Genomic DNA, 60948 nt, shown 5'->3' with positions numbered 1-60948 from the left:
CTGCAGTAACAAACTAGTACAAACTATATTGCTCACAACACAAATTTTATTATTCTAAAGTTCTATAGGTCAGAAATTTGATGTGGTTCTCACTAGGCTAAATTCAAGTAGTCAGTAGGGCTGTTTTCCTTTCTGGAGCCAGCTACTAGGGAAGAATTCTAGCTTTTAGAAGCCCCTTCCTCCGTTTTCAAAGGCAACAAACGATGCATCCCTTTGTGCCTTTCTTCCCTTTCCCACTTTCTCTCCCTTTTCCTCCTAAGTCTACATTTAAGGATCCTTGTGATTACACTGGACCCACCTGGATAATCCAGAATATTCTTTCTACAGCAAGGTCCTTAACTTAATCACACCCACAGAGTCCTTTTTGCACTTCGAAGTAACATATTCACAGGTTCGAGGGATTAGAATGAAGACACCTCTGGGAGCCTATTATTTGCCCACCACAGGGAAAGATGAAAATAAATAAATAAAAACAAAGATTGAACAAGCTGGGAAGAGTGATGATAGTATGACACCAATGAGGAACAAATCAATTCTGTGTACCTGAGACCCTAAAATAGTGTAGGAAAAAGAGAACTGAGAGATTGTGGTTTTGTCACCTATGTCAAATGATGCTGTGAAGTCAATTAAGATAAGAATAGAGGAAACAAACACTGAATCTGGAAAAATGGAAATAGTTGGTGAACTTAATACAAGCAGTCTGAGTACACTGGTAGCAAAGAATGCAGCATTAAAGTGAATTGAGGAGAGAATGTGAGGTGAGGAAATGGTGAGAAAGCATAATGTCACTTCTCTTAGATGTATTCGTATTATGCAAAAATCTCCTATTAGTAAAAATGAAATGCCAAAAAATGGAGAGTACATAAATTATTCTATTTCTTAATGGAATATCATGCAAATGCAACTATTGTTAACATTTTTTAAAAAGAATGTTTTCAAAATCTTAGTTGAAAAAAAGATAAAAATTATAGTATAATTACAGTGGCATTAAACACAAAGAGATATAGATAGCACAAATTAAAAAATATACACAGAACTCTTCATTGCAGTTGCCTTTAGCAACTTGATATATAATTTTTTTCTTTAAAAGTTTTCTTTGTTTTTCCAATATTCTATTATGAACATGAATATTTTTTTAATTTCCAGAAATAGTGTAAATATTTAAACATAGTAAGATTCCTCAAAAATGTTTTTGTTTGGGCAACAAAATTCAAAATATAAATATTTCACTTAAAAATGTATGTGTTCACAATAAAGAAACTGTAAAAACTGTTTGGAAATGGAACTGGGTCCATAACTGGCATCAGCCCATTAACTATGGGGAAGTTACTTGAAATTTATGGGCTTGTGGGCTTTCCTGGTGGCGCAGTGGTTAAGAATCTGCCTGCCAATGCAGGGGACACAGGTTCAAGCCCTGGTACAGGAAGATCCCACATGCCGTGGAGCAACTAAGCCCATGGGCCACAACAACTGAGCCTGTGCTCTTAGAGCCCACGGGAGCCACAACTGTTGCGCCTACATGCACTGCAACTACTGAAGACCATGCACCTAGAGCCTGTGCTCCACAACAAGACAAGCCAGCGCAATAAGAAGCCTGTGCACTGCAATGAAGAGTAGCCCCTGCTTTTCACAAGTACAGAAAGCCCGTGCACACGGCAACGAAGACCCGATGCAGCTAATTAAAAAAAGAAAAACTTCTGGGCCACAATTTCCTCATTTACAAATCAATAGCTTGTAGATATGATCTCAAATAGTCCATCTAAGATTAAACATTTTATGAGAATATCCAGATTCAAACTGCATTCCTACTTTCACACAGTCATCTGTATTTATATAAAAATCTATGTGGCTTACTTAGATAAAAAAAATTATCAGAACAAAGAAACTCTCCAGGACTACTTTCGGTACTAAGGATTTGTCAAACTTTGGACACGTCTGATATAACCCCACAGCACTATGTCACTAAATACAGTCACAGGCAAGGATACACTAAAATGGTTCTAAAACTCAACCAGCACTGCCACTGAAATATTAGTATGTGTGTGTGTGTGTCTGTGTGTGTGTGTCTCAATATATCCATTTACCTGCTTGGGTGCCTTTCTTTACAGACTGTTTGCTTTCATAACAGAAGGGAAGAACACACTTACAGGCTCAAGGGAACTCTGGGTAATCATCTATTTCTTTTAGCATAGAGCTCCCTCTAGAAATGTACAGAGGAACTGCTCTCCAGGTAATCCAGCTGAATAGAGCTCACATTTATTCCTTCTGTCTTTCTGGAGAACACTCTTCCTCTTTCCAATGACAGCTTTCCTATCAAGATGCCTTTGGAGTTTAGCTATGAGATGGAAGCAAATCAACCTTATTGAAGAATAGCAATACTTCATTCCCAATCCTTTCTTTATATTTCCTTAGGCGCATCAACCTTCAAGTATATAGGAATGGCAGGCTTATGGGCACGGGATTATAAGAACCATGACAATGTCTGGCTAAGAGAGTAAACTACATTTAACTTGCCCAGTTGTCAGGAAACAAAAAAAAAAACTCTACCAGAAAATAGCATCTGCTCTACCCCTGCCCTCACTAACAGCCAGCTGTTTTCAGTTATTCTCACCTGCTGGCCAGGTTCTCTCAGGATGAACTCTCACTGGGGGGGTGAAACAAACAAAGACAGCCAAGACTGAGTGATCAAGCTGCTTCAGTACTTTTTTCTGCTGCTAGGGCCACGAACTCCTTCTGCCCATCTTGCCCTGGACCTTTCATTTCCTATGACTCTCCAGGCCACCAGCAATTTCTATGAACTTGGAATGTTTCTCTTACCCTGTCTCCAATAACAATGTCCTCGAGGTTTCTGCTTACCAAGCCTCTGGGTCATTACCTCACTCCAGCTGATTCTAATTATGCTGTGAATAAAGGTGTGTGGCTAATTTTCTTTCCTTTGGGGAATATTTCCCTTTTAATCATCTGTAACTTTTGATAAAAGTTTAGTGAGATGAATGTTGTATATTTTAACTTCTTTTCTACACCCAAGGATGTCTCTTTCTGTCACTAATCAGCTGTAGTTAATTAGTGGTAGATTTCCAATATGAACAGATAGAATCCTTTTTAAAATGTCCCTTTGAAATATCAGCCTGGGTATTAAGTTCAGGTTAATCTTCAAGCACAATGAATTCAACTTGACAATTCTGCTGCATTCTCACATCTTCTCCCTCAAGATTTTACTATATTTAAGCCAGTTTTAGGAATGTATTTAATAATTCTAATGCCTAAAACATATGGAAATCTTAAGATTCCTTGAAGAAAGTCTGTTGCATTTCACTCAATATTAGTGTCGTTATAAAGATTTCAGACTTTGCAACAGATTGCCTGGGTTCAAATCCTACTTCTACCATGACTTTGAACAAGTCATCTAATTTCTTTGTTCTTCAATCTCTTTATCTATAAAAGGAATAATAACAGTTTTTACATCATAGGTTGATTATGAAGAACAGATAAGTTAATATATGTGAAGCACATATAGTAATATGAAGTACTTAATGAAAAGTACCCAGTATACAGTACATTTTTAATAAGTTATTACTATTTCTGTTGTTTAGCTGTATCTTCTTTTAGCTAAAAGTATCAACAATAGTTTCAATTTCATCATTAATAAGTTACATTTTAGAGGAAGTTTATCAGACACTTGAATGCACAGCTATGCTTTAGAAATCATAATATTAGAAAATTCATGAACATGGACATTTCAAAAAGTAGAAAATAGATAACCTAAACATTTGGCATTAAACATGGCAAAGAAATTACAGTGCTGTGGTAGAAAGGCTAATGTCAGAAAACAAAGGAAGAGACCTCCGAAATTTATTTAAATTTTATTCAAGGGTTCTTTTAGTCACTCAAGCTAGTAATAGTGAAACCAGTGCAGATGGTTAAAATGAAGGTGATAGAGAAATACAAATGCTCTCAGAGATTACAATGCCAAGACTTGCAGTTCCCCAAGAACTTTACATATCATCCTAGTCTAATCCAGTACCATCATCTTCTCTAGTGAGAACTAAGAAGCACACAGGCCAGAGGTGCTGCCCTGAATCACATGGTTTGGAAAGAACTAGAAACCAGACCATCTTTTCCTATTCAGAGATCCCCATCCAGAGTCACAATGACTTCATATGTTTGTGATCTTAGGTTGAAACTGCCCAGGCTGCATGTTCACAAGCTTTATTATATATACATTTTACTAACCAGACTCCCCAAAGAGTAAAAGAGAATTCTGAGTCTTCATTGGCCAGGAAAGTCCTTTTCAATAACAAATTCTATCAACCTTCTTGTCGATTTGCTTATTCTTTGTTTTATGATAGATAGCTTTTCCCTAATTAAGCCTCCTTTCAGAAAACAGAGATTAGGCACTACACCTTGAGAAAGCAAATCTCTTTTTCCTCAGAGCCCCATGTTCTTAATATCCAAAGGAACTGAGGCAAAGAAGCTGAACATAATCCAGTCCTCCTTTTCCAGCTGAGCTTTCATTTCATACTTCACTACAGTTTCCCTAATCCCCACTTTCTCTTTGGGTTGCAGTGTATGCCAAACACACAGCATGTTTAAAATCCCTGCTGATCTGCTGAGATGCTACACAGTGCATGACGGAGTTTGGCAAGCATGTGCATTGAGACTTTAAAAAAAAAAAATCTAAATAAAATGGAGTCTATGTTACCATCAATTTTACTGTTTTTGAGGCCACTAAATCTTCCCACTACTCCCAGGAGTGCCCCTTCTTGCAACAGGCATCATCCTAATTGAGATCCGATCAAACAGCTGGATTTACAATGAGGCATTAACCATCGGCTGAGTTCCTTAGACACACACGCATGCGCGCGCGCGCACACACACACACACACACACACACACACACACACACACATCCACACATACATAGCATCCTGCAGAAACAAGATGTACAAATGAGTGCTTTTCTCATTTCTCACTCTGACCCCTGGGGTCAATGATGTCAGAGAAACTATTTCTGAAAAGAGCTCTAGAGTGGGAGTGAACAATCAGGACCAACAATAACGAGTAGTTCTTGAAGGTCACAGCTGTTGAGCAGCTAATTGTAACTTGAAAAGCTGAGTACCAAGTTATTAATGATCTTGCCGATAAACTTTTTTCTCACTCCAAGTCATACAAGCTTTTATTCTAGCTTTGAAGATAAAGCAAGAGCTGCTGTAGCTATAAATGCAAGACTTTTCCTGTCTAGATGCAGCCATGCATATCTGACTGCCTCACACACTCAGTATAAACTGGTGACCTTCAATATAAACTGAGGTATGCTTTCCGATTCCAAAATCTCTCCTAAGGAAAGGGATCATCAACTCTGCCAAATACTTTGTTTTAGCTTGTTAACTACTCAGTATTATAAAACAGACAGAATGGAATCAAGTAAGTAATTTACTCAGAGAGCCAAAATGATCCTTTCCTTATTTTATATGCATGTGGTAGAAAACACACCACCTTCATTTGAAACACAGACACTATATTATGGGAGGTAAAAATAATACTTCCGCAGGCTAATAAAAAGTATACTAGGCGATGAAAAGAACTGTCTGCTTTTCTTAAGAATTACTAAGGGCGAAGTCATGCAGACAGAAGGAAACACAAGGCTTACTATTAGAAAATTAGAAAGCACATCACATTTGGGAATTCTAGTCCAACAATTATCCCCTATCCTTCAACGATTTAGAACAGGATCACTCTCCCTTCTACTTCATCTTCTGTCTTATCTATTGGTTTATCATTTCTTCCTAAGCAGGAGTTAAATCTTCAGATTCCTACTATTTATCTAAACAGTCATTCATTTACACACAGTAGGTTCATAGTAAATGCTTGCTGAATGAAGGAAATGAAATGCTTTAATTATAATGTCTTTCCAACTGGAGGGCTGTTCATTGCTCTCACCACAGCAAGCCACAAAAGTTCTTGAATGAACCCCTGAGGCTATCACAGAATGATGCAAGGTACTCACCTTTCCTCCTCTCCACAACCCCAAGGGAATTAATAAGCAGCTTCCACAAAGCCCAGAAGCAAACAAGTGAAATCGGAACTGCAGCCTGTTAGTTTAACACAAGTTAAACTAGGAGAAAAATGTGTCTCCTGCAGGGTAGAGGTGGGAGCAAAGCATCTAATTATTTTAGTGAGATTCAGGTCTGTGAAAGAACATGTGTGCAAACATGCACACTCTTTTATTTTATTTGCTTAACAGGCTCGTCAGTGATATGCCATATAAGCCAATATTTTATCAGCTAACTCCTGCTTTCATAGGTGGTAGTCTACAGATCACAAATATTGTGCTGTTTGCATTATAATTAATACACAGTTAAAGAAATATTTATTGGGGAAATACCGTAAGCCATAGATGATATTAAGAACCCTGGCAAATACATGATAAATAAAATAGTTCCTCATCTCAAGCCTTTTATAATCAAGTAAGGAGGAAAAGATACATATATACATAACTGTAATATGATAGTGTGATAAATGCTCTACTACATTTAAATGCCAAGTGTTGCCATCTATGCCTATCTTAATTCCTATAAACTGCCAGTTATACACAGATCAATACATTTCCATCACTCTTGCTTCTCCATTTACCTACAACAAAGAGAAGGTTTCCACTAAGCTCAAGTCATTTAATCACTCATCAAATCTCCTGGTATTTTCAAAATTAATATGGTACCACAGCAGGCTGGTAGAACAATATTTTCAGTGGTGTCAGATCATCACCTAAACAGGGGTGCAGGGAGACTTGAATAATGAATGAATGTATTACCTCCAGACCCTTCAAACTGGACTAACAATATAAATGCAAAATTCCAAAATGCAAAATCTCTCTCCTGTAGTCTGTATTCAATAAATTCATTGCTGGGCCATGGGAGTTTCTACCCATGATAAAAACTAAAACAAGCAATGTTGCATTAAGATGAAATAATTCAGATATACATATACTCTAGGAAGATTTTTTTGGAGGGCAGAGCAAATCCAGTTATTATATGGTAAGGTTTTTAGTTGTCAATTGAAAGACCCACAAAACAAGAATTAACTGACCAGCAAATAAAGTCTGAGATGCTATCCAGATTTTCTTCACTTCCCTTCTACATCTACACTAACCCTTCTGGGACAATTCATACATTTATGTGATTTTCTCTCTGTAGGTGATACCCAAATCTGTTGCTAAAGATCTGATTGACTTTAATTCCCATTATTCTCAAAATCCCTAGAGAACTGGCTATGGACATCTGAAAATATATCATATTGAAAACTGAAATGATTACCTTCCTCAAAGACCAGTATTCCTTGCCAACTATTTAATTCAATATACAGATAAGGAATATAAGCATAGGTTGAACTCACAGCCATAACGTATTTTAAAAACCACATATAATAATTTCAAAACCTTTTATTTAATACACTCAATTTGTAAAGAAATTAATAAAAGTGCTTTTAGTTTTTCAACTTTAAAGTGTATGGTCACAATGTTTTAAATATTTCACCCCAGGTATAAATTAAAACTGTAATTTTGCACATTTCATCCAAGTAGTTAATGCATACATTTATATGCAACTTGCATTTAGATCCAGTTCTAATGGATAAATGTACTTGTCTTCAAGGTAGTAGTCATATGAATAGACTCAATGAAGTAAAAAGTTTTATATGTTTTTTCTATAAATATCAAATATTTTTGGATTTGGCAAGGACTTTACAAATAATAGCCAATCCACAAATTTTATAGATGGGATATTATATAATTTACATAGTTTTACAAGTAGCAGATGGTCGGTTAATACTAAGGTGGCAATATACATTATCACCCAAATCAGGACACTTTTGAGAATGGAAGAGGATGCTGTTAAGGACTATTTCTATTCCTGTTCCTATTCCTATTCCTATTACTGGAGGACAACAGCTATAAACTGGGTCTCTCTGGGAAAACCAGGACATACGGTTAGCCTCACTATAATGCATGCAATGTGTTATTTGCTATTTCAATTAAGAGTATTCAATCTGCTATAGATACAGGAAGCAAATGGGACTGATAAAGCTTATGTGTTAAATATATATAATGTATAGGCAAGTAACTTGGGAGACACAGGCAGAATTCATAAGATGTATTAAGAATAGAGAGTAAGTTAGTAACCCTTACACATATTACAAAATTAATGGAACAATTACAAGAATGGAACACATAGAGTGTTACTTAGAAAGGGATATAAAGACCATAAATCTTAAATATTCATAAAGCCCAGATTATATCACTTCTAGATTGATAGTTATTTCCCTCTAAATCTGCCTGCCTTAGTGACATCCATTATGGTCCGTTTCTGACCCCGTGTGTTCTCCGCTTGAGAAAGACAGATATAAGCCACAGCAGCTCAACATATTAAACAGTGAGGTACAAGCAGTCAGGTGTATGAGTCTCCACATCTCTCCCACAAACTGAGCTTGTGTTACCTGCAGATACCTTCCAACCACTGAGCTTCCTTGTTTACTGGTCTTTGTAACCACACCATCAGCAGAAATAGCTGATAAAGCAGAAAGTGCATCAGGATACTGCAACACTGCATTAACCAGAATTAACAAAATGTGATCCTCCCAACCATCCAATGGAAACCTATCCTAATTGTGTAAACCTATCCTATGGCTTTGTCCTTGGCTTCCCACGACAGAATAAATAAAGCACATGATTCCAGAATCCTGGCATCTTGGTCTGTAAGCCTTGCAGTCATGACTTCTATTATAGCTTGCCTGGTAGTTTATGTAGAGGTTTTCATTGCATTGATATAAATTCCCACACAACAGCACATATTCCCAAAATCCCATTGATTTACTTACTCATTCAACAAATATAAGCACCTACTACACAGCATGCTCAATTCTGGGTGCCTGGAATATAAAAATGAAAGACATGGCCTCTGTTCATTTGTTTGTTTTTGTTTTTTTATGGCCACACGATGCAGCGTGTGGGATCCAATCAGGGATCGAATCCATGCCCCCTACACTGAGAGCACAGTCTTAACCACTGGACCACCAGGGAAGTCCCAACAGCCTCTGTTCTTAAACAGAGTCCAAAGAGGGAAAAAAATGAGTAAACAGACAAGGTATGATAGTGTTGTCATATCCTAGCCTCCAGGGATCAAGAAAGGCTTCCCAGAGGAAGTGACATCAAAGAATATAGAATAGGACAAAACAGAACAGAAGGGAAATATAGACTCACTAACATTTATTGCTTACTGCATGCTGTAAATTTTCTAACTCATTTAATACAACAACCCTATGAATTATTATTGTTATTATACCTATTTGAGAAATAAGAGAAGGCAGACATAGAGAGGTTATACATCTAGCAAGTGGAGAAGTCAGGATTGAAGGCCAAGCATTCTGGCCCAAGAAATCATCCTCCTAACACTAAATTACACTGTGTCATATCCCAGGTGCCAAGAACTAAAATATGAATGGGAGTTACGCAAAAAAGGGAGAGAAGGGTATGGTAATATGAGATTCCAAACCAAGACAACCATCATACTCCAACAGAGTTAACACATGGCATGGATGTGAGGAACTGTAAGAGATGAAGCTGTTAAATTAGGCAGGGCCCAGGAAATGAGATTACCAAAGGCCTCATCAAAACACCTCATCACCTTCCTTGTCTCATGGCCCCATAACTCAAAGTCTACATCACAATACTATAAGTGGAAAATAAGTGAATACATCATGTAGCATGAAATGCAAAAAATGAAACAAGCCTTGAAATTTTCAATTAGTGATAACTTTCTTTTAAGGCAATAGCTTATAAAAAATTCCACACTCTCTGAACTACAATGCAGTATAAATAAAGATTTTAATAGAACTTTAATCTGTAGTATAGTTCTACACATGGGTTATGTAACTGTTTTTATTTTGTTTAAATTTCACACATGTAATTATTATATGTAATCCTACGGATATGCACTTACATATGTGTATGCGTCAGCTAAAAATGTGAGAAATGCAAAAATAGATCTCATACAAGTCACTTTTCAACAATACTACGTTGTCATAGATATTAAGATGGTAAACGATGGTAAACAAATCTGTATAACAGGACAAATAAAATACAGGTAAGTAATAAGTAAGAAGTAAACTAACAAAATACACATCTTCATAGGCTACTCAAATATTTCTGATACAATATCTTCTCATTATAATCACATTACTTTTCTAATGCTATAAATAATCACATTACTTAATATAAATGAATAAAAATTTATAAATACCATATGAACAAATAGTACATTTTTCCTTTCAGATGTGAAACTGTGGGGATAAATTATTTTACAAGACCAGCAGTTTCAAATAAAATTGAGAAGATCTGTTTGGTATAATTCTTAAATTTTAAAGTGATCTAAGTATTTAAACAAGTCCACTTTTTTTGCTATTGACTGCGCATATTTAGATTCAGCCAGTTAAAACTTATTATAATATATAATAGTTTAATTATTAATTTCAAGTCTCATTAAAAAATATCCCAGAGTTTTTTCTATTAATCTCAAACAGTATTACATTTCAGAAATTAACATTTTTAAAATTTGTATATACTTTTAATATATGTTCACTCCAGCACTACTTTTGCCTGATGATTCACAATTAATCAATTATCAAAAAAGCACAGGGAACTACACTTCCAAAATAGAAGAAAATCACTAGACATAGTCATATTTCCCCAATTCCATCATATATACTCATAAATCTAATCTATTATTTTCTCTAGTTGCTAAAGGGTATTTGAGAAAGATCACCATATCACAAATCTATCAGTGAGAATCAAAAATGCTTTCATTTTCTCACCCACTTAGCTCATGCTCTGTCATTACCTTATCACGCATTTACGAACTTTCTGTGGATTAGTATTAGCAGAGGCTGCCAGAGGGGCAAAGCATAAGAAAACTTTGGGACTTATTCTTTAACAGTTGTATCAACCCATGACATGATTACCTCCACTGGCTGATAATTTTCCCTTCTCTAAATGAAAGTATATCCCCAGGTTCTCCCCTTGCCCATTCTCTTCTCTGCTTTAACAATCTCCTAAACCCCAGTGATTTTAACTATCACCTATTACAAACAATAGCTTCTCTCTTGATATTTAGATTAATATTTCAGAATCTGCTTCACATTTACACCTCTAACTCACTATTTCTAAGACCAGATTCATCATTTTTTTCCTGAAAATCAAACCTTCCTCTTAACATTCCAAGTCTATGAATGGGACCACCCAGTCACCTAGGCATCTTTTGATTCTTCCCTCATCCTCACTTTCTACATCCAATTAGTAGCCAAGTACTACAGAGTCAATCTCTGTGCATGTCTCACATCATTCCTCTTCTTTCCATCCCCAGTACTGTCTCCCCAGCTGAGATACTCATTACCTTCTGCCTTACAGCAACAACCTAATTGATCTCTCCATGTTCAAGTCTCTCTCCACCCTAAATTTTCCCATATAATCCTGACAGGTCCTAAACTGCAACTCTGATCAAGAGCTTCCAAAGAATACCCACTACAGACAAAATTATGTACACCTGGGCATTTAAGACTCCCTACGAGATGGCTACAAACTACCTTTCAAACTTCCTGCCCCACTACTTCTTCCCTCATGTTCTTATTGTTGGTTAAACTAGACTATTCACTGTTTGATGAAAATGTCATAATTTTCTCCAATTATAACTTTGTTCACATAATTCACTTCTCGAGAAAACCCTCCCTCTGCCAGCACCTCCCAAATGATCCTAGAGATTTTTTAAGAGTTAGTAAAAATACCACATTATCTAAAAAAGTTTTACCTGTCCTCCTTTCTCCACTATCCCCACATACCAGGGATGCTATTTCCTCCTTCTTTAAAATACTACAGCACGCGGAGAAAACTATAATTCAAAATGATATATGCACCCTAATGTTCATTGCAGCACTATGTACAATAGCCAGGACATGGAAGCAACCTAACTGTCCATTAACAGAAGAATGGATAAAGAAGATGTTGTACATACATACAATGGAATATTAACCATAAAATCGAATGAAATTGTGCCATTTGCAGATATATGGATGGACCCAGAGAATGTCATACAGTGTGAAGTAAGTCAAAAAGAGAAAAATAAATATCATATAATATTGCTTATATGTGGAATCTAGAAAAATGTTACTGATGAACTTATCTGCAAAGCAGAAATAGAGACAGAGACGTAGAGAACAAACGAATGGATACCAAGGGGGGACGGGGGAGGTAGGATGAATTTGGGAGATTGGGATTGACATGTATATACTACTACATATAAAATAGATAACTAATGAGAACCTACTGTGTAGCAAAGGGAACTCTACTCAACGCTCTGTGATGACCTAAATGGGAAGGAAATCCAAAAAAGAGGGATATAGGTATATGTATAGCTGACTCACTTTGCTATACAGCAGAAACTAACACATGATTGTAAAGCAACTATAGTCCAATAAAAATTAATAAAAAATAATTAAAATAAAATAAAATAATACAGCATTTGTATGATAACACATTCCACCAAATCACTGAGTCAAATGCCTAATGGTTTCTCTATTCTCTCTGTTTCCAGCAACAGACTGTAAGCCCTTGAGAAAAGAAACAGCCTTATAGAGGGTTCTATGTGCATTATATGCACAAGAAATATATAAATTAAATTAACTTGAGTTATTTTCTCTCCTAAACAATTATACTCAATGTTCACTTACCCAAACTAGGAACCCATGATTGTGACAAAAATATAAAGCCAGTATTTTATTACAGCACTTTGTCTCTTCCCAAGCCTAAATAAAAATATTAACAAGTAACTAAATACATTCATTGAAAATTTTTCATGGATCTTCCATTATATATCTCTGATGTGATTACTACAAAACAGAAAGCCAAAAAAAACGGTATACAGTAGTAGGTAACACCTACTGGGTCTCAAAAACTATGACTTTAATCATTTAATATATTTGCATACGATGCTTAATCATCACAACAATGTATGTACTTTTATTATCACACTCTACAGATGAGATAAAGTTTTTTTGCAATGTAAATCCTTAGCCTTGGTTAAGACAGTTAATAAACAGTAAGCTGAGAATGAATCCAAATCTGTCTACCCCAAAGCTCATGCAGCAACTGGAATTCCATACTAGTACCCTCTCTGTAGCAATAAAACAAAATGATGAAGAGTTAAAGATATGTCTGATAGTCAAGAAAAAGAAATTGCTTCTTAGGAAGCAATAGCTGGGGGAGGGGGAATCATCAATTTAGTTAACTATACATATGAAAGAGAGAACGAATAAATCAGAGAGTCTGGCCAAAGTTTTGCATTTCTGTAATAGAGACATATATGAATAATGCAAAATCTGAAAACACAGTCTATGAAAGTAAACCAGTCTACGAAAGTATGATGTTCTATGCAAAACAATACCTGCCCTGCTTTTCCCTTTCATCTTACTTTGAGGTTAAGGTTTCTATAAATATAATGGTAGTTTCCTCTCTGTATCTGAGATATACTTGAGATATCTTTTACTACCACACATTGTTTGAGTTGAAGGGAAACAAAAGAAAAATGAAAAGATTTTATAGTAATTAATTTATTCTGAAAAGCATTCGCGACTGGTAGGGTAAAATTTGGTTCTTTGGAACATACACAATTATTATTATGTGGCAGATACTCAAATAATGAATTAATGAAACAACTTATATATTCCTAAGTAAATCATTTTTTGGCCAGAATGTCAAGGCTTAGCGTCTATTTTCCGTTATTCATATTCTTTGTAACGAGAAAAATGTAATGGTGAAAAATATAATTTCCACAAGCATTTTGAAAAGCTACTCAAATTTTACTTCTTAGATGAAAAGGGAAAATAATTTGTAACTTATGCCAATAGAAACAAAAGAATTTATCATATTTTTCTGAAAACACTTGAAGGCCAAATTCACTAGCACATTTATTTTCAATTGGATACACCATTCTGGTATACCACTTGGGAAAGAAATAACATCCTAAAGAAATGTTTTAAAATCATGTTTAGGACTTCAAAGTTTACTATCATCTTCTAACCTCAATCTTCACCTATTTCCCTAAATGCCTATTATCCTTCTTCCCATGTAAACATACAACTCTATGAGGTTTTTTTTGGTTTTGGGGGTTTATTTTTGTTTTCTGTTTTTGTTTTTCTGACAAAGTAAGAGGCCTTAATGGGAAGGAGTGCCCAGGCATAGAGTAGCAGGATAAGGGAACACAGGAGGACTGCTCTGCCACATGGCTTGCCATCTCCAGTTTTATAGTGATAGGGTTACTTTCCGAGTTGTCTCTGGCCAATTACTCCTGGTGGCGCTCACATGACTCAGGCAAGATGGATTCCAGCAAGAAGGATTCTGGGAGGTTGGGCGGACTGACATCTCCTCTCTCCTTTTGACCTTTCCCGAATAACATATAATATTATGTACATAAGAATTCTAAAGGGTAATGTCCAAATAATTTATTTTGCATATCAATTAGACCTGACATTTTGTCTAAACTGGCAAACCTCACTGAAAGACACAAATAAATGTGAACAGCAGCTTTTATCTGAAATAATATTATATTGTCACATAAAACTAGAAGCTAACAGCACTTTGAAGGCCATATTATATTATTCTCTTGCAGTAAGTTATATGTAAAAGGCTGAGCTTGTAAAACAGAGGGTTTCCATTGCTGCAGAAACATTAATCTCTGTTCTTCTGTTACAAGTTCTTTCATCTCTCTACCTCCCCATGAATTCCTGGACTTTACCTATACAGGTCAGACTGTAATATAATAACAAAATTAAAACCAGCTTTTCCAAAAATCTGGGAGTAAGAACATGAGAACATGCCAGAAGGAGAACTCATCAAAATCAATATAAATAACACTATTAAAAACACATTAAGAGTAAGAAACTCTCAGGTTTTCCTGTGATCATTAGTTATAACAAATGAAAATATAAAAGCCAGAAGTAAGTAAAGAGAAATCATTTATCAAATGCACACTCACAACTTTCAGGCCACTCTAATTCAGAATCAGAGGGAGGATAAAAATTGTTTGGTCAAGAATAGAGTAGAGCTAAGGATGAGTGCAGGCAGAGGAAAATTAATTCAGGTCAACCCTACATCGAATTTTTAGCTAAGCTGAAGAGGACTCAGGTGGTATAGGACATTCCAACCTGCAAAGTTAATATCACTTGCCAAAGATGTGGAAGAAAGGGGGCATGCTTTGTTTAATAAATTGTTAGAACTCCCATGTGGCTGAAGGATAAGGCATGTGGAGATGTAGTTTGAGGTAAGAGAAAAATGTGTTGTCTACTAATCTTATTTACTGGATGTATGTATTTTGGCTCATAGGTTTTAAAACCTCCCATGTTTACCTCTCCCTGTTCTTCATTTATTCCAGTGTCCATGACCTGCCCTATCATGTTGGTGAGTTCATGGTATACAAAAGACTTGACTCCGTTCTCAAATCACTGTCTCACAATTATACCAATAAATGAGATTTTGCCACCCTTTCCCTGACTCTATCAGTTTATTATAATGCTTTCACAGGTACAATTAGGTGAGCTCTGCAACTGTAGCCTTGGATGGATGAATTTAAAAGTGTTTATTTTTTGGAGTGCAGCTTTATTTTTCTAGACTCTTAACCAGTGAGAACATTAAATATTTCCTTAAGATAAAGCATCAGTTTACAATGTCATCAAGTGATATTCTATTTGCATAATTAGTTTTAATTAGATAAGAGGATAAATAAATGTTCGCTTCTGAGGCATTCTCAAAAGACACATGAAGATTATTTTTATTATTTTATTAAACTGTGTGCTATGTTAATACTGTTAATGAGCCCAAATATGAGCAGACTAGTCTCCTACTTCTTTCCAAATTTTGACATGGAACATTGTACTAAGAACTGAATGGATGTCAAATATATTTAGGTCTGCAGATCGACTGTCTTAACCTCGTTCAATTTGTCTCCTTGCCATAGTACTGAAAAGCATACCTCGCAAAAGAACAAGTATAGTAAGAATTCTTTCAGCTATTTCATGGGAACACAGGAGAGCTCAAAATCAAATCTAATCTTGGCTCTACTAAAGCCCTGCTAGGTATTACTGGGAAGTAGAAGGAAGGACCGAATGAAAAGCCTAGCAGAGCTCTTTTGTTGCAGAATCTTATCATACCTAAGCCAAAATAGAATGCCTAACAAAGAATGACAACAATTTTTCATCCTTTTTAATGAGAATAACATGCTCAATAAACTGCATTTTTAATTATCTTTTTTCAGATGTATATATTACATTTCAGTTAAGGGTTCTTAAATTTAGGGCCAGAAAGTTGGGTTTCTATTCAAAGGAGTATGTTGAAGAAGTCATTTGTAAATGTTTAGATAACACCACCATCATTCCTTACCAACATTCTCTGTCTCCTCTTGTCTTTCTTATCTCAGTAAGTGAAATGATCATTCCTCATACAACCTTTCAAGCCAGAAACTTGGTAGCCCTCTTTGGGTTCTCCCTCTGTCTTACTCACTTACCCAATGAATCTCTAACTCCTGTCAATTGGTCCTCATTGTCACTATTGTCATTCACTACTGGAGTCAGTACCACCGTCATCTCTCATCAGAATCAACAGAATAACCTCACATTTCCAGTCTTGAAGCATCTAGTTTATTCTTAAATGCAGGTGGCAGGTCATTTCTCCCTTCATTCCTCTAAGATTAACTTAATTTTACCCTTACTACATCAGAGAAATTCCAAACTCCTCGTAACCATGCCATCCTCATCTTCTCCAGATCAGGATGAGCTGCCAACTACATATTATCGTTTAGATATGTATGTTCCAATCATACTGAACTAGGCCTTTGTGCTAATGTTTCCTATCTATAATAGTATCTTTCTTTTTCTACCTCTATGCTTGGCGAACTACTACTTGTCTGTCAGGTCCCAGCTTAAATGCCACTTTTCTTCAGGAGCATCTTTTCTGACTCTCCAAGACTGGGTTGACACTCTCTCTACATGCTCCATAGTACTTTACACTCACTTTTGTAATAGGTGTTGTCAGTATTACATTTTTGCTGCACAAAATTGCTTTTATGTGGGCCTAGGTCATGAGATGGCCAATGACATGAATAATTAAATCAGAGATACTGGCCTAATCCAATGAGGATTAAATTCTCTTTTTGGAAATTCAAACTAAAAGGCAAGACAAGTGCCAGTTGCTGGTTACTGCTGTGGTTAAGAGCAGTGGTGTACAATTCAGGCTGGCAGTAACTTACAAAGTTAATGAGCAAAGAAAGCTGTTGGAAAGTTAGAGAAGAATCAAAGAAGAATGAGGCCAGGGGAAAGAAAAAAAAATTCCTGGTATCGTTATAACCAAGGTCCAGTACTCAAGAGCATCCTTAGATTTCCACAAGAATTGTGTATTCTTAAAATATCACTCTTACAGTTAGCACTCCCCCTCAAATACACACACACACCTGCACACACACAAAGGCATATGTTAATTACCATTTTATAAATAAAGCTCTTGCCTCTTTGGGTGCAGGGAAGAGGTATCCTCTAGCAAACATTTGCCACACTGTACCCTTTTTGTCTCCCAACACTGATCTAGAGATTAATGTTTGTGAGTTCTCCATCTTTGCCATCCTGCACTTAGTGCAGTATCCAGCATGTATCTGCACTCAATCCTAAATTGAAAAAATAAGTGAGGGCAAGGATGAATGACTGAATTTAATAATTCAGACTAATTTTAAAGGCTGACTTTTGTTTAAAGCAATAAAAAAATCAAAGGGAGTTTTCTCCTTGCTTTAATTATCATAAAGCATTCTCATCTGTAAATATAAAAAACCCAAGAATGAGAGAAAATGAAAAAAAAACAGTGATGGCAGAGTTGGATGTCATTCATCAAGAGGACTCAGAATACACAAGCTCCTCGTAAAAGCATTTTGGCTCTTGCAAAAGGTAAGCTTAAAAATGAACACAGGGTAGAGTTTTTATGACTTGTCAGGAAAGAAATGTTTTAACTGTACTCAGAGAATACTTGCATGAACCCTGCACACTATATGCATGGCTTGCAGGAGGGTTATTTGTAGATCATCTCAGTGAATGTTTTTATGCAACTGCATGAAAATCACAATTAAAGTCAGGAAAATACTGATAAAGAACACATTAAAATTCCTTTAGCTTCAAGGAAAAGTCTTGATATTTAGTCATTAATTGTGCAGGCTGCCCTCAGACTTCCTTCTGCTGTAATATGGTAAAGAGAAACATGTCTTCTGAGAACAATGTTTTTTAATTCTTTATGCTTTGCTGCTCTACTGTGAAGTCCTAATTCCTGTGAATCCAAACACTCGTTAACTCTCAAGAACTGCTATTAGCTATCTGGAGTCAAATGAATGTAAAGGGGAAAAAAAGGGCAAAATTTAATTTCAAACAAATAAAAGGGGTTTTGTTATGTTGTTAAGGCTGTGTTTGTTGGGTTTCTATTAGCTTGTTTGGCTCTCTATAGAATAGTGGTTAACTTTTTTTTAAGTAATATGAATTTTATTTTCCAATCAAAGACTGCATTAATATCAGTCTTTATCATTTCTATTTTTTCTGAGTTTTCTGTATCTTATCTTGTTTCTATAACAAAGTGTTGTTTTTGTTTTAGAAAGACAGGGGAAGGAAGGGAGGAAGCTGGAGTTCATTGACATTTCCTTGTTTGAATTCTTCCATGTCTTTTCAATTTGAAGAGCTCAGGGTAATGTGGTATCTCTTAATTTCATTTTTAATACCGGTCCAAGTGTTCTAGCTATATGTAACATCTTCTATATCAAGAAGGATTATGCCCCTGTAACATTTACTTCGTCTTCTTTATTCTTTCCATAGGGAGCATCTGAAGATGACCTTCAGTTGCTCTCTATCTTACTGATAAAATTACTTTTGCACAAAAGCAACTTTCAGAAAGTATTGCCTCATTATAACAGATTAACATGATTCTGTAGGCTCCTTTTAAACCATATGACATTTACCTCAGTCTTCATTACAAGATAAAGTAAAGGTTGCCTTGTACCCTCAATTTTGTCTTTGTTCAAAACAGAATATAATGCAATTTTCCTATTTGTAAGTTGATAGGAAAATGTGACAATCTCATTACTACACTGTAACCTGCCACATACGTAACAAAAAGTAAAAGCTAGTAATATAGAAAAACCTTATTAAGCTATAAAATTTGGGGAATGTATAAATTCAGCCAACATTTTAGCTAAAGTTCTACAGGAAAAACTACTGTAATTGACTGCTATTCTGAATTTTTGTCACAAGACAGAATTGCCAGCAAGTTTGTGTGTGTGTGTGTTTGTTACAGTTGCTGATTTAAACATTTATAACATCTACTCAAAAATTAACATTCATTTCTAGATTTCTTCTTCACTATACTAAAAATTGTGAAGAACATATATGCATTTGAGTAAATTAAATATTAATTTCATATTGCTACTTTATAATATAAATCAAAAGCCAATATCATGAAAATTGTGTGACTGCTGAAACACATTTTGTGAAAAATATAAATGCACTCAATTTATAGAATTTCATGTTTGAAATGGTAATGCAAAATAAAACAGAAAATAAAAAATGAAGTGCTTAAAGAATGTTTACTATACATTTTACCGGATTTTTCTGAACACATTGGTGTCAATTCTACATGCTTATGTAGAAATACATGCACTTGCCCACCACCACTGCCCCTCCATCATCACCACCAGGGAAGAAATGCTAATCTTAACTGAAAGAGTCTATGCCACTGATTGAACAATGTGACTGACTGGACAGAGCCACTGTCCAAAGTCACCATACCCCTACTCTTGCTATGGGGCCGCAGGAATTGAAGAGTTAGGTTTAAAAGCAGGTCTCTTCAATCTCAAATTGATCAAAGGGTGATGCATCATCCTTAGTCCCTGAACTAAAACACAGTATCCCAACTTATTTTACCAGAGAGTTCTCTAATGGGGCTTAGAAGATAAGCTTAGCTAATATAGTAGCATTTCACATTCCTTTGCCAGTATTTCCTATATAATTATTAAATTATGGTGTAGGAGAGGTGTGTTTTGGGACAAGGCTTGATACTCATGGTTCCACCTGCCAAATGCTTTTCAGCCTTTTCCATGTTGTGACACACAAAGTATTATAAATATAATATTTACATAAATAATATACAAATATATAAATAATAAGTATATAAACATTATATAATATAATGTTTGTATATATTATATTACTCATATTATATTGCCTGAGGGAAATTAGAGGGATAAGCGTGTCTGTATGGAGTTTGGTGAGTAAAAAAATTACACTGCCTAAATATCATGTAAAGATAAAAATATATATACAAAGTATCGAGGAAAAGAATAGTATTGAATTTTGTGCAAATACTGTATAATATTCCTCACTGGAACTTCAAGGGCTGGATGTTACTCACTGTATTTGCCAGCTGCAGAGACAATATTATAAAGCACTTTCCAACATTTTCATAAGAAAATTAGGTTACTTCTGTAACCATCACTTTTCTATCAGGTTTTATGCTTTAAATGACTATACACAATTCATAACCAGAATGTTTTCACCACAATCTCCTCAAAAGTCTTGGTAGTTTCCATTGATGTGAATTTTTTTTCAAACAAGCAGATGATCAGAAATGTTAAAATGTGTCTTTTACAACCATCCAAATTTTACAACCATTGATGTTGTCACTAAGTAATTTTAAACTTCCCATGATAATGAGAAGATATTTCAAACCCAATCAGAAATTTAAAGTCAAATATTCTGAGATAGTGATGAGGCTCTAATGTAAACAAGCATGCACTGTTCAACAACAGGCCAGGATATCACTGGGTGCAAACATCAGCCACAACGAGTGGATGCAGACACTAAGTATATGAGAAGACACATTTGGGCCACTGCCTGGGACTGAGCCTCCCAGGAGCCCCTGCCCAGCCACCCCCAGCCCTCTTTCCCCACCGCTGGCCGCACCTTGGGCTGAGATCTGAGCTCCTTGGGCACCTGGACCACGAACTCCTCTGGTAGCTCCACGGGGCCCTTGTCCACGATGAGCAGTGGCGCGCTCCGCAGCTGGCTGCTGAAGGAGATGTCTGGGAGGTAGAGCGCCTCCTGGGCTGCGCTCAGCATGTCGCAGTGGAGCAGCGAGGGCTGGATGTCGCTCACTGTGCTTGCCACCTGCGGGGACCGCAGGGCGCACCATCAGACTCCACTCAGCTCAGGCCGGCCTCAAAGGAGCCCTGTTAGGGGCTGTTCCCAAGGCTGCTCTCTGCTGCAGGCCATAGGCCCAGGACTCCACCACCCCAGGCCCCATAGACAACCCTGGAGCTGAGGAGATCATATCTCCTGGTCTCTAGTGTGATACTGACTCTGTAGTTAATCACGATCTTAAGTAAGCAAAAAACTTCATCCTGATTCCTAACAACGATTAGAAAATTAAATATAATTACTGAAAGCAGAAAAAGCTACCTGAAGAAATATAAAGATTATTTATATTCGTTATAGATTCACAGCATTCTGTTCTGATTTATGGGCACTAATGTCTGTGTCAATAAAAATATCGGTTATTGAACTAAATATTTACACACGAAAAGCTTAATAAAGTAATGGGTGAAGAAAGTTTCAGAAAGGTTTTTTTTTATTAGTTTTGTTTGTTGTATTATTACACTTACATGGATTGTTTTATATTTATTTATATGTTTCAGGTCATTTAACATTTTTGGAAAGATGTACTAAGGTCTGTGATGGACATTAGGGTGAAAAGGATATACGTACATTTTTGCCATTTACATACACAGTGATTTTACTGACAAATAGTACATATTACATAAATGAATAAATATGGAAGACCAAGACAATAATGAAAAAAAATTGTACACACATGACTATTTTTTAATATTCACAAAACAGTCATACATTATATGCTATGAAAAACAGAGTGATATAAGTACAGGATTTGGGGGGGTGTGACTTGGTACAGATACATATTTCTCTACACTAATTGCAACTAGTGTAATAAATAGGAGTGATAATGAAAATGTTCCTGCTAACAGAAAGAAGAAGACTTTACAAGGAAAAACACTTTGCTTTACACAATTATTTTTAACATATTATAACATGCATATTAAAAACATGATAATAATGCTATATGGCTACCATTCAACAGTCAGGAGAGAAACTAAGAAATTCGATATAGCAAGAGAACTTTAGCTCATCTTTCTAACACTAGAAGTTTATACAGTAGTGCTACAATTTCTTGATATATAAAATATTTGCAAATTAAGAGTGAAAAACATGTTCTCCTCCAAATCACAACAAATGATATAGCTCTTATAGAAAACAAAAATGATATTAAGAAATCTGTCAAACAATCCATCTACAATGAAGAAGTTTAGAATATAACTTTAAGGCATCGCCCTGAAACAACACTTTTATTTGAACTCATTATAATGTATGTGTACTAAAATATCTAGGCAAAAGGTCATCTGAATGCTATTTAGATAGTTCATGTGAATGATAAAGTGTCAAAGAAGGAAACAAGTTTTAAGACCAAAACAGCTGTGAAAATTAAAATCTCTAAGTAATTACCTCCAGTGGCATCTTTTCTGATCTTCTAACTTCCAAAATATTATTTCTCCTTGTTACCCAAAATGACAATATGACTAATTTCTTTTATTATTTTTGCATGTATATATACAGGTATGTTTTCCCTAACATCTTTTTAACTGCTCTACAGAAGGAAATTAGGAAAAGATTATAAAGCTATTATTTATCTTGCAATCTTCAGTTATAATAACGTTGAAAGATTTCACCCTCAGCCAAATTAACATATAAGGACATTTGGAGTGATAGAACATGCATTTCCTTGTTCATTCATTCAACAAATATGTTTGAGTTTCCATTATATGTCAGGTCCTCTTCTAGGTGCTGGAGATTTTGGTGAACAAAACAGATCACATACCTACTTTAATGAATCACCCACTCTTGTGTGGGAAATAGAGAATATGAAAATACATAAATAATTTTAATACCATATAGACATGAGTACACAGAAAGTTTAAGTAGGGTAATAGCTAAAGGCTACTCTGTTTAGGTTCTTATCGAAGACATACCTACAGGAGTAAAATTTAAACTGAGATCTCAAAATACTGGACTTTTCTAGTCATACAAAAATCAGGAGTAAAGAGCATTCCAGTCTGCTGCAAAGGCCTCAGGCTGGAACCACTTTGGGTCTGATCAATGAGAAACAGCACAATGGCCAATGAAGCTCTGTGTAGTGTAGTGCAATGGGAGAAGAACGATCTTGAATGAGATCAGCGAGGGTTTTGTAAACCAGGGTAAGGAGTTTTGTAAACCAGGGTAAGGAGTTTAGTCTGGGGACAATCAACCATCTGTTTAGGATACTGAATAAAGCTCCTGGGAAAAAAACACTAGGGCAAGACTGGGAAAAAGACATAGGATTAATGATCTCTACTGAACTAGAGATCAATTATTTCAGGAAAGGTCAGTTGCTAGTGTAGGCAAAGAATTATAATTGATTTAAAATGCATATAGAGTGGAATCACCATCAGCTGAATAATATAATAGTGTCTGTATTAAATGAAAGAATCTCAGCTTAAACAAGAAATAAACAAAAATGCTCGAACTGTAACTAGAAAGCAAGGGGTAGGGACCTAGAAAGAATAGGTCTGGATCAGAGAATAAAATGATTTCGTGAGGTAAGACTGAAGAAAACAAAAATATCAGGAAGTTAAGCAGACTTTCAAATTAAAGGACATTTGACTCCAAGGTGTTCCATGAAGCTGGAGTATCTTATGTGTCTATAGATCAGACTCTCCTTTAAACTGATCATCTCTGTAAAAGGAATCCAGAGTCATCGACCACTGGAAGCAAAAGTGGAGGGGATGTTACACGGCGCATATGGAGAAGGACTGTTAGAACAGAGCCAAAAACTTAATTTTTGTTTTAAAAAATATTGTATATGTTATACTTTAGGTACTGTATAAATTCTGGGGAAATATTTATTCTAGTATAAATATAAATCTAATTTTTGAAGCTATTACAAAAATAAGTCTTCAAGATAAACATCACAGTTATAAATCTGGTATTCCATTAAAAGCATGGAATCTCAAGTCTGGAAAGAATCACTCAACTCACACAATAGATAATAACCCTTAGAACATCCCTGCTAAAAATCTCCAAGTTTCACATGAGGAGACAGCGGTCACAAACATTCTGGTTTTGGGCCACCGATTCTGTTTGCAGCAACAAATTCTTCCTTATGTTGAAAAAGGTGTGATATCTATACTCTGGCATTCTCCACCCACTTGTCTAAATTCAATACAAATGGGCTACGTGCAAAACATATGAAGCTACTCCTAGAAGGCACTTGTCTTCAGATATCTAAAGACAGCCTTCACATCCTAAATGTTTCTTTTCTTCTCCAGATTCATAAGGGGAAGGGCTTTTTTCAAATTAACTATGAAAAATACCCCACAATGTTGTAACATTATCTGTACTTAGAAGGTAGCCCCCTTATGCTCCCCACCCATCTCCATTTGAGACCACATTTTCAAACTTTGTTGTATGTAATTTTAAGATGTCTCAAAGGTAATTTTGGTTCTGGGGCAGGAAGTAATGATGAGACCAATACATCTTGTTCTTCTTTCTTTCTATCCTTCTTCAGAAAGAAAAACTTCATACTTAACTTCTTTAAAAAGTATATATCTGATTCAGATTTCATTTTTTTAAACGAGAGATACACTATTTTTTTTTAAATTTGAGTGGCTTTAATCATAAATAACACTAAAAGTTCATCATAAGTAATGTGAGTTATTTCCATACTTGAATTGTCCACATAATTACCTCATATTCAGATATTTTTACTATTTAAACACTTCAATTCTGCTTTCCTAGTAGGCAAGCATGAAATATAAAAATGAATATTTCACAATCTACTGAAATGATCAAAATATTTCCCCTATGTTCATGTGTAGTCTCCAAACATCAAAGGCCATCAGAATATCAAAGTTCCTGGATATTGGCTGTGGGTGAAGATGAGGCAAGACGTAATAAAAGGAAAAATAATGAACATGTAAGAAGTAAAGTACTTGTGATGGTGGTACCAGAGTTTTCATATTATCTGTGGTGTTCATAATTGAAATAAATATTAAAATATCAGATTTCAATAATATGTGCCTTCAGAGATCAAAACTGATTTATAATTAATAAACATACCAAATAAGCATTGTTTCTAACCAATTTCAACTGCTTCTATTTTCTTGTTCACCTTAGGTGAGTAGGTATGTAATTCAATTATTCAGCTTCTTCCTCTAAACATCCATTGATCACAATAGTGAGCCTGGAACCTAGACACAGCAGTGGGCTTCAGTACTAAGATATTTCTAAGCAGAAATGCTTACAACAAAACATCATCAGAGTGTTATTTATCAGAGTTACAGATGATTTAACATTCACATTCACAAGTCATTCATCTTTGTGTTTTGGGGTAATATTTTACCCTATCTTTTTAATAATTAGCTAATTATGAGCCTTATAGAGTTTAATTATAACATGCAATATGTACTGTAATTATAGCTATGATCTTAACCTACATATTCAATTCTGCCTCACTATTATCTCTTAAATACAAAACTTCTCTATATGCACCTGCCTAATCTTTTGTTCAAATTATCCTTCTTAGAAGGAAATTCTTTCCTCTACTGCTCAGGCTTTCCAAATGACACTCCCAGTATAATGCTTTCCATAATTTTCCTAAACAGTCCACTATTCATATAATCAGCAACAAATTTCACACTACTTCCTTTCTATTATCTACTAAAATCTAAAATTTTAATTCAACTTTTAAATTAAAATTTAAATCTTCTAAATATTTAAAATCTTGATTTCTTTTTTATTTTCAAGATTTAGGTAAATACAGTATTGCTTTCCCTAAATCAAACTTTACAAACTGTACTTCTTTTGTTTTCTTCTTTTGTTTCCAGCTCATCCTTCTATACGCTGCTTTGGTTGGTCTATTTCTAATTTAAATCATAGGTTTATAAAATAAGCAATTCTCAGTTGGTTATTAAAATGTCTTTGCAAAAAGTCTCCATGAGCTGGTTAAGGAATTTTGATTTGAGTTTCTCTTCTAACAACTATTCAAAATGTCACTGCATCATTAGATTGCCAGTTCCAAGTGTATTTGTTCATCTTAAAATCACTGATGCTACTACCTATGATTCAAGGGATTGTTATGAGTATTCACTGACCTATTGCGTGCAAAAGTATTCAGCTAACTGCAAAATGCTACATAAATGCTAGAAATTATATTGAAATACTTATAACAACAAATGATTGATTGATACATAAATGTCTAATCCCATTCACTCTGTCTATCTATCTATCATCTACCTATCTATCTATCTATCTATCTATAGAAAGAGAGAGAGAGGAAGGGGAGGGAGGAAACAGGAGTGAAAAGAGAGACAGAGAGAGAGAGACTATTGCTTTCATTTCTTTTCTTATAAGTAAAGGTCATTTTCCAAATCTGCTTCCTTATGTATACCTGAAAGGCTCCACCTTTCTCCCAGCACCTTCATTTTGTCCATATAAATAAATTACTACTTTCCGGATTTCTCCTTAAAAGTGAGTGTGACAGCTATGAAATTCCTTTATAGTCTGGATAGTAATCTCTAACAATTGTTATAAACGTTCCAATTCAAGCACCTGACTAAGGATGCCACCAAGTAGAAACTACATCATGCAAGTTCTAACACAGAGAAAAGTCTGATTTAATTCTGGGTCTTCTAGGAAAATGGCTCAGAAGTGATGAATTGTCTACCTGTGTATGATGAAGCAACCTTCATGGTATACATGGATATTATTCAATTTAAGTCAACAGAGTGCTGGGTTATTTGTTTTTTGAAGTGTTGGTATGCCCTATGTGGGTAAGCTATTTTCCCTCCAAACTGCATTCCTTGCTCTTCTCTACAACAGAACCTGTTACAATAAAATAAAACATAGCATGGCTAAATGTTCACCAGAATACTGAACGATCAAGTTATGAAAGCTATATAAGACATCCTGAGACTAGTGGAAGAAGCAAACATTTGTTATGAATAAAGCTAAAGGGAAACAATTCTTAGTGTTAAAAAAAAACAACATTAAATATTATTTTTAATTGTCTTTCAAGTATGACATCTTCCATGTTTTAAAAATATAAGAAATATTGTGGCTTATTCATTGTAATGGTTGCCTGGATTGCAATATTGTAATGTAAGTATCTCAACCATTTGTTAAAATGAGTAAGTGGAGAGTAAAATTTTTGCTACTGATATAAATCTGTAAAAAAAATCAGTTTCTGACAAAGAAACATTATTTTCATTCAAATTAAATAAAATGCCCATTACATATCTTGTTCATCAGAAGAGCGATAACTAATAGTATTTTTTTTTCTTCAAACTAAAACACCTGCCTCTTTGCAAACATAATCAAAGAAATTTCAATTCATGATAACAAAAGAAAAATTCTGGAATTTATTCTTTGGAGAATATGAATTTTATTTTAACTTCTCTTACTCTACTCCCCTTTTAAACGTTATTAAAATTTTAATGGTATAGGAAATGTTTCAGAATGTTGTAAAGTAAATAATTTCTTTAAAAATCTTTGTAACTATAGTAATGGGGCACTTTTCCTTAATCATGTTGCTAATTGTACTTGACATGTGGGGGAAAAAACAGCAAAAAAAAATACATATTTTGACAGAGATCTGTCTTGCTAGTGAGTTCTTTCTCCTCATCCTAAGTTAACCATAACTGGCATCTCTGAAGGTAGTCGAGAAGAATGAAAACTTTTTACGTATTTTTTTCTCGTAGTCAGAGACTTTTACCCTCCACTCCCTCCTCAACACATATACAAAATGAATGCCTAAACGCTGGTTCACAAAAAAGCAGATATGTTAACAGGCTCACGGGTCAAAACGATCGAATATATTATGTTGGTGACACATACAGAGTGTGATTATTATCGGACACCTACTTTTAAAAATCGACATAGTGGTTTTTAATCTGTGCGCAGAGGCACGACATCAAACCTGCCTCTAACAACAGCCTGTGACCCATAAAACATCTGGGCTATCACAGCTCTTCAAACTGTCCTGAGCCATTGTGACTAATATAAAAGACTCCCTTTTAAGTAAATATGTAGTGCTCCCTGGAGGGAGCATCATACCATCCTGTCGCTTTGAATTTTATAAATTATCTGTCTTCATTATTAAATCATGTGCCCTTAAGCTTTGCATGGTTTCACCAACTTCACTATCAAAAGGAATTTTTAAAAAAAGGATCATTGCTAAATAGTCACCACAATTGTTGATTTGTAACAAGAGCTACAGAAAAGAATAGTCCTGATCTAATTCAGGTAGTGTCTATGATCACTACTTTCAAGGTATCTCTAACAGCCTGGAGAGAAGCAGTAATGTGTGAAAGCTGTTTGTTCTTTTATAAATATAGAGGGTTTTTTATTTCCTCTTCATGGTCTAATCATATCTGGATCCTTTTTCCTCATGTCATCTGTTATTTTCTAATGCAACAACAAAATTAATCGGTTTTGAAGTCATCCGAGTCCAAGAAAAAATTAATCGTAAAATGCTATTTTGATTTTGTATATTATTTTCTCTTCGTATTTAATCAAGCAATGATTTCTCTAATTTAGCTCAATGTATTTCTCTCCTTTAATTTCACATTAAACTAATAATATCAAAGTGAGTATACATCTGTCACTCATTATTCAATTCTTTCAAACCTGGGAATAATAGTGAAGACAGGAAATTTTATTGGGCTTATAGTCTAATTAAAAGCAACAGGCTTAACTATGAATAGCTTTTCAACACTGTTTTTTTTTTTTCCCCCTTTTTTGCTGATCTAAGCTTAAGATGTTCATTAGCAACTCATTAAATACTTAGTTACAGTCCAGTGGGTGAGTCTTGAATATAATGATGGAATGTGTGTACAAATGTGTAGGCTCATAATTAGAGAAACTGTCACATTTCGGGATTAAGAATATACAATGTAGTCTTTGAAAAACACTATGGAAAGTAAGTGACCCAAGATGGTGTTGTGTTTTAAATTTTGCTTACTATCCAGGTCATTTGGGTTTTAGTTCTAATTCCTAAAGGTATGTTTTAATGACCACATCTTCCCAAGACTAAATGTGTGAGACTTTGTGTTAGGGCCTTTCTATACATTATTTTACTTAATCCTCATAATATAACAAAGTAGGCCTAATTACCCCTTTAACAAATAAGAAACTGTGATTCAAATTGGTTAAGGTCATGTTTCTTGGAAGTAACAGAACTGGAATTAGACTCTAAGGCTTGAAATCTTTCTACTTCATTCAATAGAACCATGCAAATTAGCATTCTAAAGCAGTTTAGATTGAACAATATTGTAAATTTCAGTTTCTGGGCTTCATTTAAGTATTACTTTCAAATATTGACATCGTCCTTTATTCAGGGTTCCTTAAAACTGTAGGAGATGTTCACAGCATTAACATTTATAAGTCATTATCTTTATTTAGTTTTCCCCTAATCTTTTCTCCCCAAATAGTAATATTTCAGATAAGTACCAAGGGCTGAAATAGTGCAAGTTTACTAGGACCCTTCCCATATAAAACCTCAGGTCCTTTTCCATTTCTTATCTTTTTCTGTCTGTTTGTTTAAAGATGTGATATGAGCAAGTCCAGAGGACACAAATTAAAGTATGTAGATTTGATAGACACAACAAATTGCCTTTCTTGAGATGAATTAAAATAGGCATGGAAAATTTAAAAAATTTAAAAATTTAAAAAAAAAAGGGCTTCCTAGGTGGCGCAGTGGTTAAGAATCCGCCTGCCAATGCAGGGGACACAGGTTCAATCCCTGCTCCAGAAAGATCCCACATGCTGCGGAGCAACTAAGCCCGTGCGCCACAACTATTGAGTCTGCGCTTTAGAGCCCGTGAGCCACAACTATTGAGCCTATGTGCTGCAACTACTGAAGGCCACATGCCTAGAGCCCGTGCTCCACAACAAGAGAAGCCACGTCAATGAGGAGCCCATACACCGCAATGAAGAGTAGCCCCCACTCACCACAACTAAAAGAAAGCCCATGCACAGCAAAAAAGACCCAACACAGCCAATAAAATAAATTAAATAAATAAATAAATAAATAAATAAATAAATAAATAAATAAACAGGCACGGAGTTGCTTGTAGAACATATCAGAGAAAAAGAGTCTATGGAAATAAAAGACTCAATATTTATAATGTAATTTGAGCAATGATACAAAAAAAATGTTTTAAAAAAAGGATTTCCAGAATCTGGAAGGACAAGAATTCAGACTAAAACAAAAATTGAAACATTTCTGGCCACCACAAAAGGTTAATGTTCTTCATGACTTTCTTAAGGAGGAATAATCAGAAATTAACCACCAGAAACCAATGAGTTACCCTGCTGTTTTGTGTATAACTCATGATTATACAGTTCACATATCAGGTTAAAGTTTCAATCATTGTCAAATGCTAGTTTTTGCCATCATAAAAAAAAAAAATTAATGAACTATTTTTAGGAATCAAATTTGTAAGTAAAAGAGGAGGTGGGTGGGGCTAAACAATATATGATTTCAAAGTGAATTTAAAACAGATGAGATTTAAGTGAGTAAATGCAGGTAAAGAGCCACTTTTGGAAAATGCAGTCTAAAGAATTCTTAAATCTAAATATATTCTAACAATGGTGTCCCATTGTGGTCTTTTCTAAAATAGATATTAAGAATACTTAGAAATCAACAATAAAAAATAAAAATTGAGAAATGATTAAATAATATTTCTTCAAGTAAGATATACAAATGGCCAATGAGTACATGAAAAGAAGCTCAACACTATGCAATAGAGAAATGCAAATCAAGATTGGGAGTTTGGGATTGACAGGTACACACTACTATATTTAAAATAAATAACGAAAAAGGACCTACTGTACAACAAACAAATTTGTCTAAATTTCAGTGTGTCAAAAAAAAAAAAAAAACTACAATGAGATACTACTTCATCTTGACACGGATGGCTAAAAGAAAAAAGACCGGCAATAACAAGTGTGAGTGAGAATGCGAGAACCCTCATATAACTGTTTGAAATGTGTAACTGTGCAATTACTCTGGAAAATAGTTTAGCAGTTTCTCAAAATGCTAAACATGGTTATCATGTGACTCAGCAATTCCACTCCTAGGTGTATACCCAAGAGAGGTAAAAACATGTCCACACAAAATCCTGTACAAGAATTCTCCTAACAGCATTACACAAGTTAGCCAAAAAGTAGGAATAATCCAAATTTCCATCAACTGATAAATATAGTGTGGTATATTCATAAAATAGAATGTTATTTGGAAAGAAAAAAGAATTAACTATTGATTCATGCTATGATATAGACAAATTTTTAAAATATTATGTTAAATGAAAGAAACAAGTTACAAAAGATAAAAAATTGCATGATTTCATTTATACAAAATGTCTACAATAGGCAAATCCATAGAGACATTGTTTAGTGGTTGCCAGCGACTGAGGAAAAGGGGAAACTTGGTATGCTATAATGGGTATAGAATTTCTTTTTGGAGGATTGATAACATTCTAAAATTGGTAACAGTGATGGGTGCACAACTATGCATACACTAAAATCCACTGAACTAAACACTTTAAGTGAGTAAATTTTATGATATGTGAAATATATCTCAATAGAGATATTTTTAAATCCTGATTTTCACATTTAAAAAGATACCGGTGCATCAGATCTAGTTTTTTTTTAAACTACATGGTATCTTTTATAAATATTTTCTTCTTCCTTTATCACAAAAGGACTACACGTTTCAGACTCATTTATAGATGTGGCTATGAGGCAGAGTTTTAATTAACAAAAGTGGAAGCAAAAGTAATGTGCACTATTTCCAAGCATATCCATAAAAACTTTCCATTGGAATCTTCCCATTGCTTGTTCTTCCTTCCTATAGACAGAAATGGCAATCAACCTCAGAAAGATTTTGGAACCCTTGTGCCATTAGACTGGGTCTCTGAATAACTGTGAGAACAAGAGAATGGCATCCTCTCAGTCCCTACCACATAAACACACGCACACAGACATACAGACACACACACTGTCTGACCAGAAATACCTACCTTGGAATGTTTGGCGAAGAAAATATTCTCTAGAATCCATTATTCACTTTGGAATCTATTGTGACTATAGCCAAAGTTTACCCTATCTAATATATTGTTCAAGAATAGAAATTAAAGTAGGTAACTCAAAGAAGTCTTTCTCCAGAAATTTCATAATATGCAACTGGAAACACACACACACACACAATCTGATCCCTATTTGACTACTTCTTGTCTTAGATATTTGATTTTCTGAGGAGTCATCCCTATCAAATTATAATATAAACATATGGAGTGTAGTAATATTTCAGGGATCTCACTTTTATAATTGATCAATTTGCCTAATTTTGAGATTTTATCTTAATTACTGTACTTTTATAATATATATTTTATGTTCAATTTATTTCATCCTATTACTCTTCATTTTTATTAACTTTTGCTTAACATTCTATATATATATATTTAGAATAATTTTGTTGAATTTTTACATAGAAAAGCTCACATCAGTACTTTGAATGCAGTTGTGTGAACATATACAAAAATTAACTTGGGAATAACTTACAATTTTGCTATTCCTAGTCTTTTCATCAAGGAACACGGTATGTTCCATGTCTTCTTTTATATTTCCCAGTACGTTTCACAGTTTTCTTCTCATAGGTTCCATGTAATTCTCCCTATGATATTTCCTAACTAACTCAGTCATTTCATTGCTGTTTTGGTGGAATCATATATGTATGTGTGAATCCTACATCTGAACTCAGTGCTCTCATTAATTCTGGGAAAGATTTTATTTCTCGAACTTTCTGAGTACATCATTATACTCTTACAAATAATAATTATATCTTCATATTTGAATATTTACTTTTCTACTTATATTTTGTTCATTATTATAGCAGCCAAAATATGTGGAATAGTTTTAAACAAATTGTAGTGATAACAAGTAAGGCTGTGTGGATCGTTTATTACCATTCATTTTAGATAGTTATTAATTAACCTAAAAATGAATCATTCTCAAGAGATTTCCTTCTAGGGGTACAAAGATACAGTCAAATTTTATATACAACCGTGTTACCTTATACTGCCATTTGTGATGGTAATGTACCAATGACCTTCAATGATGAGCCATCAATATATGGTCAGATAAACAATGGTTCATTCATATGACATGTTATCATAATTTTCTGAAACTTTAATGAGAGGCTGGAAATGTCTGAATTTTAAGGTTAAGTCAAAAGTAAAAATATAACTTTTATTTCTATCATTATTCCAACTTTTAAAACCATGTGCACACACACTAACCGCAAAAAAATCTAACAAGCATTACTATTAATTATACCCTGGGTCATAGGATTATTGGATTTTTGCTTTCTGATTTAAATTTGTATGAGGAGAATTATTTTGACAATAAAGTAGGTGACACTGGTAATGACAAACAAACAAACAAATATATGAGACTCTGTTCTTGTTCTCTATCAGAAGCTACAGCCATGATCTCAGGACATTCAGATCACCAAAAACAATAATAAGTGTAGAAGACATGAACACAGGAAGCTTATCAATTGTCATTATGAAGACCTATTTTTGTACAACGAAGTCTGTTACTTTTGTAAGTACAACTAGCATATTTCTTTTGCAAATCCTTAGCTAGCCTAGCTTATTTGATCAAATTCTTCACATATGGGAAGACAGTTATCTATATTTAAAGAAACTGATTCTGCTATGATGGTAATATAGGTTATATTCATAGATTCAAATAAAACAAAAATGTAATTATTAAAATGCAAATATTTGTTTTCAATTTATCAATTAAAAACCTGAAATAGAGAATGAATTAACCCTATTTTTCAACAGGGCCTTATTCTAAACTGTCAAATTAAAAGAGATCATAATATAATATATAGTATCTTATTTGCATGACAAATCAATAAGACTCTTTCCTATTGAGTTTCAATTTTTGACTGGTCATTAAGTAATCATTTTCCAATCAGAATGGACAAAATAAATGTATGAAAAATGTACTATGGCTATTTATATGAAATTATAAATGTAAGAGGACTATTCTTACATGGAGAATGAAAGTAATGCAAAGAAGAGGAAAACAGATACTTAGGTATTTATATATTATATACCAAAATACTTTGAAATTCATTCAACATCAAGTGCATGACGACCATCCTAGTGCAGTCACAGTCTACCCCAAAATCAAGAAATACAAAAAATAAGACATGATCCTAAACTCCCGAAACGGTCACAGTATATAAAATCTGAAAATAAAAAATGCTATTTCACTCTCAAGGTATACACTTGTTACTCATAGAGTATCACTACAATAAAATTCACATATAACGTTTTGCAAGCGTAAAGGCAAAATAAAATGATTTCCCAACTGCCAACCTGCATACCAAATGTGTAGAGAAGGCTCCTAAACACATTCTTACAAAGGAAAGTTGTCAGGCATGCATATTTGTAGTAAATCTTGTGATATTAGAGGCTGCATAGCTAACTTTCAAAATATACATTTTGAATTTTAGTACCAAGCGGCTAATGCAGATGGTGTTGGATGTGTTTGCAGTAAACTCATAATATATCATGATGACGACAAAGATTTTTCTGTATAACATATTTGACCATAAAAATAGTGATATTACTGCAAGTATTACAAATTACCTAGGCTGGGAAACATTATAAAAATTTAAAGGATGATTAATTTCTAAAAATAACAAAGTTAAGCAGGGCTTAGAAGTCAACCTGTCTTTTTCACAATTAATAAAACATGACTTCATAAAAAAAAATTACATGGTAATATGCTATAGTATAAAGTGTAATTTTGTACTTCCTCAAGTTTCATGTGGTTAAAAAATATTTCAAATTATTATTTGAAATCACTGACACATTAAATATTATTAAAACTGTAAAAATAGATTAATAATAAAATGCAAATTACATAAAAAATATACAGTACGCAATGTCTATGCATTTGATCATTGTTTTGTCCCTGCTAAGAACTGTTTATAATAATTAACTTCTTGAACAAAATAAAAAGCAGGTTAGCCTGTAAAGTCCATTAATATATAAATACACATGCAACTTAAATGACAAAACAAAACAAAACAAAAAACAGACTTGCAGAAAAAAGTACACATATGGTGGTCATAGAAGAATTTTTTTAAATTCTACTTTTTTCTTCAAAGGTACCATAAAAAATATTGTTCCCATTTACACACAGTAAGCTCCAATGATCTTGTTTTCTATCTTTTTAATTGTGATACAGTTTCTAAGTACAGTTTAATTAAGATGAGATGCAGTTAAAATATTTGAGCACCCCAATCACCTTCTCAATTCCCAACCCGTTATGGTTTGAGTGACATCCCTCCCAGGACCAGATCTCCTAGTCCAGGTCCTACACTCAACCATGATATTGCTTTACTGCCAATAAGGATGAGTCCCAGGTGCCCATTTTATCACTGGATTTTTGTTTTCTGATTCCCTTCTTTATCCTTGCTCCCAACCACATCAATAAAACAAAAAATCTTTTATCTTCATGCAACACTACATTAGTTAACAGCAAATAACTGGCCATCTGCTTTAGGTGCTTCTCTTTACTTCCGCCAGGTCTCATTGCATTATAGATAAGGATTTTATGGCTGTATAGGAAGGGGGCACAGTCATGGAAAACAGAAAAAGAGAAATACAGAGGTACACAGAGACATAAAATATGGACAGATAAACACAGAACCAGAGACATTTCCTAATTTTAAAATTGTGTGTGTGTGTGTGTGTGTATATATATATATACACACACAATGTGGATATACTAATTAATTTTGTTTTCCTACAAAAACACTGGCCAGACTTTCTAGGATGATGCGGGAGATTATTTAACTAACGTAAACATTATTCAGAATTAATTATTTAGCTTAGTTTCTAATTTTATCCATGTAGAAATCATGCAGAAAATGCATCACTGACAATTATATACTACCAGTTATACACTACTACCACTGACAATTGACAACTGTATACTATACTATTATATACTGACAGTATATACTAAGCATTTATATATTTATACACACACACACATATATATATCAGTTTGATAATAATTTTGTTTAGATACTAGTATTAAAATTTTCTGGCAAAATTTAAATGCTAAGGTTTCAGTAGCAAAAGATTTCAATTCTCAGGGTAAGAATAAGGATAAGTACGCATTTTCCTTATGTAATGCTGAGAGGTTTAGTTCTGTTTCAAGGTAGTTAGGGGTAGGAAAATAAAATATAAAGATTTACTGAATGTCAAGCACAATGTTAGAAGCTATACATATACCATTCCACTCATTTCTTACAATAACCCCACACGGAGTTAAGTATTCATTCTTACAGATGAAAAGTAGGATTACAAACTTTTAAGTTACAGTAAGCTTGAGGGAAGAATTAAGAATCTATTGTTCACTACCATACCTTTAGCAATTAGCACAGTTTTCTGGCTCATAGTCTATGATAAATGATATTTGTTAACCAGTTTACCAAGCAACAGTGGTACAGTGCATGTAGGCAGTAGAGCTGAAATTTTATCTCAGGTTTGTTAAGACTTCAAAGCCCAATCTGTCTGTGGCCAGACATGGAAGAAGCAGGTAATCGACCTTTCTGCCTCACCTGTTCCCAAAGGACCAGGAGAGCTGAGGTGGGATTTTCTGTAGGGAAGAATGGCCTTGATAGGAACCGATTATCTACTGCATTAAGACCAGAGCTCTGGGTCTCCATGCAACTTTAGTCAAGTTCTTTTAACAATTGGTACCTCAATGATTTTACTATAAAAAGTTAATGATAATGATAACAAACAATATTAAACCCAAGAGAACATTGTGCTAATTAACTGTACCAATACACCTAAAGTCCATGGTTATAGAATCTATAGTCATCATTATTATTTTCTCTGGAGAAAAGGCCAGCAATTCAGGTCATACCCAGAGAAGTTAATTCTCTATGGTCTGGAGGACAAATGAAGCTAGGCATCTCAACATCAGCAGGCAAGGAGATGCTATCAGGGGATGTTTTGAAAACAAGAGTACTTCTATCACTGAGACATCCATTTACCTCAGTCCTCCAAGGTTTCAAGCTATATGGTATTCCTTTAAGCCAGGACTGGTGGGGACTCTAAAAATGTCTATCCTATTAGATTTCAGCACTAATCAAAGGTACACACACTCCTCTGTTTATGAGCAAGCTGGATTCCAAAAGGCTACCCATGTGAAGCCCTTTATTTACAAGCCCAAAGTGGTATCACAAAGGCAATGGAGAAAGCCCCTTCTACGGAAGGCAGACAAAACTGATGTGCGTTTTCTGTGGTGCAAAGTTTTAAAATACTTACACAAGGTAATAAGAATAAAGTTTATAAGTGGAAAGCTTCTATACTGTTTAGCCTGATATAGTTTAAAGTCAAGATAATATAAAGTAGTTCACATACTTCTATATACCAGGGTCAATACTCTCTGTGCCCTATCAGGAGTTTTTAAATACTTCTCAGTTACTTGGAGAGACAGTGTGTGTGTTTGTGTGTATATGTATGTGTGTTCAATACAGGCCTCAACTCAAGACCCATGATCTAAGGTTCAGCCGTGTTTGGGGTCCATTGAAATACACAGTTGGTGTCAGTTTTTGGAGACCAGAAATTTCATCTCCGAAAAGGGAGTCTTTCTTACAATGTCTATTTCTGCTATTTTTAACTTATTAGCTCTAACAGTGCAATTTTAACTGACTTTTTATACATGAGTTGTACATACGGGTTTGTTTTTTTTTCTGAATATCAACACCAAATGAAAAAGCTCTCAGGGTTAGGTAATTCCTAGTTGTTACAATTTAATGAAACAAAAATAACTTGTAGGGGCAGATAGTATGATAAAGGAAGTTAACATGTTCAATCACTTAATATCTGTCATGCACTGTGCTAGATTCTTTACAAATGCTATTTATTTAATCTTCAAAATAACATCATGAGTGAGGCATTTTTATAACATTTAAAAGCCTAATTAGAATCATCTTTAGATAGACAGATAATTGGAAAAGCACTTGTTTAAAGTGACATAATTCTTATATTGTCCCATATCACAAAATGTTATATGTGCCCAAGTATGTGAATATGTAAGTGCTACATCAGTATAAGAATTAAGGAAAAATTTTGAAATATTTGACACATTTACTTTGATTAAAAGTACATGGTTGTATTATTTTACTTTCATTTTTTAAAAAAGCACTATCATATAGTGATTTGTTAGAAATAAAGGTGTTAAATCAGGGGAACTTTAGGGAAAATGTCAAAAGAGACAAGTGATCTTATCCAGACTTTATACTGACAGCAGAATGAAATTTATGTTGAAACATGAATATAAGCCAAATTCAGAATCATGTCACTGACAAACTACAACAGATTCCAATAGTAGTCAATTAAAAACCAAAGGTGAACTGAAGAGGCTAAAAATTCATTTCAGCTGCTTGCTAAACTATAATAGTCTGAGACCTCCTAAGCAATGGCAAATACAGCTGTGTCCCTTTTTCTTTGCACTAATTACCATTAATGTATGAGATAGTGACTATATTATGCCATCTTCATCTAAGTGCAAAACCAAATGATAATTAGTAGAAAACTTTAAATTGTGAGAAAGGAACATATATATAGACTTTAATTTGCCAATTTTTAGAGCGATTCAATGAATATTACACTAACTGGTACAGAATTTGTCTTGCTTACTTATTGAATAATTACATGTCTTATAAAATTTGCAAAGGGAGATCATTTCTTAACTACCATATTCACGTTATAAATACCAAGATGTCTAAATGAACAAATTATATAGTCTTTTATACGTTTATTAGCATGTTTCAGAAAAATATCTTTCTGCATATGTTGACATCATTTTGATGGGTTTTTCTTTTTTTGCATTGAAAGGGATATGAGAATTTTGCTTTAACAAGACGTTTAGTTTTTATTCTGTGTGTTAAAGATTAAGCAGGGTAGTCAATACTAAGAAAGAAATGATTACTTGGGTTGGGAAAGTAGACTTCTGGAGTGTTTTCTTTCAAATATGCACACATATTAAAAGTTACTTGTACCTACAAAAATATGTAAATAAAAATAATTTACAATAAATGATATAGTTAATAATTCAAATGATATTCCTTAAGTGTGGTAAAACAAAAAATAAAACATACAAATTTTTTTAAAACTTTGGTTAGATATACATTTTAAATGGTATTTTAAGAAATCAAACTCAAAATCCTATTTATTGCAGCTTAAGATACATTACTTACTGCTACTAATATCTGGTAGGCAAAAGCTGCAAAATCATAGAGCAAAAATTTAGAAGAAAGGGTCTAGTGTAAACAACTGAGACAATATTAAGTATCACACAAAAATATAATCAAAGATCTTACCACGAACTGTCGGTGCTAAGAGCATCATGAAGACTAGTAGCTGTGATGGCCACATGGTCGTGTACTCGGGCATGAGAATGCCTCAAGAGGAGTGTTCCAACTGCAACAAAATAAGTGTCTTTCCGATCCTTCTTCTATATTCCAAGACCGATGATTTCAAAAAAAAAAAAACAAAAAATAAAAATAAAAAAAAAAACTCAAAGGGAAACTTTCTTCAAAACAGAAACACCAATTTCCCAAATCTGAATCCTGCAAATAAGAAAAAAAAAAAGGGTTATCAAACATAGGTTTTCTCATTTGCTTGAAAGTTTCCTTCCTGACAAGAATATCTGTATACCACCTCCCTTCTTCATTTTAATGAATACATGCACATGCATCATACATAAAAACAAGTAAGTAACCTAAAGGACATTATTTATGCATGTATTATCACAGTGTTTACTTCCTAGGCCCAAGCTGACTGAAACAAATAATTCAGTCTCACTGGACAAATTAATATCAGTATACTACACTCATTTGTATAATAATTAATGACTAATTTGTACAATTGGTTAACAAGTTTAAATAGATTTGGTACTTACTCTGTGTAAACATTCTCCACAAATTTAATTTTTACTAATAATAGAAAAGTAAAAAAAAAAATCATTCATTACCATTACTAGGTGTTTAAACAAAGAAAGCTAAATGTATGAGTCTTACTTTCATCCCAGGCCTGATAATCATTCAGAAGTTATTCTACATATTAACTGCATTACTTTTCTAAGTATCTTTGTAATTAAATTTGTGAAGATTATAAATTTATGTTAATTAATTATGCTCAATCATAATCAGTTCATTCAACAGATGTTTATGGAGTGTCCACTGAAATACAAAGCACTGCTCTAGGGACATAGGCTAGAACACTGAGTAAAACATGTAAAACATGCAACCTATCCTCCAGGCTCTTACAACTTAAAATAAGGAATCTTGCTTAAAAGTGTTAAATACATATGTAAGACATTAAAAATTTTAAGCATTGTAAAGTTATTTTACTGAACCAAACTGACAAAGCTGTCCCTTCTTTAAAGTCAGCACAGATTTATCTTAAGAAATGAAAATACTGAAGGAACATGACCCAAATTTTGAAGATGTTTTTCACAGTGAGCATTTTTAAACCTGATCAACTACAAACTGGATCTTCCTTTTCTTTCTTTCTTCTCTCTCTCTCTTTCTATTTTCTATCCAAGTGATTGGTACATGTTTAAAATCATTTCATATTTTGAGTAAAAGTTTAAATTTTTTCTGGAAAGGAATATTCATAATATAGATCATTTACTTTAGAATTGTATTAAGCCTCATTCTACAAAAAAAAATCCAAAATATTTCTGAAGAACTCGCCTTCGTTATAAAAGTAAAATTACAAAGATTTATCTGAATCTCTGGTGCTACTATTCATAGCATGGTAATTAACAGCACAGATTCTAAAGCAAGACCACCCAATTTCAATTACTAGCTCTACTAGTACTAAGACCTTGGGCAAATCATTTAAGCCCTCAGTTCCTTGTTTTCCTATCTGTTAATGGTGGGGGAGTAATATTACTTAATTCATATGGTTATATGAACACTGAACAGGCTAAAATTTGTCACTGTAGTTATATACAATACATAAAAATATGCATTGCCCGGAACAGTGTCTAATATGTAATAAGTGCTATATATCTTAAGAATTATTGTACATCTCATTACTTTTCAGTTTTATCCTACTCATACTTTTTAATGTGACTGTGTAAGAAGCAAGACCACTTGATAATTCAAGCCAAAAATATTTATTGAGTTACTATTGTACAGATAGGCTTAGAGAACACTAAACCTGGAAATATCAGATATAATAATTTTCTTCCTAAACTCAAACATTATAGAAAAATGAAGCTCATAAACACTCTCATAACATTTTACTTTTACAAACAGAGAAAGCATTGACAAGAAAAAAATGTGGTTGAGATAAAACAAATTATGTGACGAGGAATCATGTGTAACATTTTTCTTTTTTCTTTATTCACACTCTGACTTACAAGAAAACATTTAGAGTTTTTCTTTAATTGCCAAAGTGCCATAAGTGTATAACTCTTTCTGAAAATAAATTTGAAAGTGGGTGCTAATTTTAAATTGCATTCTTTACATGCATGTAATAATTAATGGATACTTAAAGGAGGATACTGAAACTGACTGATACTTCAACAAGTAAACGATTACCCCCCCCCCAAGATTCAGTTATTGTCTTTTTTCCTCTCTATAACCACAGCCTCAAGAAATATGTATATACACACAGACATAGATACACAAACACATACACACATATATGTAAGATAAATATATACAGTACTATTTTTCAACTGAAACAGATTGAGGGCAGCCATCTAAGTGAGTTATTTATTCATTATATCAAAAATATATACTAAATATCTACCATGGTGGATATTGAGAATGCAAATAAAGTAGAACAATTTTTCTCACAATTCCTACTGTAATGAGAAAAACACAGTAAACAAAGCCTCAATATAAAGAGAAGAATTAACATTTTTTAGTTCCTATCATATTCCAAGCAATGTTCTAGATATTATACAATTATATGATTTAATTCTCCATACAAATCTATCAGGCGGATAATATTGTCTCGTGCCTACTGAGAAGGAAAATCAGGCATGTTACTCAGCAAGAATTTCAAACCAAATGTCTGACTCCAACATCAGTGCTTTCCTTTCTCTATGGTAGAAATAAACATGAAGATGTGTGAGCATAATCAGGGGTATTAATTGTGAAAAGGAAGGGGGACAATGTAACACATTTTGAAGGAAGACTTGGGCCTTGCTTAAATCTGTTACTCAATTGTGAAGAGTAGAGAACAAGGGAACAGCATGGACATATCCAGGTAGAAATGGAGGGGAAAAAAGAAAGGAGAAGAAAACCATGTTCAAAAAGGAAACCAGCCTAATTATAACATTGTACCCTTTGGAGGAGCTGGAAAATTATTTCCATAGTGAAGTATGAATATTGTAACTGTTAAGTCTAGCTTTAGTGAAAACGAGCATAGTTTGTTTCATATAGTATAGTGTATTTTCACCTTGATGAAGCAATGGGAGAGAGTTATTTTATAAAAAGGATAAGAAAGTGTTATCTGTCATTTATAATAATGGCTTATTTTAAGATATCACAGCAGGACATAAAGCCATGTCTACAAAGATTATTTTGCATTTGATTTGGGCATAGGAATTTGTATTCATGATTACTGTGTAAACAGAGGTGGGGAAAGGAATTTAGATGAATAGGAGCTGTTACTTAAGGAGGGTAATATGTTTTGACACCTAGCCCCACCACCCATGGACCTCTCACCCACAGCCCCACAATAATGTGCTAATTTGGGTGAATATATAATAAAATTGCAATAAATACATTATATAAATTTTAATAGATAATGTTCCAGACAGGAATTCTTATAATCTACAGAAAGATAAACCACCACTCTTTAAATACTAACTTTAAGGAAAAAAAAAAAAGAAACAAAACTGTCTGGGATGATGTTTTTTCCAATGTAGGTGTTGTCACTAACTTAACCAAACCAATCAGTTTTCAAAGAAAAGGGATATTCACTCAAGTCATTTCTGAAAAATCAAAAACACATAGAGAAGGGCTTCCCTCTATGGAGGCCCAGTGGTTGAGAATCTGCTTGCCAATGCATGGACACGTGTTCAATTCCTGAGCCCTGAAGATCCCACATGCCCCAGAGCAACTAAGCCCATGCGCCACAACTTCTGAGCCTACACTCTAGAGCCCACAAGCCACAATTACTGAGCTCACGCGTCACAACCGCTGAAGCCCGCGCACCTAGAGCCCATGCTCCACAACAGGAGCTGCCACTGCAATGAGAAACTGGTGCACCTCAATGAAGAGTAGCCCCCGCTCACCACAACTAGAGAAAGTCTGTATGCAGCGACGAAGACCCTACGCAGCCAAAACTTTAAAAATAAACAAATAAATAATAAAATAAATCTTTAAAAAAAAACACAGAGAAGAAACACCAAGAAAAGATATTAGGGACTTATTAAATCACATGTGGGTGAAATAATTACTCATATAAAAGATTTACCAATGATAAAAAGCATTTGACAAGTCAATTTCAATATATATTTCCATCTCCAAGGAAATTTCTTTAGCCTTTTCCATGCACAAAGTTCTGTGCTAACACTATGGGTCAAATGAAGAGAATGTGGCTACAAGTCTAAAATATCACCATTTTAAAACAACCTGCAGTAAAATATGGATGCTAGAAGATATACTCACCAATAATTAAAGCTGTGCAAAAATGTGATCTGTGATATGTGAGATAATCTAGAAACACACACACACAAAGTGCCAAATTTCCTTCTGCATGTAACAGCAAGGGACTTAAAAGCATGCAGACCAAATATTCTGGTGCTAGGCAAGTTTACAAACCTCTCTGAATCTCAGTTTCTTCAACTACAAAAGAGAGAACAATATTCACCTTGTCGGTTGGTTGAGAGGATTAGCGACAGCATAAATTATTGTCTGATGCAGAGATGTCATGTCATCGTGTATGTCTGTCAGTGCATGTCTGCCAGTCACCAATTCCTTTGTTTCCTTAATTCCTTCAAAACGGAGGAATAGACCATATGCCCGACTCCCCCACCTCTCATTTTTATGTTTAGGAAACTAATAACACACTCTTTTTTTCTCCTTGAGAGAAATGCACACTCTCCTTAAGAATTCTACGGCTGAATGGTGGATACTAAAATAATGTGAGATTTTCTTTTTAAAAAAGGATTTTCAGTATGCTTCTCCTGTTAGAAATATACTTTGTTATTGAGGCTACTAATTTCCAGTAATAAATCAACACATAAAATGCTTTAAAATTATTATTGAAAGACAGTGTTTCTAACGTCTATCAAAGATTATCACAGTACGGCAGTTTTGCCTATTACCCATCTAAAACTTGGAAGGAATATATTTCTAATGCAGACCTTGATTAATTACTTGGAGTTTATATGTCCTCCAACAAAACTACCTAACTTTACTACACTTCACAATATTTAAAATTAAAAAGTGAGGTTGATTTAACTGTCCTAATTTATATCATTAACATTTAAGATTATAATTATGTAACTGTGTGATTTGACTCATATTCCAATAAACATTTTTTTAAAAAATCACATGTAAAGATATTCTACAAATGCTTTATGTAAATAAAGTTTTCATCATAAACTACATGGAAAATTCTTTATTTGTTACATTTAGACTAAATTTTATTCATATCTAGCGCAATTATACTCTGAAACTATTTGAATTTTTTTCATTATTGCTGAAACAAAGTTCTAAATTTAAGACACTGATTTTACTTTGAGGAAACTGGCACCTTAAATTCTGATGTCATAACTTTTTTCCCATTTAATTTTTTCACGTATCCTTCTCAAATCATATTGGAAAGCTATTTTTATTTTATATTTGCTTTCTTTCTATACTCTAAATAAAGATTAGTATTAGAATATGAATGCCACTCATCTTGGAATTGTTACTTCTATTTTAGCTACTCTTAATCACATATCTATAAAGTAACATACTCTCAATCTTTTCCCAAAGTAAATTGCATGTTATTAGTATAACTTTCCCCTCATAATAGCCTAGACAAGACATTATAATATCTTCTTTATAATATTTTTACATCTTCACACCTATTAAATGTTCACTTATTACATATTCTGCTAACTACAAATTTTACTCCTTATCAACTTTACAAATTTTTATTAATCCTAATTTCATTTTGTATATTTACATGTTTTGCCATTTAAGTCTTTTTATTTTAGAGTTTCACTTGTTTTTACATGTTTAGCACATGCCAAACGTGTAAAATGCCTTGTGGCACTATATTAATAATTAACTGGTATACAGTCCTATAACCCCATTCCTAATTATAATACCACAGTTTCCCAGTCAGCAATTTTTCCCTCATTCTAAATAGGAAAACTACAGTTACTTCCTAGGTAAGAAAAAAAAGAAAGAAAGAAAAAAAAAGAACACCTCTTACTTTTGAAGTGTTTATAAATATCACTTAAGTGCTACCTATATTCTTCCAGGGTTATTAGATGGATTTTAAAAATTTGAATGATTTGCAATTACATTCATTAACAAATCAAATATTAACCTCTTAGCAATAAAACTTACATATAGAAACTTAATAAATGTGATACAAATTTCAAAGAAGTTTAACCTAGTTACTTTAACATTTGTCACTATCTTAACAAGTAAATCAAATATCTGTTATTATAACAAAACATTTAGGAAAACATGTTTATGTGCACAGAGCTCCCTATGTTTATAAATAAGATCCACCTATACTAATCAAAAAGGGCCAAGTGTTTCTGAGAAATACTCATTTAATAAGGCTGGAAAATATATTTCAACGAGAGTATTTAATTATGTATAGATGCTTAGATGAGGAGCTTAAATGGTCATTATTCAAATTTAAGATGACAATATTTCCATGATTTACTAATATTGCAAAACATAAGCACATATACATCAATGCTCCAATGTCCTGTGAAATGATTGAGAACATCTACTCTCCAAAAAAATGTCTTTCCAAAAGTGGTTCTACATGGAAGACCCCTTCTGCTGTGAAAGGAAGCTCTATGATATAATTAACCCTTAGGGAAGAGAAGTAGAGCAGCGAGATGAAAAATTAGATGACTATAATACAACTTCCACCACCATCCTACAAAATGTTAAAATGTTTGGTGCAATGATCACTGGGTAGAAGCAAAATAAGTTATAAAAGAGTTCAGACTGAGTAAAATATATAATGTTTTCTTCAATGTTAGCTATAATTGACGTCTAAAACCTAAAAAATACTTTTTCTTTAAAGTTTTCTTGTTTGCTAAAGAAATTATATATATAAAACTTCTCAAATGAGAGCGCATTTGAGTATACCATGGAATTGTTAAGTATTATCAGTTTGGATCTTACTGTTGATCCTATTTAAAATACCTGTTTAAAAAAATTAAATACTTTCTCAACATTTTGACTCTGAAAACCAAAGCACTGCAAATAGGTTCAAGGATCTTTCCTTTCTTTCAATATTTATGGGGTTAAAGAACATTATATTAAATAAGTATTAAAAAGTATTTAACTATCAAGTCTATTTGATGACAATAGGAGCTGAATGTTCTAGCAATAAATACTTCTTAAAATAGTACTAGATCCCTTTGGAGATTCACAGAAGACAAATTCTCCACCATCTTGTTTAATATTTTCAAGAAATATTAAATTTGATCAACCCACATATTTTTTTTCATCAGTGTGTTCCAACAGATCACTATTGAATACAAACAATGTAAACTGCGGTCATAGGAGACGTGTAAGATATATATGGCATGATTCTTGCATTAAAGAAGGAAGAGGAGGGAGGAAAAAGATGGCGGCAAAGTAGAGGGACGTGGAATGCATCCCTCTCCACAGATACATTGGGAATGCACCGAAAGACGCAATAATTCCCACAGAGAACCAGCTGAACACCAGCAGACGGCCTCGGACACCAGAAAGGATCGCAAAGAGCCCGACATAACCAGTAGGGAGGCATCTACGAGGGCTCAAAGAGGGTGAAGGGGCGGAGCTGTGGCAGATGGGAGGGAGTGAGAAACATACGGAGGGTCCGCAGCGCAGCTTAGCATTCCCAGACCGAGACGTCAATCCACAGCTGGACAGAGGGTCTGGGAGCAGGAGCGTGGGAACCGGAGATCTGGTTCAGGGTGAGAAATATTGTTGCCAGTGAGGTGACGGACCAAGAGGACAGGAGGGAAGAGGTCCGCGGCGAAGAGTGCCTGCCGCTGAGAGCTGCTTGGCCATGATGGCGGCTGGAGGCTGCAGGCTCACGGGCGGGGGGGAGGAGCCGCGCGCATAGCCTCTCTCTCTCTTTCTGCGCCTCTGCAACAGGCAGTGGAGAGACGCGCCATGGGCCACCTAAGGCGCTCAGGGATAACAAGCACCCTCATGCCCTTGAGCGGGGCTAGATTAAAACCCCTTGGAAAGCCGGCAACAGGGAGGCGGCCGAAAAAAAAAAAAAAAAACAACAAAAAAAAACTGAGAGAGGCCTAACTCTAAGACTTTCTGTTTACACCTGAGCCACTGGCGTCCCTCTGCAACAGGCACCTCCAAGCCCGACTGAAACAACAGTGCACCACTGCTCACTCACTCCCAGGAGAAGGAGCCACTATTGTACCCTCTCCCTCCCCACACACCAATGCTTACAGATGAAAAATAAAGGAACCTCTGCTGGTCACAAAATAATGCAAAAAACCCAAGGCGAGTAGAAGGACACTTACAGCTGAGATGCTAAGGAAACAGCAATATTAGTATCAATTCCTATTGAACTGGTCCATTCTGGGATCAGTTCTGGATTTTTTTTTTTTTTTTTTTATTAAATACGATCTTAGCCCTAAGGGATCTACAAGTTTTATAACATAATTTTATAATGACATTTTTAATTCTTTTTTTTTTTTTGCCTTTTTATATACTTCTATATCTAGCTAAGTTTTTGGTAGTACGGACAATATATCTCTCATACTTTCCTTTCATCCCTATCTTTTATACATTTCTATTCCTTTCTTTTTATTTGCATATTTCCAACCACATTACACTCTTCTGTTCCCCTTTCTTCCAGCCATTTTAAGTTTATTTTATCTTAACATACTTATAAGCAACACTATCGATCTGCTCAGACTCCTTGCTCTATTCTCCAGATGACACACCACCTTGGTATTTAATATTAGGTTTTTGTCTTTATCTTAGTTCTTAGTACAGTTGTCTAATTACATTCTGAGAATCTCCATTCTCTCTGGTGGTACTCTGGTTCTTTTCTATATTTGATCCTAGCTTACAAAATCTCCCTGGATTGATGTTTGTATGTGTAAGGTGTTATTTGTTTGTTTGTTTGCTTTTGCCTTTTGCTCTGATTTGTTGTGTTTCAGTTGTCAATTTCTGCTGGGTTTCTCTTTGAATATCTGATAGCACACTGGGGTTCTGTCAGGTCTCTCTAGAGCCTTATGTCCTAATGGATTCAGTAATTGTGTGTCTTACACACATCTGTTTCCTAGACTTAATATTTGTTTAATCCAATACTTGGACATTAGTCTGAGGCTTGGACAGTCTTCTATAAACACCTCTATCGCCAGGACAAGCAACCCCAAAAGCTTGGACAACCATGAGGAAACAAAGAAACACCATGCAGGCAAAGGAGCAGGAAAAAAACCCACAAGACCAAATAAATGAGGAGGAAATAGGAAAAATGCCTGAAAAAGAATTCAGAGTAATGATAGTAAAAATGATACAAAATCTCGATAACAAAATAGAGAAAGTACAAGAAACAGTTCATAAGAACTCAGAAAAACAAATAGCAATGGATAACAAAATAACTGAAATTAAAAATACTCTAGATGCTATAACCAGCAGAATGACTGTGGCAAAAGAATGAATAAGTGAGTTGGAAGATAGAATGGGGGAAATAACTGCCACAGAGCAGGAAAAAGAAAAAAGAATAAAAACAATAGAAGACAGTCGCAGAGACCTCAGTGATAACATTAAGCGTACCAACATTCGAATTATAGGCACCCCAGAAGAAGAAGAAAACAAGAAAGGGTCTGAGAAAATATTTGAAGAGGTTATAGTGGAAAACTTCCCCAACATGGGAAAGGAAATAATTCACCAAGTCCAAGAAGCACAGAGAGTCCCATACAGAATAAACCCAAGGAGAAATACACCAAGGCACATATTAATCAAACGAACGACAATTAAACACAAAGAAAAAACATTAAAAGCAGCAAGAGAAAAGCAACAAACAACATATAAGGGAAAACCCATAAGGATAACAGCTGACCTTTCTACAGAAACTCTGCAGGCCAAAAGGGAATGGCAGAATATACTGAAAGTCCTGAAAGAGAGAAAGCTACAGCCAAGAATACTCTATCCAGCAAAAATCTCATTCAGATTTGAGGGAGAAATCAAAACCTTTCCAGACAAGCAAAAGTTAAGAGAATTCAGCACCACCAAACCAGCCTTACAACAAGTGCTAAAGGAACTTCTCTAAGTAGGACACACAAGAAAAGGAAAACGCCTACAAATACAAACCCAAAACAATTAAGAAAATGGTCATTGGAACACACGTCAATAATCACTTTAAATGCAAATGGATTAAATGCTTCAACCAAAAGACACAGACTGGCTGAATGGATACAAAAACAAGACCCTTCTATATGCTGCCTACAAGAAACCCACTTCAGACCAAGGGATACATATAGACTGAAAGTAAAGGGATGGAAACAGATATTCCATGCAAATGGAAGTCAAAAGAAAGCTGGAGTAGCAATACTCATATCAGACAAATTAGACTTGAAAGTAAAGACCATTAAAAGAGACAAGGAAGGACACTACATAATGATCAAGGGATCCACTCGAGAAGAACATATCACAATGGTAAATATCTATGCCCCCAATATAGGAGCACCTCAATACAAAAGGCAAATGCTAACACACATAAAAGGGGACATCGACAGGAACACAATAATAGTGGGAGACTTGAACACCCCACTGACATCAATGGACAGATCATCCAAACAGAAAATAAATGAAGACACACAAGCTTTAAATGACACATTAGATCATCTCGACTTCATTGATATTTATAGGACATTCCATCCAAAAACGACAGACTACACGTTCTTCTCAAGTGCACACGGAACATTTTCCAGGATAGATCACATCTTGGGTCACAAATCAAACCTCAGCAAATTCAAGAAAATTGAAATCATATCAAGCATCCTCTCAGACCACAATGCCATGAGACTAGATATCAATTACAGGAAAAAAACTGCAAAAAATACAAACACATGGAGGCTAAACAATTCACTCTTAAACAACCAAGCAATCACTAAAGAAATCAAAGAGGAAATCAAAAAAATCTAGAAACAAATGACAACAAAAACACAACAACCCAAAACCTATGGGATGCAGCAAAAGCAGTTCTAAGAGGGAAGTTTATAGCAATACAGTCCTACCTTAAGAAACAAGAAAATGATCGAATAAACAACCTAACCTTACACCTCAAACAACTAGAGAAAGAAGAACAAAGAAACCCCAAAGGGAGCAGAAGGAAAGAAATCATAAAGATCAGAGCAGAAATAAATGAAAAAGAAAGGAAGGAAACCATAGCAAAAATAAATAAAACTAAAAGCTGGTTCTTTGAGAAGATTAACAAAATTGATAAACCATTAGCCAGACTCATCAAGAAAAAAAGGGAGAAGATGCAAATCAACAGAATTAGAAATGAAAAAAGGAAAAAATATTTGTTCCAAAAAAAAAAAAAAATGAAAAAGGAGAAGTAACAATGGACACCTCAGAAATACAAAACACCATGAGAGACTACTACAAGCAACTATATGCCAATCAATTGGATAACCTGGAAGAAATGGATAAATTCTTAGAAAAATACAATCTTCCAAGACTGAACCAGGAAGAAATAGAAACCATGAACAGACCAATCACAAGTACGGAAATTGAGGCAGTGATTAAAAATCTCCCAGCACACAAAAGCCCAGGACCAGATGGGTTCACGGGTGAATTCTATCAAACATTTCGAGAAGAGCTAACACCTATCCTTCTCAAACTCTTCCAAAATAGTGCAGAAGGCGGAACACTCCCAAACTCATTCTACGAGGCCACCATCACCCTGATACCAAAACCAGGCAAAGATGTCACAAAAAAAGAAAACTACAGACCAATATCACTGATGAATATAGATGCAAAAATCCTTAACAAAATACGAGATAACAGACTCCAACAGCACATTAAAAAAATCATACACCATGATCAAGTGGGGTTGATCCCTGGGATGCAAGGATTCTTCAATATACACAAATCAATCAACGAGATACATCATATCAACAAATTGAAGGATAAAAACCATATGATCATCTCAATAGATGCAGAAAAAGCTTTTGACAAAGTTCAACATCCATTTATGATAAAAGCTCTCCAGAAAATGGGCATTTGAAGGAAATTACCTCAACATAATAAAAGCCATATATGAGAAACCAAAAGCCAACATCGTTCTCAATGGGGAAAAACTGGAAGAATGCCCTCTAAGAACAGGAACAAGACAAGGGTGTCCACTCTCACCATTATTATTCAACATAGTTTTGGAAGTTTTAGCCACAGCAATCAGAGAAGAAAAAGAAATAAAAGGAATCCAAATTGGAAAAGAAGAAGTAAAATTGTCACTCTTTGCAGGTGACATGATATTATATATAGAAAACCCTAAAGACTCTACCAGAAAACTGCTAGCACTCATTGATGAGTTTAGTAAAGTAGCAGGATACAAAATTAATGCACAGAAATCTCTTGCATTCCTATACACGAACAACGGAAGAGCAGAAAAAGAAATTAAGGAAACTCTCCCATTCACCATTGCAACAAAAAGAATAAAATACCTAGGAATAAACCTGCCTAAGGAGGCAAAAGATCTATATGCAGAAAACTTTAAGACATTGATGAAAGAAATCAAAGACGACACAAACAGATGGAGGGACATACCATGTTCCTGGATTGGAAGAATCAACATCGTGAAAATGTCTGTACTACCCAAAGCAATTTACAGATTCCATGCAATCCCCATCAAAGTACCAAAGGCATTTTTCACAGAACTAGAGCAAGAAATCTTACAATTTGTATGGAAATGCAAAAGACCCTGAATAGCCAAAGCAATCTTGAGAAGGAAAAATGGAGTTGGTGGAATCAGGCTTCCTGACCTCAAACTATACTACAAGGCCATAGTGATCAACACAGTATGGTACTGGCACAAAAACAGAAAGGAAGATCTATGGAATAGAAAAGAGAACTCAGAAGTAAGCCCAAACACATATGGGCACCTTATCTTTGACAAAGGAGGCACGAGTATACAATGGAAAAAAGACAGCCTCTTCAATAAGTGGTGCTGGGAAAATTGGACAGCAACATGTAAAAGAATGAAATTAGAACACTTCCTAACACCATACACAAAAATAAACTCCACATGGATTAAAGACCTACATGTAAGGCCAGACACTATCAAACTCCTAGAGGAAAACATAGGCAGAACACTCTATGACATCCATCAAAGCAACATCCTTTTTGACACACCTCCTAGAATCATGGAAATCAAATCAAGAATAAACAAATGGGACCTCAGGAAACTTAAAAGCTTTTGCACAGTGAAAGAAACCATAAACAAGACTAGAAGGCAACTCTCAGAATGGGAAAAAATAGTTGCCTATGAAACAACGGACAAAGGATTAACCTCCAAAATATACAAGCAGCTCATGAAGCTTAATACCAAAAAAGTTAATAACCCAATCCACAAATGGGCGGAAGATATTATGTAAATACCACGCTTTTAGAAGATTAAATTGGTAATATAGGGAAAAAAATGGAGAGAAAAGAAAAGTAGCTTTGCAGTATTAGTAACAATATTAGCCAGAGTTAGTACATTGGCAGCTCACAGTGACCTACAATTGCAGAATTATAATTTAAAATATAGATTATTTGAAGAAAATCAAGACAACAATTTTTCAAGTTCCAGAAATATCAAAATTATATGTTTTGTCAGTGTGGAAGGATAAAATAAATCAGGATGAAAAATAAAAGGAAAAACTGGAGGATAGTTACAGAATATACATGAAAAAATTAAATCAGATTAGAAGTAGGGAGAATAGTTCAGAAATAAAACTACATTTCCACTGGAACTTTCACTCAAGTCTTCAATCTTCCCTCATTCCTTTCCTACTAACTTCTCCACAAGTTTCAAAGCGATCCGAGCAAAGACCTATTGGTATTCCATCAAACTTTTTTAAAGTTTACCTATCACACTTCTCAAGCAATGAAATGCTAAATCTCTACACATTGTCTGAAACACTAACAAACAATATTTTTATTGCTTAAGTAAACACATATTGTCTTCTATTTCAAATATAATTTGATGCTACATTAGAAAACAAGTAATCTAGAAAGGTAATTTTAATAAGAAAGTTCTCTAGAGTAAAATCCGATCTAATTGTCTTTCAGATAACGTTATGATCTAACGAGTGTCTATTAATGTTTAGGAACAAATTTGGATTTAATGAACAATGCTATTTTTAGCTTTAGGGCAGCATAGCATTTAACCATGAAGTAGACTGATGTTTTACTGGAGATCATTTTCTTGCCAAGTGTCCTTGAGTTAATCTTCTCCATGAGATCCTACAAAGCATCTGTTTGGAGTTTGTTTCCAATAGGCTTTGGATAAGATAATATTTTCCTCCATTGATATGTTCACTAGGAAATAAACACCAATGAGTTTGAAATTAAGTATAGATAATTACATTAAAGCAACTAAAGTTTGGGAAATAATTGTTTGAAATGAGATAAAACTAAAAACTGAATCTCACACTCTTTCCATGTATATGATTTGTAAGATAGATACTTTGCTCTTCGCAAATGAAAATACTCATAAATCTCAAATTTCAATCATAAATATTAGTGGTGAAAAATAAGTCTGAATGAACATAGCCATTATTTAAAAGGATAGTCAAAAAACCAACAATTGCTTTATAATATGTCATTTATGATAATAATCAAGGACTGATTTCTGTTTTCAAGGGAAGTAGAAATTACAAAAGGCAAGCAAGCTATGGTTAAAACATGCAGATTTAACAGGTTTCTACTTCAAAGTAGATAATTCCATTTCTAACAGGAGGATGTGAATCTATTCTGAAATCTCGAGCACAAGGCAAAATATAGTCCTCTTCATAACAACAGCTAACATTTATTGAGCCCTTACTATCACGTATTGTTGTAAGAGCTTCCCACCTATTAAATAATTTAATTGACTTTAAATATAAACATTACTGTTAATCCTATAACAACTCCAAAGGAAGGGACCATTATTATTCCTAATTGGCAAATGAGGAAACTGGGGGAACAAGAGGTTAAAGAGCTTGCTGAGGTCACATGGCTAAAAATAAAGAGCACAGATTGCTCCTCAACAGTCTAGACCCATGATTTGTGCTTTCATTCATTAGATCCTACTGTCTCTCATCACTTCTACTGACTACTGATTCTATAGCCTGCCTACAATAAACTGAATGTTTGTCTCTCCCCAAGGATTCATATGTTGAGAATACCAATGTGATGGAATTTGTAGGTGAGGCCTTTGAGAGGTGATTAGGTTATGAAAGCTGAATCCTCATGAATGAGATTAGTACCTTAAAAAAGAAACCCCAGAGAGCTTGCTAGCCTCTTCCACCACGTGAGCTCACAGCAAGAGGACAGCTGTCTATAACCCAGGAAGTGGGCTCATACTAGAACTCTACCAAGCTGGTACCCTGATCTTGGAGTTCCAGTCTACAGAACTGTAAGAAATAAATTTCTGTTGTTTATTTAGATACCCATCCTATGGTATTTTCCTTACAGCAGCCTGTGATAAAACAGTAATTTATATAAACGTAAGGAGCTTTAAGCTAGTTATGATAGTGATTATGGGTTGAATGAAGTGAGATGAAGATCTAGGATATAGTTGTATACTGAAATATTCAAACACATTTCAGATTGAGAGAATCATGCCATAAACAGCAGGCCTTCATTATCTTCACTTCCGAAAAACTACTGGTTGGCATCATATATCTCTGGCATACCTGAATAGACACCAACGATCCACTTTATTCATCTTATTTTGGGTGAGTGAGAGACAAGACCACAGACTTTGTTAGGTGAGTAACTCAGAAATGATGATCTTGGAGAATCTTAAGAGCCAAGCAAGTGCTTCTTAAATTATATAAAAAGTTGAAAACAATCAGGAAAAAAATAAACATCTCCCAAATGAAATTCTGAAGAAGCTTCAAAATCTATCAGTTTAATTACAATCAACATGACTAATTTTGTTATTAATTTTTCCAAAAACGGAACTGAGATTACTTGGAACGTTACCGAGAAGCAGCAAATATATCTTCAATGTATTAGAATTATTTGTGACTTTATCATACTTATTTTAAATTCAAGAATCAAAGTAACAAATGATCAGTAAAGCTAACCTCAAATGTTTGTAATATTCGTTGGATTTTTATTATCTGCTGAGGCTTTATGCTTGGGATAAACTAGTACTGCCTTATGTTGCTTCCTTTTTGAAAATTTTATAACTGAAATCACCTGGGTACGTCATAATTGACAACCATGACAGTATGTTATGTCTAGTGTAAGTTTCCATTACAAGTGAAGTTTCAGGTTTTGACTTAAAACCAACATAATCACGTTTTCTCCAGCAAAATTCTAAAAACTATCATTATCAAAGCAGATAGCACTACAGTTGAGACTGATAAAAAAGTTATTTCCATAGCTGGGAACAATAAACTTTAAAAGTCAAATTATCACGTATCGAGCTACAGCATGGGTTTAGGGGGCTGATTTGGGGGAAAAAGTCCTAACACTATTTCTCTGAAAGCAATGACAGTTACTAAAATATTGGCTTAAAAATAAAGCCTAGAATAGAAAAGCTACAAGAACTGAGGTAGTAATGTCAAATTCATTCTATTCCAATTCCTTCAGGCAGATAATAAAAAAATACACATCTACTAACAATTTCTTTGAAGGTTTTCCAAAACCAAGAGGAATGCAGGAGAAGCTAAATCTCATTATGAGCTGGATGTTTATATCAGAGTTTCACTGTGGTTTAGTTATCACGACTAGCCAGTCTCATTTATCTCTTTCATATAAACAATTGGACTTTAAACCCTTGATAGTCCATTTTTGAAAAATTTCAACAAGTCTCATTTTTAAAAGAAGTTTAAACAAGTATTGAGAAGAAAGAGATTACTGTAAAGCAGTGGAAATTTTTTTTAATGTATAGCAGACAAGGTCTAAAAATAATTCCTTTAGAACCTCTAGACATAAAGATACCTATATATTTTAAATACCTTGCTCTTGAGATTATGAAAGAAATATATTGTCTTTTGTGATTCATAAAGATAACTTTGCTATATTTCATTCCTTGTAGTTAGTGTATCAGTAGTAACCAGGCAGGAGGGAAAATACACATTTTGAAATTATCTCATCTCAGTAGGGTGCACCTGGATTGGTCTCAAATTAAACATCTTCCTTAATGGCCCATTATGGAGTATCGGTGCCTAAAATACCCAAAGGGAGTCAGGGACCATTACTGCCAAGGGAGAGTTTCTAAGGCTGTAGCATATGATGCAATATTTCTGCTGTAACTTTAGCCTGACTGGGAGTTTATTTAAATACATATTTATGGTTTCAAAATCAATAGCTACCATAGTGAGGTTTAGCATAACCCCAAGACACAAATTAAAAATATGAATGCATCAATACATTTTTATATTAATGCTTTGATGATTAGCATGTATAGGTAGCTACCAAATTATAAAATTGGGTCACTTTATAAAACTTAACTTTTAAGATAGCCGCTTAGACCTCAAAGCATTTTTCTTCATGAGGAAGAAAAATATGTCTAAAATATATTTAATCTTTATAGTAAAACATATATAATTTAGTAGAAATAATAATCACCATAACATCTATTCTTCAGGAGTTACACAACACGTATATGATGGAGATATTGGCATTGCTGCTTAGGGTAAAGAAGCCTATTTTCACATCAAAACCATTTCCTCAACTTCTGCAGTTTTAACTGGTAGGCAAAATGTCAAACAGGAAGTAAAACAAAATCAGAATGAAATCATCTTTATGTTCCATTCATCTTGTTTCTGGTCCTATCATTATAGAAACTGACCTGGAGCAGCATTAGGAAAAAAGCACCACTTTGGTCTGGAGATAAGTAAGCAAACACTTGGGAAAGAAAACATCAAAAAAAAAAAAAAAAAAAAAGAGAAGAAAAAGAAAAAAAAAAAGAAGCAAGTGGAAATTTCCTAGTGGTAGTACCACAATGGAAAAGGAATCACTAAACTGATTTGGCTAATGTATTTAAATACAGGATAATAAAGGATGTATTTAGAGAAAGAACATGTAAGTCAGGTCCTGTTCAGATCCCATAATTAATTTTATAAGAGAACTTATCATACTTAGTTATTAATATACTAATTTATTCATTCATATATATATAATTTATATAAATGTACATATAACTACAATGATAACATAATCTTTTATACCACTCACATTTTTATCCAATAAATAGTGCAACTCAGGATTTTTGTGATTTTTAGTAATCTAGTACAAAAAGAGATTGTATATGAATACATAATTCAAAGTTATCATTCAAATACTCAATTTCTATTTCTCAGTGTACCTTCTGTATGTCTGGTATATTTTATAATAGTAAAAATAAGTGGCACCTCCAATTATAATAACGTCAAGCACTTGCCATTTAAAAAATTATACTGAATGACTCATAAAGATGCCTACACAAATAATAGTACATATCTTCTGATGCAGAAAGATAATTAAACCAACCAAATACAGTGACAATTAACTGGTAAAAACAAAAAAAGCCAACAAAAAAAAGCATCTTGGTTAATGGGAAGAATAACCAAGTTTTTTTGCCGTTGTTCTTCAAAAGGAACAGCCCCATTAAGAAATGTGAAAATGTATGAAGACCTAACCTCACAAACGGGCATACACATCTCACCTACAGGTCTTTACACTGCATCCTCTGGGCGTCTGTACTTTCTAAAGTGTTCAAAAACTGGACACTTCAATGAAATCATCTCACTAATTTGATCAAGATACTATTCTATAGGGTGACTTTTTAATTTACCATTAGGTAAGAGGATATGTTATATAATTATCTCCAAGTTATATTTAAATGAATTTAGGCCAAAAGCAATCCATTCTAGGGACTATGCAACAGAAAAGCATATGGAAAGAAAACTTGAAAAAGAGGAGTACAAAAGTGACTATCCAAAATTACTTGGACAAAGATAATTATTTAAGGTAAATGCCTGTAAGAAGCTTTTCTCATAAAATTTGATTTTCTTAATAATTAAGACATCTAAACTGGCTTAATGGCTTCTATTTATTTAAAAATATCACAGTTTTGATTCCCTACAAAAAGCCTCTATCCCTTCCTTTGGTAAAAATATATTTGAGTTCTGTAGTTTAAAAATCTCATTGATGTTTCAGTACATAAATCATTTCTTTGTTCAGACCTTTCTCTGTAGAATGGTGATGATTCACAAGGACAATTCAGGAACACCTAGGTTCTAAAATAACAAAAATTGGCAAATTGTACAAAAAGATATATAGTATCATTGTTCAGCACTTGGCTTTAGCTAGAAATAAAGTAAGGGAACACAGATCAACTGTGATGGAAAATCTATCAGAGACAACAAAGCTGGCAAATTATTATACACAATGATATCTGGGTCCTTTTTAACTAACATTTTATTTAAATACTCTTCTAATATACTTCACAGCGATGGCAGATAAAGAGCCAAAGCAGATAACTACCTACCATGAGAACTGCCACAATATCTTTAGGTTAAAAATAATTTTTTAAAAGCAATAATTATATTTGTGCTAATTTTGGAAGAGTTCAATTTTTTTGTTAATTAGAATAATTACAAATCTTTCATCTTTTTAGAATCAAGTTATCCATGTTTTCTGGTTTTGCTTTTTCTAGCATGTCTATGATTACTGAATAACATATAGTTGAAAGCACCCCAAAGATTATTTCTCCTTGCATTTGAGACATTGATTTATCCTTCAGTGATTTTTAAAAGTAAGGTATTCCCTGAAATATCTCAGAAACTTGCATTTCCAAAGAAACATAGTCTGCTTTTATGAAGATTTACCATTGCAATAACTTTTTAATGATATGCATGAAACACAACATGATTTAAACACAAAGCTTATATCCTTTACTTTTTTTCCTAAAACTGTTAGAATACAAGGGAGATAATTATTTTTCTCTGTGAAACAATAAGATTATTTAATCAACTAAAATAGTGGCCTTTTGAAAAGGGATTCTTCTTTTTTCTCTATGATAAGTCTTATTTTATTACTTTTAATGAAAACGTATACTTTAATAAATTGTTTTTCTAGTTACAAAATAAATGAGTTATAAGGATGAAATGTACAGAGCAGGTCAAAAGGTACAAACTTCCAGTTATAAGATAAATAAATACTAGAGATGTAATGTACAATCAATATAATTAACTGTTATATGTTATCTATGAAAGTTATTAACAGAGTAAATCCTAAGAGTTCTCATTGCAAGGAAAATTTTTTTCCTTTTATTTTAAATTTTGTAACGGTATAAGGTGATAAATGTTCACTAAGTTTATTGTGACAATCTTTTCATGATGTATATGTCAAATCATTATGCTGTACACCTTAAACTTATAGTGTTATATGTCAATTTATATCTCAATAAAACTGGAAGAAAAAAATAAAACATACATGCTCTCAAACTTCCCCGTGGTCTTGATAAAGGAACCTAATTAATATATAAAATTCTAATTATTCCTAACATAAACATCTCAATAGATTATTTTCACAGTCTTGTCATGAGTGTTATTTTTCATTCTAACAAACTGCATCAGTTTTGCCCACATGAAGGACATGTACATTTCTGGTGGGTCTTGTTCACCTGTTGGAGTTGGGTAACTCCAAAGTCCCATCTTCTTCCAGCTCCCTCACTACTCTTGAGGAAGCTGAGAAAACCAAGGCCTACACACTGTCATTGTTAATCAGTACACGCTATCTACAGAGCATCATCCTACCTTTTTCCCTCTTCTTTGCCTTTTTATTGCTATTCTCTAATATGAAATTGTACAAAAAAACTCTGCGATCACAAGTCACTTTAGTCAGATGAAGAAATGCATGAAATCCTTTAATTTGATTAAATTTCATCACTGAGCTTACTATTTATTAATTAGATCACTGACAGCTGTTTCAAATTCTAGCTGTTTGAAATAAATGTTCATTACCACAGCCAGTATACTACTAGAGGTGTCTTAAGCATAGTTTAATTTTATAATTATATACAAAATATCAATTTTGACCATTATATACTGTTCAGGGGATAAGTGAATGTCTTCTAGAGTAATTCATTATGATTTAAAATTAAGAATTCTTCATCCTTGGAATGAAACAATGCTAATTTTTAAAAATGAGAAATTATATCATCGGGAACAATATTAATATGGATCTCAAAT

At 34.0% G+C, this 60948-nt stretch overlaps 1 protein-coding gene across 1 annotated transcript; it reads right to left on the bottom strand.

Annotated features, from left to right (window-relative positions):
- Nucleotides 1-20911: 20911 nt before the first annotated feature.
- On the bottom strand, nt 20912-39787 carry LOC130848427 (adhesion G protein-coupled receptor L3-like). Its single transcript, XM_057726913.1, has 2 exons — nt 39710-39787; nt 20912-21279 (listed from the first exon to the last, which is right to left on the bottom strand). Exons 1-2 carry the CDS (start codon nt 39780-39782, stop codon nt 20912-20914), a joined length of 441 nt encoding a protein of 146 aa, XP_057582896.1. The 5' UTR covers nt 39783-39787.
- Between the last annotated feature and the right edge of the window lie 21161 nt (nt 39788-60948).

Source organism: Hippopotamus amphibius, chromosome 3 (assembly GCF_030028045.1).
Source record: "Hippopotamus amphibius kiboko isolate mHipAmp2 chromosome 3, mHipAmp2.hap2, whole genome shotgun sequence".
Taxonomy (NCBI): Eukaryota; Metazoa; Chordata; class Mammalia; order Artiodactyla; family Hippopotamidae; genus Hippopotamus; species Hippopotamus amphibius.
Note: the sequence above shows the minus strand (reverse complement) of the source record. Positions and strands in the feature narration are given on the sequence as shown.

Coding starts and splice junctions, on each gene's coding strand:
- LOC130848427 (XM_057726913.1), bottom strand. CDS start 39,782: ATGCCCGAGTACACGACCATGTGGCCATCACAGCTACTAGTCTTCATG. Junction 21,280..39,709: donor CTTAGCACCGACAGTTCGTG/GTAAGATCTTTG, acceptor CGGTCCCCGCAG/GTGGCAAGCACAGTGAGCGA.